The sequence below is a fragment of the Aethalodelphis obliquidens genome, unplaced genomic scaffold, assembly GCF_003676395.1.
Source record: "Aethalodelphis obliquidens isolate GAN/ISIS:26980383/991018 unplaced genomic scaffold, ASM367639v1 scaffold16, whole genome shotgun sequence".
In the NCBI taxonomy this organism is placed as follows: Eukaryota; Metazoa; Chordata; class Mammalia; order Artiodactyla; family Delphinidae; genus Aethalodelphis; species Aethalodelphis obliquidens.
The window spans coordinates 27,014,941-27,087,029 of NW_020837960.1; the positions used below are offsets into that span (position 1 = coordinate 27,014,941).

At 41.3% G+C, this 72,089-nt stretch overlaps 1 protein-coding gene, 1 long non-coding RNA gene and 1 other non-coding gene across 7 annotated transcripts; 1 reads left to right on the forward strand and 2 right to left on the reverse strand.

Annotated features, from left to right (window-relative positions):
- Positions 1-6,904: 6,904 nt before the first annotated feature.
- On the reverse strand, positions 6,905-27,900 carry LOC113625717 (uncharacterized). 2 transcript variants are annotated; one of them, XR_003434814.1, is made up of 4 exons: positions 27,715-27,900; positions 24,456-24,553; positions 19,998-20,038; positions 6,905-8,020 (listed from the first exon to the last, which is right to left on the reverse strand). It is a non-coding gene; the product is annotated as an uncharacterized LOC113625717 (long non-coding RNA). The 2 variants fall into 2 exon arrangements; XR_003434813.1 differs by lacking the exon at positions 6,905-8,020 and adding an exon at positions 9,163-11,163.
- Positions 27,901-28,071: 171 nt separating this feature from the next.
- TRNAN-GUU (transfer RNA asparagine (anticodon GUU)) lies at positions 28,072-28,145 on the forward strand. Its single transcript has one exon. It is a non-coding gene; the product is annotated as a tRNA-Asn (tRNA).
- An 11,383-nt stretch (positions 28,146-39,528) lies between these two features.
- Positions 39,529-71,989, reverse strand: USPL1 (ubiquitin specific peptidase like 1). Of its 4 annotated transcripts, none has more exons than XM_027116571.1 (8): positions 70,904-71,989; positions 70,259-70,387; positions 64,402-65,047; positions 60,632-60,745; positions 54,760-54,889; positions 51,527-51,652; positions 45,120-45,277; positions 39,529-43,196 (listed from the first exon to the last, which is right to left on the reverse strand). In XM_027116571.1, the coding sequence occupies exons 1-8, from the start codon at positions 71,000-71,002 to the stop codon at positions 41,296-41,298; spliced, it is 3,303 nt and encodes a 1,100-aa protein (XP_026972372.1). In that variant the 5' UTR covers positions 71,003-71,989; the 3' UTR covers positions 39,529-41,295. The 4 variants fall into 4 exon arrangements, with proteins under 4 accessions (XP_026972372.1, XP_026972373.1, XP_026972374.1 ...); XM_027116572.1 differs by having other exon boundaries at positions 70,922-71,985; XM_027116573.1 differs by lacking the exon at positions 60,632-60,745 and having other exon boundaries at positions 70,904-71,985.
- Between the last annotated feature and the right edge of the window lie 100 nt (positions 71,990-72,089).

The following is a 72,089-nucleotide window of genomic DNA, read 5'->3' on the forward strand; positions in this document are numbered from 1 at the left end:
ACAACTACTGAGCCCGAGCGCCACAACTACTGAGCCCGCGTGCCACAACTACTGAAGCCTGCATGCCTAGAGCCCGTGCTCCGCAACAAGAGAAGCCACCGCAATGAGAAGCCCGCGCACCGCAACGAAGAGTAGCCCCCGCTCGCCGCAACTAGAGAAAGCCCGTGCGCAGCAACGAAGACCCAACGCAGCCAAAAATAAAAAGTAAGTAAATATATTTATTAAAAAATAAATTGGGGCTTCCCTGGTGGCGCAGTGGTTGAGAGTCCGCCTGCCGATGCAGGGGACACGGGTTCGTGCCCCGGTCCGGGAAGATCCCACATGCCGCGGAGCGGCTGGGCCCGTGAGCCATGGCCGCTGAGCCTGCGCGTCCGGAGCCTGTGCTCTGCAATGGGAGAGGCCACAACAGTGAGAGGCCCGTGTACCGTAAAAAAAAAAATAAAATAAAAAAATAAATTGAATTGAATGTGTCTTTCTCCCTGCCAGACGGGGAAGAGACCATTTCATTTAATATCATACTATGGGTCTACTGCGTGCTAGCTGTTGGGGACAGACATGGTTCTTGCTTCCACGGAGTTTCCAGCCCAGCAAAACATTGATAACTTCTCACAAATGACTGGACAAAATGCCGCCACATTTAAAAATCTCTATTCTGTCAACTCAGCGCATTAGAATATTACTGAAAGTATTTTAAAATAAGATTTTATAAAGATTTTATGGCCCAATCCTTCCACTTTCTTCTCAGCTTTCTTGTGATGGTTCCTATTCATGCATTCCTTCATTCACTCGTTCACGCACCTACCGTGGGGATTCAAAGATGAACAAGAGAGTTTCTCCTTTTAAGACCTTTGTAATCCAGTGGAGGAGACAAATGAGCACACAGATGACTACAACGCAGCTGGTAGCCCGGCAGCAGCAGCAAATTCTGAGAGTGATTCAGGAGATGGTCCTCCGCAAGCGTGTGAGGGGCAGGACCCTCGCTTCTGCTACAGGAGCTGCTGAGAGCGCAGGAACCACCACAGACTACACCAGAGATTAAAAAGCTGTGTCTTTTTTGTCCAGCAAGATCTGGACACAATCCCCTGATCCCCAGAACAAAACATCCTTGCCAATCTCTCCCTCTTTCTATGCAGGGAACTGAGAGCCAAGAAAGGAAATGGGAACAAGGATGCATTGAAATTCTCTAGGTGAAAAGTCTCGGCAGTGTGCTTCCCTCAGAAAGGAAATGGGCCAGTCCTCACCTTGGACTGCCCAGTGCTGGCTGTCCCCTCTCTGGACCACGGTGGCCGGCCTGGAGGGGACAGGTACACCAGCGATTCAACACTAGGGACTCCAGGGAATCTAGCACCTGCCAGTCTTCCAAAAAGAAGGGAAAAAATGAAGACAGGCTCAGACATTAATTCCCAGGAATCGGGACTATTCTTATCATTACCGTAGTTTTTGATCCATGAATAAGAACACCTGGCTAGTCCCATTGTTTGGCACATGGGTCTAGTAATAAGGTGGAATATTTTCCTTCACTGCTGTCCTGGAACCCTGGGACCTACGACTGCTAAAGCAAACTTCATGAATGCTCATTTTTTAAAAATAGATCTTTATTGGAGTATAATTGCTTCACAGTACTGTATTCGTTAGTTCCCGTTGTACAACAAAGTGAATCAACCACGTGCATACATATGTCCCCATATCTCCTCCCTCTTGCGTCGCCCTCCCTCCCACCCTCCCTATCCCACCCCTCTAGGTGGTGACAAAGCACCGAGCTGATCTCCCTGTGCTATGCGGCTGCTTCCCACTAGCTAGCTATTTTACATTCGGTAGTGTATATAAGTCCATGCTATTCTCACTTCGCCCCAGCTTCCCCCTCCCACCTCATGTCCTCAAGTCCATTCTCTATGTCTACATCTTTATTCCTGCCCTGCAACTAGGTTCATCAGTACCAACTTCTTTTTTTAGATTCCATATATATGCGTTAGCACACGGTATTTCTTTTTCTCTCTCTGACTTACTTCACTCTGTATGACAGGCTCTAGGTCCATCCACCTCACTACAAATAACTCAGTTTCGTTTCTTTTTATGGCTGAGTAATATTCCACTGTATATATGTGCCACATCTTCTTTATCCATTCATCTGTCAATGGGCATTTAGGTTGGTTCCATGTCCTGGCTATTGTAAATAGAGCTGCAATGAACATTTTGGTACATGACTCTTTTTGAATTATGGTTTTCTCAGGGTATATGCCCAGTAGTGGGATTGCTGGATCATATGGTGGTTCTATTTTTAGTTTTTTAAGGAACCTCCACACTGTTCTCCATAGTGGTTGCATCAATTTACATTCCCACCAACAGTGCAGGTGGGTTCCCTTTTCACCACACCCTTTCCAGCGCTTAGTGTTTCTAGATTTTTTGATAATGGCCATTCTGACCGGCGTGAGGTGATACCTCATTGTAGTTTTGATTTGCATTTCTCTGATAATTAGTGACGTTGAGCATCTTTTCATGTGCCTCTTGGCCATCTGTATGTCTTCCTTGGTGAAATGTCTGTTTAGGTCATCTGCCCATTTTCTAACTGGTTTGTTTGTTTGTTTGATATTGAGCCCCATGAGCTGTATGTATATTTTGGAGATTAATCCTTTGTCTGTTGCTTCATTTGCAAATATTTTCTCCCATTCTGAGGGTTGTCTTTTTGTCTTGTTTATGGTTTCCTTTGCTGTGCAAAAGCTTTGAAGTTTAATTAAGACCCATTTGTTTATTTTTGGTTTTATTTCTGTTACTCTAGGAGGTGGGTCAAAAAAGATCTTGCAGTGGTTTACGTCAAAGAGTGTTTTTCCTTTGTTTTCCTCTAAGAGTTTTATAGTGCTTGGTCTTACATTTAATCCATTTGGAGTTTATTTTTGTGTATGGTGTTAGGGAGTGTTCTAATTTCATTCTTTATGTGTAGCTGTCCAGTTTTCCCAGTGCCACTCATTGAAGAGGCTGTTTTTTCTCCATTGTATGTTCTTGCCTCCTTTGTCATAAATTAGGTGCCCATATGTGCACGGGTTTATCACTGGGCATTCTATGCGGTACCATTGATCAATATTTGTTTTTGTGCCAGTACCATACTGTCTTGATTACTGTAGCTTTGTAGTATAGTTTGAAGTTGAGGAGCCTGATTCCTCCAACTCCATTTTCCTTTCTCAAAATTGCTTTGGCTATTCGGGGTCTTTTGTGTTTCCATACAAATTGTAAAATTTTTTGTTCTAATTCTGTGAAGAATGACACTGGTAGTTTGATAGGGATTGCATTGAATCTGTAGATTGCTTTGGGTAGTACAGTCATTTTCACAATATTGATTCTTCCAATCCAAGAACATGGTATATTTCTCCATCTGTTTATGTCATCTTTGATTTCTTTCATCAGTGTTTTATAGTTTTCTGCATACAGGTCTTTTGTCTCCTTAGATAGGCTTATTCCTACGTATTTTATTCTTTTTGTTGTAATGGTAAATGGGAGTGTTTCCTTAATTTCTCTTTTTGATTTTTCAGTGTTGGTTATAGGAATGACAGAGATTTCTGTGCATTAATTTTGTATCCTGAAACCTTACCAAATTAATTGATTAGTTCTAGCAGTTTTCTGGTGGCATCTTTAGGACATTCTATGTATAGTACCATGTCATCGGCAAATAGTGACAGTTTTACTTCTTCTTTTCCAATTTGTATTCCTTTTATTTCTTTTTCTTCTCTGACTGCCATGGCTAGGACTTCCAAAACTATGAAGAATAAGAGTGGTGAGTGTGAACATCCCTGTCTTGTTCCTGATCTTAGTGGAAATGCTTTCAGTTTTTCACCATTGAGTATGATGCTTGCTGTGGGTTTGTCATATATGGCCTTTATTATGTTGAGGTAGGTTCCCTCTATGCCCATTTTCTGGAGAGTTTTTATCATAAATGGGTGTTGAATTTTGCCAAAAGTTTTTTCTGCATCTATTGAGATGATCATATGGTTTTTATTCTTTAATTTGTTAATATGGTGTATCACATTGATTGATTTGCATATATTGAAGAATCCTTGCATCCCTGGGATAAATCCCACTTGATCATGGTGTATGATCCTTTTAATGTGTTGTTGGATTCTGTTTGCTAGTATTCTGTTGAGGATTTTTGCGTCAATGTTCGTCAGTGATACTGGTCTATAATTTTCTTTTTTTGTGATATCTTCTTCTGGTTTTGGTATCAGGCTGATGGTGGCTTTGTAGAATGAATTTGGGAGTGTTCCTCCCTCTGCTATATTTTGGAAGAGTTTGAGAAGGATCGGTGTTAGCTCTTCTCTAAACGTTTGATAGAATTCGCCTGTGAAGCCATCTGGTCCTGGACTTTTGTTTCTTGGAAGATTTTTAATTACGGTTTCAATTTCATCACTTGTGATAGGTCTGTTTATATTTTCTAATTCTTCCTGGTTCAGTCCTGGAAAATTGTGCCTTTCTGAGAATTTGTCCATTTCTTGATGGTTGTCCATTTTATTGGCATATAGTTGTTTGCAGTAGTCTTATAATCCTTTGTATTTCTGCAGTTTCAGTTGTGATTTCTCCTTTTTCATTTCTAATTTTATTGATTTGCATCCTCTCCCTTGTTTTCTTGATGAGTCTGGCTAAAGGTTTATCAATTTTGTTTATCTTCTCAAAGAACCAACTTTTAGTTTTATTGATTTTTGCTATTGTTTTCTTCATTTCTATTTCATTTATTTCTGCTCTGATCTTTATGATTGCTTTCCTTCTACTGACTTTGGGTTTTCTTTGTTCTTCTTTCTCTAGTTGTTTTAAGTGTAGGGTTAGATTGTTTGAGATGTTTCTTGTTTCTTGAGGTGACACTGAATTTCTATAAACTTCTCTCTTAGAAAGGCTTTTGCTGCGTCCCATAGGTGTTGGGTCATCATGTTTTCATTGTCATTTGTTTCCATGTATTTTTTTATTTCTTCTTTGATTTCTTCAGTGATCTCTTTGTTATTTAGTAGCACACTGTTTAGCCTCCATGTATTTGTGTTTTTTACAGTTTTTTTCCTGTAAGCAATTTCCAATCTCATAGCGTTGTGGTCAGAAAAGTTGCTTGATACGATTTCAATTTTCTTAAAGTTTCCGAGGCTTGATTTGTGACCCAAGATGTGATCTATCCTGGAGAATGTTCCGTGTGCACTTGAGAAGAAAGTGTATTCTGCCACTTTTGGGTGGAATGTTCTATAAATATCAATTAGATCTATTTGGTCTATTGTGTCATTTAAAGCTTGTGTTTCCTTATTTATTTTTCTGTTTGGATGATCTGTCCATTGGTGAAAGTGGGGTGTTAAAGTTCCCTATTACTATTATGTTACTGTCAATTTCTCCTTTATGGTTGTTAGCATTTGCCTTATGCATTGAGGTGCTCCTATGTTGGGTGCATAAACATTTATAATTGTTATATCTTCCTCTTGGATTAATCCTTTGATCATTATGTAGTGTCCCTCCTTATCCCTTGTAACAGTCTTTATTTTAAAATCTCTTTTATCTGATATGAGTATTGCTACTCCAGCTTTCTTATGATTTCCATTTGCATGGAATATCTTTTTCCATCCCTTCACTTTCAGTCTGTATGTGTCCCTAGGCCTGAAGTGGGTCTCTTGTAGACAGCATATATATGGGTCTTGTTTTTGCATCCATTCAGCCAGTCTGTCTTTTGGTTGGGGCATTTAATCCATTTACATTCAAGGTTATTATTGATATGTATGTTCCTATTACCATTTTCTTAATTGTTTTGGATGTTTTTGTGGGTCTTTTTCTTCTCATGTGTTTCCCTCCTGGAGAAGTTTCTTTAGCATTTGTTGTAAAGCTGGTTTGGTGGTGCTGAATTCTCTTAACTTTTGCTTGTCTGAAAAGCTTTTGACTTCTCCTTCGAATCTGAATGAGATCCTTACTGGGTAGAGTAATCTTGGTTGTAGGTTTTTCTCTTTCATCACTTTAAGTATAGCCTGCCACTCCCTTCTGGCCTGCAGAATTTCTGCTGAATAATCAGCTGATAACCTTAAGGGGATTCCTTTGCATGTTATTTTTTGTTTTTCCCTTGCTGCTTTTAATATTTTTTCTTAGGAGTTAATTTTTGTTAGTTTGATTAATATGTGTCTTGGTGTGATTTTGCTAGGGTTTATCCTGTATGGGACTCTCTGTGCTTCCTGGACTTGGATGACTATTTCCTTTCCCATGTTAGGGAAGTTTTCGACTATAACCTCTTCAAATATTTTCTCAGACCCTTTCTTTTTCTCTTCTTCTTCTGGGAAGAGCTGGGTCTTGGTGCTGAGATGAGGACCTCCAGGAGACCTCACTCCGATGAATATTCCCTGGGATCTGAGGTTTTCTGCTAGGCCAGTGGTTTGGACTCAGAGCTCCACTGCAGGAGCTTCACCCCCAGCCCCGACTCGGGAACCAAGATCCCGCAAGCCGCATGGGGTGGCAGAAGAAAAAAGAGAACAATAACAAAGTAAAAAATAAAACCAGACTAGGAAACTAACAGATATGTTAGAAAGAATATAGAAATAAAAATGTAGATGAATCAACAACTGGAAGGTACGTCCGTACTACAACAGTAAAACAGAGGAGGGAAAAGAAAGAAAACAAAGGGGGAAAGGCCTTGGCTGTGGAGGGCGGGGACTAAGCAGCGCGAGGTTTGGGCGGTGGGCAGGGCCAATGCTCAGGACCCACAGGGCTGGAAAAGGCTCAAGGAACAGAAGGGGCCCAGGCGTGCCCCCACCCCTGGTCTCAGAGGGCGGGGGAACCTCACCTGGGAGCCCAGCAGGCTTCCTGGGCTCAAGTGGGCGGGGCTCACCAATGCGCTCCTCTCCCTCTCCTCCAGGAGCGCCCCTCCCTCCTGCCTCTTCTGATCTCCCTGGCCTCCCTCCTATGCCCCCAGCACCCACACGGCCGGCCTGGAGGGGGCTTTGGAGGGGGGGGGGATACTGGCCTGGGAGCTCAGCAGACTCCCTGGCCCGAGTGGGCTAGGCAATCGCCCTCCGCTCCTCCCAGAGGGTCCCTCCCACCTGCCTTTCCTGATCTCCCTGGCCTCAGGAGCCCCGATCCTGTATGGCCTCCATTTCTCCTCCCCCCTCAGCCCCCCACGTCCTACCAGTTCCTTTGGGGGTTCCTCCCGTCTCCTTGGGCGTCAGGGTCCCCCATCTTCATTTATTTTTAAGGCGTGTATTTTAATGCATGTGAAGTATATGATACACATAAGAAGGATTTATAAGATATATGCACAGTTTAAAGCTTAATAAAACGAACGACATGGACCCACTACCCCGCTCAAGAAATATATGTCAGATTATTAGTAATAAGAAGAGTTAACATTTTCTGAGCACTTATCACGTGCCAGGCACTGTTCTAAGCACCTCACATATTATGGGATGGATCCTCACAACAGCCTTATCAGTCAGGTGGAGGGAGCGAGAGGGAGGATGGGCAGGAGGCTGTGTACAGAGGAAACGCTCGTTTCAGACTCTGCAGCCAACAGAGGGATTTGGAGAAGAGTGGACACTTTGGTGACTCTTTCTCCCTTTGCTTTCATTGTCCCTCTATTGACGTCCCAGTTGTTTAGTGACTATGTCCTGTTTCCCATAAAAAGATAAGACCAACGTTTACTAGTTTGAAAAGCCTATGAAAATTATCCCTGGAGCTTTCTGACTACTTCACCCTTCTGCCCACAGAAATGCTCCACAACACCCTCCTCTTTGCAAATGATGAGAATATCGGGCTCTCCTTCCAGCAGACATAAGAACAAGGGGATTTCCATAGCCACAAGGTGAATGGAAGGGAAACGAACTTTTGGCAACGTGGCCCGTTCACCTCCGTATACTGGCTCACATAGTGCAGCACACAACAATTCAATACAACCTCCATGCCCACATTTCTTCTTTAACGAGTTCCCTTCCAATAATTGAGCACAAAGATTTATTTCAGGGAACTTGGTCCTCTCCGTTCCCCTCCTTGCAGAAATCACCTTCATGGAAAAAGTCAACTTCAGTTCCTGGAAGAGTCAACAGCACCCTCAGAATTAATGTCCAGGCCACACGGTAGCATGGCAATGGGTTGTGAGAGAAGAGACTCCCCCCCAGGGTCACTGGAGCAGCCCAAGGCAGGGGACCGGGGAGAGAGCTTGCCACTGAGCCCCCGTCCAGTCTTCACGACAATGATTGGGAGGGAGAGTTGCAACATCTTGAGAACTCAGGGTCCAGCGGGAAGCCTTTGCCCAGGAAAGTGATGTCCTCCCTGTTACCAGGAGGTGGGACCCAGACTGGGTCTCGGTCACGAGCTGCACCCTTCTGGACATGCAGAAGCCCCTGACTGTCCCCAGGGAGGAGGAGCCCAGCCCAAGAGGGAAGCTCTCCTCTGAAACAGGGTGCTGGAGAACAGGAATGGCCGGCCAGACAACCGGGGGTGGGGGCTGGGGGGGCCCGGAAAAGGGGGTGGCGTGGCCGTGAGGCTTCCCGCCAGCATCCAGGGGGTCGCAGAGAACTGTGTGTCTAGGCAGCTGCGTCATCTTTAGGAGAACTCAACTCACCTGCACATCCGATGGGGAAGGAGAGAGCAGCTACCTGGGCCACTGACGGTGGCCACACACTTTCTGTGGGTTCCTGAGAAGATGAGCTTATGGACTGGTTTCACTTTCAAGGAAACTTCCTTGGGACACATTTTGACAAATGAGGATCAGTGACTTTATAAAACGTCAAAGGAAATCTTTAGGTTTCTTGATGGCGCTCAAGCCGAGGGAAGAGCAAGTGGTGGCAGTTCACACCCCAGGCACCTCTGGCCCAGAGGTTACAGCAATGGTCTCCCAGTAAGCCAGCCCAGGGCCCTATCACAGAGCCAAGAGCAGTTCATTCCTACCAAAAACTGGGAAACCACAGCCAGGCTGTGGTTGTCAAACAGCAGCAAATTTAAAGGATGTGAAGCAGAAACACAGGGCAGGAGAAGATGTAATGATGAAAAAACAAAAAAGAAAACTCATCACCCACACGCCTGGCTAGGCAACGAGACACGTACAGACATATGCATCGTGGTTATTTTGCATCAAATTACAAACCTTACCCCTAAGAGGCAAGAACGACGTTAGAGCCAGAACGATCATGGGAGTTTGTAATACTACAAAAAACTTTCAAGAAATAAAAATTGTTTATATTGAGGTATTTATTTTCCTCTTAGTAGGATGGCATGGCGTGCCACGGCCATGACCTCTTATTGACAAATGTCCAAAATCAGAGTATTGGTGGAAATTAAGCCAAAGATCTTTTTCAATGACCCAGCATTAGAATGAGAGACAAAGAAAGGGCAGGAAGGTCTGAGGCTGAGGTTTTGGGCGTCTACAGCAAGCAAGCTCTGGCGGGCAGGGCTGAGCCTGGAGCCTGCACTGCCCTGTGGGCTGTGTCTCCGCTTCCTTCCTACTTCTCTGCTCACTCACTCTCCGCCCCTTCTCTTCCACTTCCACTTTCTTTCCTCCCACTCACTCTCCACTCCACCAGCTATATTTGTCTTTCCTGCCACACCCGTTCTTAGAATAACCTTCCATTTCCGGCACCCAAATCCCTCTTCTTTCCACCCTTCAGAACTCTTGGAGAGCTCATGGCAAATGTTCCAGCTTGGACAGCTGGTTTCAAACTCCAAAGCATCCCATATTTGTGCACTGACAGAGGTGGGCGATGCACAGGTATGAACGAGACGGGGACCTCCTGGCCTTGGAGAATGTCCAATCCAGAGAAGGAAGCAGACGGAGGTCCACATAACTGAGATCCAGGCTGAGCCGGCTCAGGTACTAGAAAGGTACTATAAAAATACTAGAAAGGTAGAGTTAAAAATACCAGTGAGCAGGAACAATGCGAAGCCAAGATGAACTCCGCAGACAGGAAGAGTGTCCCCGGAGGAGGTGGAAACAGAGCAGAAGGCAGGGGCCTGCATCTCTTATCTCCGAGGTCTCTCTGTGAGGATGCTAATTATTAGATTGGTCAAACGTTTTGTGCGGGTTTTTCCACAAGATCTTTACTGAAATAGAAAAGATGCGCGTATCTTCAAAGAGTGCTGACGGAGAGCACCTGCGTTCACAGCTGCGGGGGTCCCCAGCTCTGCACACAACCCCAGCTCACGGCCAGCTTTACATCCTCCGGGACCCCAGCTACAGTTCTGAGGGGCGTTGCCAGCAGGGGGGCAGAGATCTCAAAGATCTCCCTTTCCTGACCTGGAATCAAGACTCAAACCTCACCCAGGAGCCTCCTGTGCTTTACGGCTGCCCCACGCCTGTCCGTGTAGGGCTTCCAAGCAGCCTGTCTGCCAGTACTGCCTCACCACAGAAGGGGAGGTGAGCAAGGGAAGAGAGAGCGAGAGAGCAGATGATTCCTTCCAGGCCCTGCCCTTGTGCAAACCACTTCCCCTCTCCGGGCCTCAGTTTCCTCGTCTGTAGAATGAGAAAGGTGGTCCTTGCCAGTGCCCACCCGACAGGCTGATTTCTGTTTCCTTCTCGCTCTCCTTCAGTACATCCTTCTCTTCCAGTAAGACGGGCTCTTTCCCAGTTTCTGGAGCCACTTCTCCCCCCCTGCTTGTCCCCCCCGTCCCTTCCCTCCCCGGGGGCCCTGCTCATGCACTTTTCAATGTTTCCCCTCCTTTGCTCATTCCGTCTCAAAACGCTGGCTTTTCTCCCCCTGCCTGGGTTTTACTGGGGAAGCAGCCAGACAGGACGGTCCACGCGGCTGCTGCTTTGGGGCCGACCCTTCTGAGGTTTCCCTCCTCCCTCCCGTGGCCTCCAGTGGCCACTCTCACACGCAGGAGACAGGAAGTGAGCCTTCAAAGTGTCTGCTCAGCACTGGCAGGAGAGCCCTCGGATTTCTCAGTGGCGGCAAGAGCCGTTAACCCCAGCCTGACATGCAAAAGGGAATTTAGAATCTCTGAAAGGCCAGCGGACCCAGGTTGAGGCAATTGCCTCCTTTTTTAAAATGAAATCATGGTTGAGACTTCAGGGAAGAGTTAGGCACGCTTGTTGAGAGACAGAAGCCAGGTGGCACCTAGAACAGGGTCTGACACTCAGTGGATGAGGAATGAGAGATGCATGCGTCTGTTGCGAAGGACGGTTCCTCCTTTTAGAGCCGTTGTCAGAGAAATGGGCTTTTTTAGGAGACACTCCATCTGGAAAGACAGCAAAACAATGCTCTGCATATAAAGCACATTTCCCTTTGGATCTTTTTGCTGGAAGCTTCCTTCCTGCCTTCTTTCTCCTGGAGTGGCTCCTAAAAGGACGCTGACTGAACAGACCCGTCGTAAGGGCTTGTAAAGGAGAGGAAGCAGCCTAAGGTGGCCATTTCCCCCTTCACTGCCCACGACCTCATCTTCCTCTGCCTCCCTGGGAACCAGCCTGAGAAGCCGCTGCCAGTGCCCCACCCCCAAAGTCATACCCCACCACACAAGGGTGGATTCTAAATGCATGCGGTAGATTTATCTATTCTTATCACCTGTGTTAGTCGCGCTCTCTCCCTGCATGCAACTCCTTCGGCATTTGTGTCCTGTGGCCCTCACCCAGCACTTAATAAACACTTTTATTACTTGAATCCTTTTAACGTGCATGCCCAGTCTCCCAACCAAACTGCAAGTTGCTCAAGTACAGGGACCGCATCTCATTCACCTCTGTCATCCTGGTCCCTATCAGTAAGTCTAATTCATAGTCAGCGCATTCTTTATTTTCTATGTTGGTTTATTACACAAATAAAACATGCTCACGGTAGGACTACACGTTTACTGGCAGAGGAAATCACCACACAACATAATGCACAGCCTCCGAAGCAGTGAAAGAAACGCAAATATTTCAAAAGGGGAGATATTCTCATACGTGTATTATATTAAGACTAATCAAGAAAGGTGATAAAATGCTATGTGGGAATGATTACAGGAAAAGAGTGTGCTTAGACAGCACTGGAGGGGTGCTGTCATCCGGTTCAGGACTTTGGGTCACCACCCGGTGACATCTAACAGGAAGTATAAAGATCCTCGTGGCCTTTAATCTGGGGCGTGAAAGTTGAACCTGGCATGGGGGCGTCCTGACGCGGCTCCTCTGTTCTATATTCTGGAATGACTGTCATTCCAGCCCTTCTCCTGCTGCCCTCTCTGTAACCTCCCTCTCTCCTGCCACCTCCCTGTGCCGTGTGTTTCCTTCTGCTCCTGTGTCTGGCCTCAACTGCATTGCCAAGAGCCAGTCCTCATTCTGCTCCAAAGGAGACTCTTCCCTGAGCTAGACTTTGACCGTCTGTCCTCTCAGCATCCTCTCCAATGTCAGATAAGTCCTGATCTCATTTACATTCCTCCTACCGGGGTCTTTTTTTTTTTTAAATTTCTGGCCGCGAGGCATGCAGGATCTTAGTTCCCTGACCAGTGATCGAACCCGCACCCACTGCAGTGGAAGCGCAGAGTCTTAACCACTGGACCACCAGGGAAGTCCCGTACCAGGTTTTTTGTCGAGCCCTCCAGGGTGAAAGCAGCCACGCTCTGTGAGTCATCACCCGTGTCCAAGGCAAGGCGGCCGTCCTTTCCTCCTGGAAGTGACGTTTGCCCCAAAACCCAAGAGCAGAGAGTCAGGGGCTGCCCAGGGAGGCCCCACAGGCCGAGGTCAGCATCCGGGCTGTGGACTACACCCCCTGCACAGTGGGATGGTTCCAGGGAAAGCAGCCAGGGACAGCCCGAAGGGTGTGGCTTTGGGAAGCAAGACTTGGGCTCAGTTTTTTCAATCAAAACTAATGTTTGGGGCTTCCCTGGTGGCGCAGTGGTTCAGAGTCCGCCTGCCGACGCAGGGGACACGGGTTCATGGCCCGGTCCGGGAAGATCCCCCATGCCGCAGAGCGGCTGGGCCCGTGAGCCATGGCCGCTGAGCCTGTGTGCCCGGAGCCTGTGCTCTGCGACGGGAGAGGCCACAGCAGTGAGAGGCCCGCGTACCGCAAAAAAAAAAACAAAACTAATGTTTGCAGTTTATCTTTCTGATAATGAAATTGTACATGTTTATTATAGTAAAATTGGAAAGTAGATGTAATCAGTAAATAAACAAACGGACAAACACCTATCATCACCCCTTGATTACCTCTATTATCACCTCAGCACGGAGCCTTCCAGGATTTCTTCTACGTATATACATGTCGGGCGTGCGTGTCATACAATTCTACTAATCTGTACGTTTAAAAATGGTTAAGGGCTTCCCTGGTGGAAGAGTGGTTAAGAATCTGCCCGCCAGTGCAGGGGACCTGGGATGGAGCCCTGGGCTGGGAAGGTCCCACATGCCGTGGAGCAACTAAGCCCGTGCGCCACAACTACTGAGCCTGTGCTCTAGAGCCCGCGAGCCACAACTACTGAGCCTGCGAGCCACAACTACTGAAGCCCGCGCACCTAGAGCCTGTGCTCCACAACAAGAGAAGCCACCGCAATGAGAAGCCCGCGCACCACAACGAAGAGTAGCCCCCGCTCACCGCAACTAGAGAAAGCCCACACACAGCCACAAAGACCCAACACAGCCAAAAATAAATAAATATATTATTTTTTTTTTTTTTTAAAAAAAGGTTAAGATGGTGAAGTTTATGGTATGTGGGTTTTGGGGGTTCTTTTTGGTTTGTGTGTGTGTGTGTGTGTGTGTGTGTGTTTTAACCACAACTTAACAAATAAGAAAGAGATGCACAGCGTTTTCTCAAATAGGCGCAGTGGAAGGCAGCTGCTGTGAGCCTGAAAGGGTCCCTGCCCAGAGGACGGCCTGAAGTCGAGAAACCCAAGCAGACAGAGGCAGGAGCTGTCCTGCTGCCAGAAACAGGACCGACTGGAGTTGTAGGAGGTCATCTGGAGAGGGACCACCCACTCGAAGGGACAGACACACAAACTCCCCAGCAGAGGGGTCACTTGCGAGCCGTATCAGGGGGACAGGGCCTGGCCATTTCTGCCCCATGTGCTGCTCCTCTAATGCGCCATCTTTGGTCCAGGGCTCCCCACTGGGCTGGCCAGTGCTCTGTCAGATCTCCATCACAGTCTGAGGTTCCCCGTCCACTCCTGCAACCTCCATCATCTTTTATAGCCATCGTCCCACGATAAACCTCTTGTACTCATAACTCAATGCCTGTTCCCCAGAGGATCCAAACTGTAGCGGTAATGGAGAGTTTCAGAACTAGTTTCCCTGAATCAAGTAAATGCGACAGGTTGAGCCAGCATCTCTCTTTAGAATGTGTGAGCACATTTGACCCTTTTCCCTCAGCTTTGAAACACCAACACTTAACATCCTGTTCCACATATTTATTTATCCTATTACATATTGTATAAGTCAACTTTCACTAGACAATACTGTGCTAACCTAAAATCTCTGTAGCTTACAGCAACAAAGGTTTATTTCTAACTCACTTTGTATGTTACTGGTCTCCTCTAGATGTCTTCTCATCACAGAATCCAGGCTGAAATAACAGCCTCTATCCTGGACATGCCTTCCTAATAGCAAAGGGAAGAGAACAAAAACGCTGGTAGAAACATGCTGGTAGAAACATTCAAGTTTCTCCCACTCACATTTTATAGGCCAAAGCAAGTCACATGGCCAACTCTGACAATGAGGCAGGGAAGCATACTCCTCCTACAGTCCCAAAGCAACAGGCAAAAATATCTAACACTCCTATAGGGGAGCAAATATCTGGAAATATACAGAAATGCCAGGGCTAAGGTTTCTGAGAGTTTCTTGTCCTTTCCCACATTGTGCCAAGATGACTGCTGTAGCTCCAGGCATCACAGCCCTATTCCACACAGGAAGGAGAAGGAAGGGGCAAAGATAAACAGAAAGAACAGCTAGCTGAGTCTGTCTCTTCTAAGAATTTTCTTGGCAGTCTCTCCCATGACTTCCATTGACATGGGATGTATTACTAAGCTGCCACTCTCAACAATACAGGGGTTCTATTAGTAAGGAAGCACAATAATATGAATATTAGGTGGTCAACTAGTAGTTTCTGCCACTCCCACATAAGAGAGATTATCTATACATTTTTGGAAGATGCAAGACCAATAAAGCAAGTTGACCGACAAAGCCTGAAGAGAAAACACAGTCTAGAATTTTCTGTAGTTGTTGCAGAGATGCTGGCAGCTGATCTATCTAACAGAACCCTGGCATGTTTCTGGGCTTGGAGTCAGCAGCTGGGTTAGAGGGCAGAAGCAGGACGTGGGCTGGAAGAGAGAGATTATGTGAATGCCTCATATGGACAACTAGCTTTTAGACACCGTCTTCCCCACCGCTGCCCAGAGAGCCAGCATTTACTGGCACACAGAACAGAACAAAACCCAAAGATACTGAACAAAATATTCAAGGAGAGCTCACCCCAAAATTCAGCCTCTTTGGGCCCTTATTTGGAGGCCCCTGCAGCCCGACATCCCTCTTTTTGCCCACCTTACCCAGAGCTCTGAGTCTGAAATCCTAATTGGTGGAGACACTTTGCCTGAAAATAGACAACGGCCGAGGAAGCTCACATCAGGCACTCACTTTTCCTTTCATATGCAGGCAGACCACTGGGGCTCTCCAGGCAAATGAGGGGCTCCACTTCAGGGCCGGGCACAGCTGCAGCTGGTGATACCATACTGAGAGCCAGGCATTAAGTGAAAAGCCCTGCAGGCGGACCCATGAGACCTCCCAGCCTGCCTGTACCCATGCAACAATAACAGGTTGCTATAAAAATGGAACATTCAGAGAACCACAAAAGAGTGCTTATAAATTTTAAAAGTCTGCCTACCACAAATATGAATATTAATACTGGGAAGGGGATGGTGGACTGGGACATTGCAAAGTAAATCTTCATATTGAAATGTTAAAAGTTAATGTCAAAGCCTTCTAACTAGGTCAGTACAGGTGACAACACATATATTGTCTTGAGTTATCAGCGTAACCAGAAGCAGAGGTGAATAAAGAAACGTTTTTTAAAAAAAAAAAAGAAAGAAAGGGAGGGAGGGAGAAAGGGAGAAAGAACCTTGTCTCTGAGTTGTGAATCCACAGCGGGGAAGGAAAGGTGGGAGACCATGACTTTCCACTATAACCTGCCCTGTATTATTTGCTCTGTCGTCACGCACATGCACTACTGTAACAAAAATAAATGGATGTGACCACCAAGAGGGGTGGGATAGGGAGGGTGGGAGGGAGATGCAAGAGGGAGGGGATATGGGGATATATGTATATGTATAGCTGATTCACTTTGTTATACAGCAGAAACCAACACAACATTGCAAAGCAATTATATTCCAATAAAGATGTTAAAAAAAATAAATGGAAAAAATCAAATAGGAGAATTGTGTCTCGAGGAATGAGGTTTGGAAATTCAGTCACAACGTAGGCATCAAACACCTGCTTATTAAGACTCAGCAGCGTTTGTCAGTTACTAGGAGACGGGAGCTACCTGGTCAGAAAGTGTCCAGAAGATGCTATAAGATGGGACCACTTCAAGTAATTGTAACAATAAGAGCAAACACTTATTGATGCTTACTGGATGCCAGGACTCTGCTGAGAGTTTTACTTGCCTATTTCTTTTAATTCTCATAACAATTCTAAGGTCTAGGTGTTTTTTTATCATCATCCCCATTTTACAGATGAGAAAACTAAGGCAGAGAAGTAAAGAAACATGCCCTGGTGCCCAGGGTAGTAAGTGGTGATAGAATTTGAATAGCCTGCTAGCAAGGGTACAACCTTAACCACTGCTCTGTTGCCTGTAAGCTAGTGCCCCAAATACTGTCTGAAAAAATACTGGGCCATTACAATACTGGCAGACGAGCCCTACATTCTATCATTACAGTTAAATTCACATAATGGGCACTGACTTTTTTTTTGCCTCATTGCTTTCGCATGGCTGTTATAAGAAATGTATGTTAAAAGGCCTTGGAGACTGTAAACCATTCATTGCAAAATGAAAGGTGTTAAAATGCTATTTTCTTTAGCTCACGGTCAGGGTTGGGACTCTTTGTTGGAGCCCTTGTAAGTCCCACATAAAGCCCCAGCCCACCGAGCACACAGGTCCTCCCCACTCACGCTGTTGTATCTCCCACTCTGTCTCCTTCTCGTCCCCAGAACTCCTCTTCATTCCTCCCTCCTCCCCACCCAACGTAAGCTCTCAACCCTCAGCATTTTCTGCCATGTTCCTCGTATGTATCACTTAAACCATCACCTCAATTTTATCATTGAACTCGAGAGGCCCCAACCAAGAGAGGCAAATGTCTGGGAACTTGCGCTTCCCCCAAGTGGGAGAGACTTGTAGCAGATTATGTTTCCCAAAGAATGCAAACCCGGGCTAGAGCAACAGGCCCCAGTGAGACCATCCAGCATCAGGCCGGTTTCACCCACTCGCCTGAGGAACTCTCTTCCACTACCAGAGAGCAATGCGCAGCACAAATCATGGCCCTTCCTGGACTCTTGGCAACGGTCGAAAGCCTGATGCATCCCCACTCCCCAAAGGTAGCTATTAAGTGGTTTAGTGTGTCTCTTTCAAGATCTTCTTGTACAAATACACGTATATGTACGTGTATATATATTATACTACACATAGATATTTCCCCTAATAGCACTGAATGTATGGATTAATTTTAAGAAAATTTACATCTTGTAGTATTTTAAATCTTCCCATTTACATACAAACTCATACAAACTCTCAACTTGTACGATCAAGTCAAACATGAAACTCCCAAGAAAGAAAGACAGAATTAGAATAAGGCATTATATCTGCAACAACCGTGTCTTCGATGGTTTTGATAAGGAATTCTCACCTGCCGTTTAAAATATTGTTATGAAATATTTCAAACACAAAAATCAGTTACAATAATAACAAGCTACAGAACGGGAGAAAATATTTGCAAATCATATATCTGATAAAGGGTTAACGTCCAGAATTTATAAGGAACTCGTACAACTCAACCACAGCAACAACAAAAGTAACACATTTAAAAAGGGGGCAAAGGACTTGAAGAGACAGTTCTCCCAAGAAGATATACAAATGGCCAAAACGCATCTGAAAAGATGCTCAACATCATTAATTATCAGAGAAATGCAAATAAAAATCACAGTGAGGTATCACCTCACACTCATTAGGATGGTCACTATCAAAAGAACAAAAGCTAACAAGCGTTTGCCGAGATGTAAAGAAATTGGAACCCCTGCGCATTGTTGGTGGGAATGGAAAACGGCCATTATGGAAAGCAGTAAGGAGCTTCCACAAAAAATTAAAAATAAAATTACTGTACACCCAGCAATCCCACTCCTGGGTATATATCCAAAAGAATTCAAAGCAGGATCTCAAAGAGATATTTACACACGCATTGCAAATTATTCATTGCAGCATTATTCACAACGACCAAGAGGTGGAAGTAACCCAAATATCCATTGACAGATGAATGGGTAGAGAAAATGTGGTCTAGACAGATATATAGTCACATGTACATACATATATACATATTATATACATATAATGCAGCCTTAAAAAAGAAGGAAATTCTGACATATGCTACAACATGGATGAATCTTGAGGACATTATGCTAAGTGAAAGAAGACAGTCACAGAAGGACAAATACTGTTATGATTCCACTCATACGAAGAGTCGGAAGCAAATTCATATAAACAGAAAGCAGAGTGGTGGTTGCCAGGGGCTGGGAGGACAGGGAATAAAGAGTTGTTGTTTGATGTCTATAGAGTTTCTGTTTTGCAAGATGAAAAAGTTCTGGAGCTCTTCACACAACAATGAGAATATACTTAACACTACTGAACTGTATACTTAGAAATGGTTCAGATGGTAAATTTTTTATGTGGTTTTTTTCCACAGTAAAAAAAATTAAAAATAACAAAAATCTGTGTACCCACCCTGGAACACTATCAAATCCTAAGATTTCACTATACCTCCTTCAGTTTTTTTCCAGGAACAAAAGGTGGCAGACGATGGGAGAGCCTTCTGTCTCCATGACCCTACTCTCCTGTTTCCCTCTTCAGAGGTATCTGCTTCCCTGAATTTGGTTTTTATCATTCCTATGCATGTTTCACATTATGACCGCATGTACATGTATCCATAAATAATACATAGCATTGCTTTGTCTATTGACTACTTTTATAGAAATGGTAACGTACTGTACCTATCCTTTGTGCAACATCACATTAGAAAATTTATACACACTGGTAAGTAAAGACCCAATTCATTATTAGAACTGCTATATAGTATTGCAATGTTTAAATATACCATGTTTATTTATCCACCAACCTTTTGATGAAGTTGAGTCATTTCAAATGCTTCACTCTATTATGACAACTCAACAACAACAAAAAACAAACAACCCAATTGAAAAATGGACACAGGGTCTTCTGAATAGACATTTTTCCAAAGCAGGCATATAGATGGCCAACAGGCACATGAAAAGATGTCCAACAACGCTAATTATCAGGGAAATGTAAATCAAAACCACAGTGAGATATCACCTCACACCTGTTAGAATGACTGTTATCAAAGAGACAAGGAATAACAAATGCTGGAGAGGGTGTGGAGAAAAGGGAATCCTCGTGCACTGTTGGTGGGAATGTAAATTGGTGCAGCCACTGTGGAAAACACTATGGAGATTTCTCAAAAAATTAAAAATAGAACTACCATGTGATCCAGATATTCCACTTCTGAGTATTTATTCAAAGAACACGAAAACACTGATTTGAAAAGATACATGCACCCCTATGTTCATTACTGCATTATTCACAATAGTCAAGTTATAGAAACAACCTAAGTGTCCACTGATGGACGAATGGATAAAGACGATTTGAGATATATATATATATATATATATATATATATATATATATATATATATACGTGTGTACACACACACACATACACACACATATACAATACAGTGGAATACTACTCGGCCAAAAAAAAGAAATACTGCCATTTGTGATAATACAGATGGACCTTGACGGCACAATACTAAGTGAAATAAGTCAGATGGAGAAGATAAATACCTTATAAACTCTCATATGTGGATTCCACTCATATGTAGAATCTAAAAGAAAATGAACAAATGAAATAAAATAAAAATAAACCCCATAGATTTGGGGTTACCGGGGGGAAAGGAGTTATGGGGTGGGAAAATGGTTGAAGGGGACCGAGTGCATGGTGGTGGATGGTAACTAGACTTGTCTTGTTATCACTCTGAAGTGTATATAGATGTTGAACTGTAATGCTGTACACCTAGGACTTATAAAAATATTTAAATAAAAAATAAAGAAAATATTTCACTACTGTGAACAATACTGGATCGAACCATCTCGTACATATCCTTGTCTATGTATATCTCAAGGCGAAACCCGTGCATTGGAGGGAATGAGTCTCTCCAATGTCACCAGGATACTGACAAATCGTTCTCCAGGGCATGTGTCCTGATTTCCATCCACAGCAGATGAAAGTGAGGGTCAAATGCTCTAAACAGCACCAACTGAGTTTGTCAGGCTTCCTCAATTCTGCCAATCTGCTGGGTGTGAAATAACATCTCATTATGATTCTATGTTTCCCAGATTATTAGACGAGTGTAGTGTCTTCTCATGAGTGTATTGACAATATGGATTTCCTCTCCATTAATGTTTTGCCTTTTTTTCTGTTTTGTTGTTTGTCTTCCGCTAATTGGTAGGCATTCTTTATAAATTCTGCATGCTAAGGCTTTGCTGGTTACGTGCATTACAAATTCCTCACTCAGTCTATGGTTTTGTCTTTTAAATTTATTTTTTGCTTATTCGTTTAACAAAAGTTTTACTACATTTTAAATATAATCAAATACATCAACCCTTTATTTCACGTTTACACTTATTATGGTGTGTTTATGAAATCATTTCTTACCCCGGGGACATTGTTCTGTCTTCTTTGGGGAACAGAGTAATGATTCAGTAAATATGTGCTGAATAAATGAATTATTTCTAGTTTGTTGGTCTCCAGAAAATTGCACAAATTCAATTTTTATTTTGTATAAGCCCCATGCTCATATAAGCAATTTTTTATTGCAAAATTGGACTTAAATATAAAAGGGGGTGCTATCATTTATCCTAATTAGGCCAAGGTGAAGCATGCCTTTGGTAACACACCAGCGAGAATAACTATTATTCTTCACAAAAGATTCAGTTGAGAAACAGGATTTTTAAATATAGCAATATTTAGATTAGAAAGCAGAAAGTAAGCCTTGTTAGTGAGGGCTACAGCAGTAGAACAGAGCACCTAGAACAGCCTACAGCATCAAAAATTCTATTGAGCATCTGTTATGTAAGGAGAGTTGTAGAACTTCTTTCTTCAAAAACTCAATCATGGGGCTTCCCTGGTGGCACAGTGGTTAAGAATCCGCCTGCCAATGCAGGGGACACGGGTTCAAGCCCTGGCCCAGGAAGATCCCACGTGCCGCGGAGCAACTAAGCCTGTGCACCACAACTACTGAGCCTGTGCTCTAGAGCCCGCGAGCCACAGCTACTGAGCCCGCATGCTGCAACTCCTGAAGCCCGTGCGCCTAGAGCCCTTGCTCCGCAACGAGAAAAGCCACCGCAATGAGAAGCCCGCGCATCGCAACGAAGAGTAGCCCCCGCTCGCCGCAACTAGAGAGAGCCCGCGCGCAGCAACGAAGACCCAACGCAGCCAAAAATAAAAAATATAAATAAATAAATTTAAAAAAAATTTTAAAAAGTCACCTAAAATCTCAGATACCAGTTCTTTTTTTAAAAAAATTATTTATTTAATTAATTTATTTTTGGCTGTGTTGGGTCCCTGCTGCTGTGCGCGGGCTCTCTCAAGTTGAGGTGAGCGGGGGCTACTCTTCATTGTGGCGTGCGGGCCTCTCATTGCAGTGGCCTCTCGTTGCGGAGCACAGGATCCAGGCGCGTGGGCTTCAGCAGTTGTGGCTCATGGGCCCAGCAGCTGTGGCTCGCGGACTCTAGAGCGCAGGCTCAGTAGTTGTGGCACATGGGCTTAGTTGCTCCGCAGCATATGGGATCTTCCCGGACCAGGGCTTGAACCCGTGTCCCCTGCACTGGCAGGCGGACTCTTAACCACTGTGCCACCAGGGAAGCCCAGATACCAGTTCTTAAATGAAAGCACATTTATTACTGAAGAGTAGCACATCATAAAATTCCCCTTAGGAGTGGTCTCCATGTCCCTCAGACACCTTTTCTCAGGCGGGTAAAAGAGTTGGAGAAGGGAAAGCAGCGTGACGGGTACACCATGCTTGACAGGGACCCACGTGTGCAGGCACGGGACTGCCCTGAGTTCCCACCTCACAAACTGGCACTCCTCTGCCCCCAGACAGAGAAGATCGGCGGAGCCTAACCACCTACCACCCTCTACCTGCAATTTAGGGAAACTGCTTCTGCTGCCTTTCATTGCTTGCCCCTTACAAGGACAGCATGCTGCAGATGCTTGAGAAACTAGTGGAAAGGGGGAAGGAAGAAAATTATAATCACCACTCAGAGGTAACCATACGCATTACTCATGTGTAGACACACACACAATTTGTGCTCATATGCAATGTGAGAGGCTGTGTGGGTCAAGGTTACAAGCGTAGCTGCTGGAGCCTGACTCTAGGTGTGGAGCCCGGCCGCACACTCACAGGCTCTGCAACCTGAACAGATGCTCCGTCTCTACTCCCATTCCCCCACCCGCCAAATTAGAATAAGAGTAATATGGATGGTATCTGCCCCACAGGCTTGTTATGGGCTTAAGTGAGACGTTATGTATAAAGTGTGTAATAACATGGGATACACGGAAAGAAGATGCAGCTATGAGCTATCATGATGGCACAGTTCTCCATCTGACCTTTTAACTTAACATTTCATCATAACCCTGTTGTCAAATATTCTTTGAAAATACTATTTTTAGAATTATAGTGTTCTGCAGCCTACCTTTTTTTACTTAACACTTTATCCTGACTATATGTTTTAAACTATTATTCTTGATGTCTATATTTTAATACTCTATTTTCTAAATATACCACAATTTATCATTTTCCCCTGTTGCTGGATATTTAAGTTGTTTCCTATTTATCACTATTATAAATAATACTGTGATGATATACTTAAAACTTGGGCCACATCCCTGGTCCCTCTCTTAGGAGAGATTTCTAACATCGAATTTCTAGAATGAACATCATTTAATGTTCGTGTTACCAAACTGCTATCCAGAAATAATAAGCCAGGTTTACCCTCATCAGTCCTGTGTGACAATGACCTGTAACTATGCCACTGATAGAATTTTAGTAGTATCTCTTTTTCTTCTTTGCTATTTGAGAAGAGGAAGCTTTTTACTTCATTTCATTTTGATTTCGATAACTCGTGAGGTTAAACTTTTATGATTATATTGGTCGTGGGTATTTCTTCTTTTGGGAATCTTCTGTTCATGTCCCCATTTTTGTTTGTCTGATTTTTTTTAGTTGAGTTGTAAAGAGGTACTTTTCCATATTAATTGATAGATGCACTTTATATATTAGGAATTTAATTTTTCCACCACACTTTATTTTTTCCCAGTTTCCTTTACGGTTTATGTTTTACTCTACTCAACTATTCAGCATGGAGTTACTGAGTGCCTTCTATGTGCTGAGCACTGTGGTAGGTGCTGGGGATTCAGCAGGGAACAAAGCTGACTAAAATCTCTGTCCCTGGAGGGCCTACATTTTAGCGGGAGCTTCTAGTTGAGGGTGTCATTTCAGTGGACACAATCATCTGGTTCCTGGAATGACCTATAATTGAGAAGGACCTACAATTACTTAAACATAATTGGTCCATTAATGCCATGTTCCTTTCAGAAAAGCACTGTACCCACATGAATATGGAGCAAGAGAGACCCCAGAGCTCAGCCTAACAGAGAAAATTTGATAATATTTTCAAACAAGTATGACTAAAAAGACACCCTTAGACTTTCAGCTGGGACTCAAGCACACTCAGTGTTTATTTCTTTTTCTCCCTTCCACACAGGTGCCTCTTAAAATTTTACAGCCTGACTTTCCCAGTGGCGCAGTGATTAAGAATCCGCCTGCCAATGCAGGGGACAGAGGTTCAAGCCCTGGTCCGGGAAGATCCCACATGCCACGGAGCAACTGAGCCCGCGTGCCACAACTACTAAAGGCCGCCTGCTTAGAGCCCGTGCTCCGCAACCAGAGAAACCACCACAATGAGAAGCCCACGCACTGCAAAGAAGAGTAGCCCCCACTCGCTGTAACTAGAGAAAGCCCGTGAGCAGTAACGAAGACCCAATGCAGCCAAAAATAAATAAATAAGTTTATAAAAAAAATTTGTTTTTGCAACCACTTGTATACCTCACCATCTGGGGCTTGAGAAATGGGGGTGTCCAGGTGGGGTTGATGAGAAGAGGAAAGTTTGGGGTCTTAGCTCAGGCTACTATACCAAAGTACCATAAACTGGGTGACTCATAGATAACAGAAATTTATTTCTCACAGTTCTGGAGGCTGGAAGTCCTACATCAGGGTGCCAGCAGGGTCAGGCTTCGGCGAGAGCCTCTTCCGTGTTGCAGACTGCTGACCTCGTGTTCTGTCCTAATGTGGAGGAAAAAGATGGAGCTAGCTCTCCAGCCTCTTCTTAAAAGGGCACTAATCCCATGCCCAAATACCTCCCAAAGGCCCCACCTCCAAACACCATCACATTGGCGAACAGATTTCAACATGTGAATTTTGAGGGGATACGAACATTCAGTCCATAACAGGTCCCATAAGTAGAGAAGACTGCGCCAGGAATGACTTTATGGAATGACGGATGCAACAGCCAATTTCACAAGAGATTCCTTTCCCTCAGTGGGGAAAGGAATGGGACCTGCAATAGGAGCAAAACTACCTCTTCAGCAAACTGTGTGCACATGTGACTCAAGGACCAGATGAGTGGCCACCCTCCAAAGCTTCAGCACTTGGAAACAACTCCAGGGAAGGGGACAGAGGGAATCCTGAATTGACAGAGATTGCATTTGGGGCAGCAGCAGAACAGGAAATCAAAACAGAAGTTGAATGGAGTGATAGAAAGATAAGGTTCTATTTCTTATACATCTAAAAGATATCACTGTGTTTTTAAGAGGAATCACAAGAAGAAAGAGAAAGAGGGAGAGAGAGAGGTCATCATTTAAACACTTAAATTAGAATTTCCCACAATCCTGGGAATTCCCTGGCAGTCTAGCGGTTAGGACTCTGCCCTTCCACTGCAGGGGGGATGGGTTCAATCCCTGATGGGGGAACTAAGATCTTGCAGTCCACATGGCCAAAAAAAAAAAAAAGAATTTCCCACAGTCCTTAAGAAGAAACTGAAAATGCAATTGAAAAATTCCATTAAATTAGTATAAATTTAAGCTAACTTTTTTTTTTTTTTTTTTTTTTTTGCGGTACGCGGGCGTCTCATTGCTGTGGCCTCTCCCGTTGCGGAGCACAGGCTCCAGACGCGCAGGCTCAGTGGCCATGGCTCACGGGCCCAGCCGCTCCGCGGCATGTGGGATCTTCCCGCACCGGGGGGGACACCCTTCCCTCGGCAGGCGGACTCTCAACCACTGCGCCACCAGGGAAGCCCTAAGCTAACTTTTAAAGGTGCAGTTTGGAAAACCTTATCTGTTCCAGGAATTCCAAGGTGGAATTCCTCCAAGGAATTCCAAGGAGGTCATCAATTCCTTCTTCACCTGTTCGCCACTCATAAGCACCACGTGCATAAATAACTCCACAAAACCAGATTAAACATAACTGACTCCAAAAGTTGCCCAGCACAGACGGGCAAGAACCTCCTGACAACAGGATCTCTAGATAGTCCTACTCAGAAGATTCCTCCTTCATCCCCTCTCCTTGAACGGCACAGGCTCAACTCTGCAGCTCCACTTAGCTCTTTCCCTTCCCCCCTTTATCAGAAGCTGGCCTCCATCACTCAGCTTTCTCCTCAGTGAAGCAGAGCTGGCTCTTGCTAGGAGGAAGCAAGTAGAAGGGTCGGAGAACCCAGATCCAAAAGAAATTAAAAAAAATATGTTCAACAGCAGTAATCACTAGGGAAATGCAAACCATAGGGAAATGTTAACCATAATGAGGTTAACACTTCACATGCATCAGGATGGCTATTACAGACAAGAAGGAAGGAAGGAAGGAAGGAAGGAAGGAAGGAAGGAAGGAAGGAAGGGAGGGAGGGAGGGGAAGGGAGGGAGGGAGGGGGGAGGGGGGAGGGGGGAGGGAGGGAGGGAGGGGGAAGGAAGGAAAGAAGAGAGAAAGAGAAGGGAGGGAGGGAGGGCAGAAGTAAAGAAGGAAGAAGGGAAGAGGGAAAGAAAATAGCAAGTGTTGGCAGGATGTGGAGAAATAGAAACCTTTGCGCACTGTTGGTGGGAATGTGAAACGGTGCAGCTGCTGTGGAAAGTGGTATGAAAAATTAAAAACAGAATTACCATATGATTCATCAGTTGTATTTCTGGAAATGTACCCAAAAGAACTGAGAGTAAGGTCTCAAAGAGATATTTACACATCCATATTCACTGCAGCATTATTCACAATAACCAAAATGTGGAAGCCACCCAAGTGTCCATCAACTGATAAAGGGGTAAAGAAAATGTGGTGCATACACACAATGGAATATGATTCAGCCTTAAAAAGGGATGCAATTCTGACACATGCAACAATGTGGACGAACTTTGAAGACATGCTAAGTGAAACAAGATAGGACAACTACTGTACAATTCCACTACATGAGGTCCCGAGAGTCATCAAGCTCATAGAGAAAGAAAGTAGAACGGTGGTTGCCAGGTCGGGGGGATGGGGTGGATGTGGAAAGGAGGAAGTAATGTTTAACGGATGCAGAGTTTCAGGTTGGGAGGATGAAAACGTTTTGGAGATGGATGGTGGTGATGGCTGCAGAGCAGTGTGGATGTACTTAATGCCCCTGAACTGTGCGCTTAAAAAAAAAAAAAAAAAAAAAAGGTTAAAATGATGAGAAAAGAACCAGGAGGAAGGGGACAGGAAGGGGTGCGGGAAGGAGAAGAAGGTGGAGGAGGGTCCCTCACAGGTAAATTGAACGGAAACAGGGAACACACAGGACTGGATTTAGCACGTGGAGAGCTGGGGTGAATTTCCTATTCTGTGGGCGGAGAAGACAAGGGGAGCGATCCCAAAGGAGCTCAAGAGATCTGGCTTCGCAAAAGTAAACTGAAAGCCAGGAAGTTCTAAGGGTGTGGCACTAATGCTAAGGCCCCCACTCCCCACCTTTGGGGAGACGGGTCATTCCAGATCTCAAAGGCCTCAGTGCAGAAGTCAGGGAACGCGGAGGGGGGGACCCTGCAGAGGCCATTTCAAACTTAAAGGCATATCTTAACTGCCATAGGGCTCTTCTGATGTCCCAAACCAGGCATTCTCAACGCTGGCCCTATCCTCGCCAAGGGGGCAAAAATTGTCTCTCTGAGGTGAAAAAATCTTATTCTTTCTATGCACCTAGCACAGAAGTGCACAGGGCAAATTCACACATACGCGGTGTGTCTATGGTACCAAAATTTTATGGGGGTTGGTGATTAGGGGGGAAATATCCAAAGGAGAGGGAGAGGGGCAATAACACAACCACGCAAAGGCTGAGACCACTGCCCTAAAGCTGGGGGGGCTCCGGGATGTGGCTCCATCCTCCAGGCCCGCACAGCCCTCTGGGCTTCTCGCACAGCTCGAGCGCGTGTGGTCCGGCAGGAGAGCACGCGCGACCTCACCCCTTCCAGCTTCCGCGGCCGGGCACCCAGTCGGCCGGGTCGTCGTCACGCTCACTGTCACTGCGCGCGGCCGCCCGGGACAACCGTTCCAGCGCGCACAAGGAAGGGGAGGGTCCCCTACGGGCCCCCGGAGCCCGGGGCGGGGCCGGCTCTCACGTCGGGGGCGGGGCCCGCGCGACGCGCGCCGGCCCCGAGGAGCCCCGCGGCTCCGCCCGAGCTTCCGCCCGCAGCCCGGCTCCTCCCGCCGCCTCCTCGGCGTGCTCCTCCGAGGTGCCAGCGCGGCTACGCCCAGGTCGGCGAGAGAGCCGCCGCGGCCGCGGAAATCTGTACACACCGCAGCGCAGTCCCAGCAACCGGGTCTCTGTGGCGCAATCGGTTAGCGCGTTCGGCTGTTAACCGAAAGGTTGGTGGTTCGAGCCCACCCAGGGACGAGGAAGCTTGTTTTCCTGTACGGGGATTCATTTTAAAACTACAACTCCGAGATTTTTAATCAAATAGGAGTACGACACTGATACGTTTCTAGGATAGAGGAAGACAACGTCCTCCTAATAGTATTCGGTGCCCAACGCAGTGAATCCACGAGCGACACTGCTGCAGAACTGGGAGCCGGTGGATTGCTATAGAGTCCTACCGAATATGCGGGGGAAGTGTGCATATATGCTTCAGGAGACCTGCCCAACATTGTTCATCAACAGCAGACATTGTAATGGCAAAAACAAACAAACAAAAAACACTGAATTGCCCATTGACAGGTGAATGAATAAATACCATTGGTTTCTCTCAGAAAATCTGATACCACCAAAAAGCAAATGTAGTTATTCAATTTTGCCATATCTGCGGCCAAAAGCATTTGAGAAGCAAATGCAGGTGCAAACATGCAAGAGGAGACATCTCAGAGTCAAAAGTATGTGGAGGCACCGTTATACCAAGAAACTATTTGCTGAATTAAGCTGTGTTACAGCTTTGGGATCAAGGACTTGAATCTACACAAAGCCTTAACGTTTTCTTTAGATTGCTGGCAGATTTTTTTCTGAAATTAAACTCAAGCAGAAATTGTTTGTATGGGTTCCTGTTAAAACGTCTCAAGTGACGTATTTTCAACTCGTCTCACAGAAGACACAAATATTTTTCAAGCAGATGATTTGCATATGACTCTTTTTTTCTGATTTTATTGAGAAATAATTGACATGTATATCACTGTATACATACGAGTTTCTATAAAGATAGAGAACCATATGATAATGTGATAGCATGAAGATGTAATTCATTTCTGCCAAGATTGAGGTCATGTGGTAGGTGCTTTTTCTCTGGGTTGTTCTTACCAGGGATAGAATTTCGAGACCTAGAAGAAGGAATAGTTGACTGTCTCACTAGGGTGTCTCCTAGGGAATGCCTTGGCAAATGCTGGCTGACAATTATTTATCAAATTATGGTTGATAATAAAATATCCTCTACTGTCTCGTTAGGACCCCTCAGGAAGGAGACACAATATTGCACTTATCGTGGAATTCCAGGCAGAATGACAGGTAGCCACCCCCCAAAAATGTTCTTAGGTAGGGGCCTTTCTGATGCTTCTCAAAATTCCAAACTTGCCACCTACACTTAAGGGTAGCTTACAGTGACACGGAGAACTATATTCAATATCCTATGATAAACCATGATGGAAAAGAATATTTTAAAAAAGTATAAAAAGAAGAATGTATATATGTATAACTGAATCACTGCTGTACAGCAGTAATTAAGACAACATTGTAAATCAACTATACTTCAATTTAAAAAAAGGATAGCTTACAGTGGAAGTAAGAAACGGGGAGGGGGTGGCAGTGGAATTATGTCATAAGATCATTTATACACTGTTGAAATTGAGTCTCACATTTCAAGATGAAGAAGGCGTAATATTTGCTATTACTGAAGTGATGGGGACTTAGCATGTCCTTCCACCTTGCAGCTGAGTATATTTACACTAGGTTATAAGCTCCTTGAGGGAAGAGACCATTTTCTGTTATTAATGATCAATTTAGGGTCCAAAGGATTTCCTTCAGGACACAGTTCAAATTCTTGAACTTAGCACACAAGGGCTTTCATGATCCGCAGCTGTGTCTCCTGCCGTTCCCGCATGAGACCTTTTAGAGGTTATAAGCACTTACCAGGAGTTCCTTGAATGGCCCAGGCTGACTTACACCCCCTTCCCGGCCAGACACCTGTCCCTACACCCCGATGTGCCCCTCCCCCCCCATTCTGCTTACCTGGGTAACATCTGCTGAGGAGTTACCCCCTCAGGAAGCCTCCCCTGACACTGCCTCCATCTGATTTAGAGGTCCATCCTCCACGCATGCATCACAGTACCCTGAAACCAGGGAGTTACTTGTCTCCTGCACAGGAATATGACCTCTTCAGAGTAGAAACCATGTCTCCGTTCATCTAGCACAGGCCTGTCCCATGGCACACGCTCAGGACCAGAGCAATCCCTGCCTTCTCGGGGTATGTGGTTAGCAGAGACCGACAGTCAGATAAAAATGCATATGATGAAGGGTCAGCATGAGAAACACAGAAAAATGTTCCCAGGCCTTGAAAGAGGAAGTCAACTTAGATGGGCTGGATGGTGTCTTCATGAGGATCTGAAATGACCCTGAAAGATCTGGACAGGCCAGAGGCAGAGGAGGGGTATCTAAGGCTGGGGAAATTTCAGGACAAGATGAGGGCATGATGGGGGTGATGGACAAAGTGTACTTAAATAGGGAGCAGTGAAAACGAACTCAGCTTGTGGAAGGGCCCTGAAGACCAAGAGAAGAGGCTGTCTGAGAACAGTATGGAGGTTCCTTAGAAAACTAAGCACAGGGCTTCCCCGGTGGTGCAGTGGTTGAGAATCTGCCTGCCAATGCTGGGGACACGGGTTCGAGCCCTGGCCTGGGAGGATTCCCACATGCCACGTAGCAGCTGGGGCCGTGAGCCACAACTACTGAGCCCGCACGTCTGGAACCTGTGCTCTGCAACGAGAGGCCACAATAGTGAGAGGCCCACGCACCGCGCTGAAGAGTGGCCCCCGTTTGCCGCAACTAGAGAAAGCCCTCGCACAGAAACAAAGACCCAACACAGCCATAAATAAATTAATTAGTTAATTTAAAAAAAAGTTATTGTTTCAAAAAAAATGAAAAACAGAACTAACATATGACCCTGCAATCCCACTCCTGGGCGTGTACCCAGAAAAAAAACATAGTCCAAAAGGATACATGCACCCCAATGTTCATTGCAGCATGGTTTGCAATAGCCAAGACATGGAAGCAACCTAAGTGTCCATCGACAGAGGAATGAGTAAAGAAGATGTGGCCCATATATATAGTGGAATATTAGTCATAAAGAAGAATGAAATAATGCCATTTGCAGTAACATGGATGGACCTAGAGATTGTCATACTGAGTGAAGTAAGAGGAAGAGAAATATCGTATAATATAGCTTATTTGCAGAATCTAAAAGAAATGATACAAACGAATGTATTTACAAAACAGAAATGAACTCACAGACTTTGAGAATGAACTTACGGTTACCGGGGGGGAAGGTGGAGGGAAGGGATAGTTACGGAGTTTGGGATTGACATGTACACACTGCTGTATTTAAAAAGGATAACCAACAAGGACCTACGGTATAGCACAGGGAGCTCTGCTCAATGTTATGTGGCAGCCTGGATGGGAGGGGAGTCTGGGGGAGAATGGATCCATGTATGTGTATAGCTGAGTCGCTTTGCTGTGCACCTGAAACTATCACAACGTTGTTAATCGGCTATACTCCAATGTAAAATAAAACGTTAAAAAAAAAAAGAGAGAGAGAGAAGAGGCTGCACTTTACCCTGTAGAGTAAGAGAGTCACTATTAAAGGTTTCTGTTTCAGGACAGAATGAAATCTATTTTAGGTGGTTGGGTTGGCAACAACGTCAATAAGAAATAAGAGATCAGAGGACAGTTTAGATGCAATTATATTTCAAAGGAGAGGCAGTGACACTCTGGGCTAAGGTAGGTAGAGGAAAGAAGGCATGGATTGATTCAAGGGAAGCCTGGTCAAGATTTAGGGACTGAAACAGGAGGGAAGTTTGAGGGTGAAGCCCGCATTTAGAGCCTGGGAGACCCAGAAAATGGTGATACCATCGCTTGATGTGGGACTTTGGAGGGGTCTTAAAGAAACCTTGAAATTAGAAAACTTATACATTGTCCATACTCTTAGCTTTCCTAACTTGTGGCCTGTTCTCCACCGTGGAGTTTATCTAGAACCTAGTCTCAGAAACAATCTTCATTTTAAGTTAAACTTCATTTATTTAAGATAAACTTCCCAAGAGACTACTTAGGGGTCCACAGAGCCCTATGAAAATCTGAATGGGAAGCTAAGGACCCTCTCCCCAGAATGTACACATTCACAGAGAAAATCTTATTGACAATGTCCAAGAGTCACAGAGGCTCTGGAGCAGAGTTCTTGGCCCCCAGATTTTGAAGGCCAGGCTTTGTATTTTATTTATTGGATTTGTATTCTAATTACTGATAAAGGTCATAAAGCATGTCAAATCCAAAGTGTTTAGGTATGGAAAAATTACTAAACTGAAGATTTTAAGGTAACACAAAGAACTAGAAGAGTCTAATAGTATTGACAAGTCACAAAGAGAAGCCAGTAGCCAGTTTCTTTTCTTTCCTTCTTTTTTTTTTCTGAGCAATTAATTACATATGTAAAATTAGTAATAAAGGACTTGAGACAAAAAAAAAACTGCCTTGAGGTTTTAACATTTAATGCTTTATTGTTACAGTCTGGACCGACTGGAGGTACTGGCTGTGAAGGGCTTTAATATAGTGATCCTTCCAGGGTCCCTTCTATAGGGATTTACACCATCACCAGATACCAATTTGTATTTCTTTCCTTGGGAGTTACTTTAATGACATCCAGCAAACTATCATATTTTAGTCACCACCTCACAGGAATTGAGCCTTTTTTCTTTTTAAGTAAAAACAAACCAAAAATTATTGTTTGTCAAAGATGACTCAAACTAGTTATTCCTAAACAAGAAAATCAAATACACACTTTAAAATAAGGAGATCTTCAACCACCTTAGTAATAAACTGCAAAGTTGATCATAGATTATTATATGCATGTGTGGGCATAATGATAGTTTATTTATACGTAATTATCCAATATATTCACCGGTACAAGAACATAGGCTGGCTTGATAATTGGAATTCTAGTGAGGTGGATGGACCTAGAGTCTGTCATACAGAATGAAGTAAGTCAGAAAGAGAAAAACAAATACCATATGCTAACACATATATATGGAATCTAAGAAAACAAAAAAAAGGTCATGAAGAACCTAGGGGTAAGACGGGAATAAAGACACAGACCTACTAGAGAATGGACTTGAGGATATGGGGAGGGGGAAGGGTAAGCTGGGATGAAGTGAGAGAGTGGCATGGACATATATACACTACCAAGTGTAAGATAGATAGCTAGCGGGAAGCAGCCACATAGCACAGGGAGATTAGCTCGGTGCTTTGTGACCACCTAGAGGGGTGGGATAGGGAGGGTGGGTGGGAGGGAGACGCAAGAGGGAAGAGATATGGGAACATATCTCTTATGTTATATACATATACATATACATACATATGTATATGTATAACTGATTCACTTTGTTATAAAGCAGAAACTAACACACCATTGTAAAGCAATTATACTCCAATAAAGATGTTAAAAAAAAAAAAAGGAATTCACTATAATACTACTACAGAGGTGAAAATCTGCAATGGATAAGAACTAAATATAGAACTGAAGTTTTAAATATAGAATTTCCCTATTAGTTATCAAGCACAGGGATGCTTTACAGTAACCATAAGGTCCATATCACTGGGACTCCAGTTTACAACTCAAACATCTCGACATCCTGCTGAACAGGCCCCGTTTACGTTGCCTTGGGGCTGGGGGAGTTTTAAGTATCAGGTGAGTTGTAGACACACTTGAACTTCTCAGCATATTTAGATCATCTCTGCCTCCAAAGGCGGTGGGAAGGTTATAATAACGAGAAAGCTGGCAAGAAGGGTGCTTGATCAAGCTATTAAGTGCCTGCAATAACTAAACAGAAAATGCATTTTCATTTTGAGATTTGAAGTATTTCATAGGAGCTCCTTTTCTCCTGATGACCTCTCGCTTCTGTGGTTACATTTAATCTCCTGATTAAACTTCTCCGGTACCAGATTTATTGTCGCTTTGGCACTTTGCTGTCTTGCAGAAGTTAATAAGCGCCTTTTGTGGGTCTGCTTTACTCAGAAGCATCCTGTAGTGCCTGTCAGCCGCCTTTGCCTCTTCTGTGGCTTCCTGAGGGAGCACGGGTGGGGAGAAAGGGGTGAGGATCTCCTGGAGGTGAAAAGCAAAGGAGGCCAGAAAGACAGTCACAGATAAGCTCACTGAACAGGCCTGTTTCAGAGCCACCAACCGTATGGGGCTCTTTACCTGCGGCAGGAGCGCCCACAGAAGGAGATGCCTCTGGAAACGGCTCAGAAGTCATTAGTTTAAGGTCACTCCTTTGGGATGCTCCCTCTAACCTGCCAGCTCGATTCCACCCTTCCTCCCCTGCCATAACACATATGGACACGGATCACCGTCTTTGGCCCCAGATTCTGAGTTTGGAAAAACTAGTCCATTTTGTGTTGTTTGCATTTGCGGTACCCAGGAAAACACTAAGATAACTAAACTTACTGCAGTAATCATTTCACAATATATGTAACTCAAACCATTATGCTGTACACCTTAACTTTCTACAGTGCTGTATGTCAATTATATCTCAGTAAAATTGGAAGAAACAAAACTCTAATAAACTGTATCTTCTGCTTTTCATATACTTTTTCTGACTTGCAGAGTGGATTACTGCAATAATGTTAACTGGAAGAAAAATTGGCTAAAATTTGATAGACTTTCCTCCTAGCCTTTTTTCCCCCCCACAGGAAATTGATATTTACACTGTTTAATTGCCTTCTATAATTGATCACTAAGTTTCTTCCCACATAACTTCAATACACTATAGGAACTCAATATTTGTTAACATAATATGAAAGATATAATACGAATGGTGTATTTTGAATGGTTAAAGAACAGTGAGGTGATTCAATAAATGGTATTCGAACAAATATACTGTTGGGGGAAAAGAAACCTCATGGTACCACATCAAGATACACTGCAAAAGAATTAAAGATTCATGGAAGGAAGGAAGGGAGGGAGGGAGGAAGGAAAGGAAGGAAGGAAGGAAGGGAGGGAGGAAAGAAAAGAAAGGGGGAGAGAGAGAGAGGGATGGAGGGAGGGAGGAAAGAAAAGAAGGAAAGGAAAGAAAAGAAAGAAAAAGGAAGGAAGGAAGGAAGGAAGGAAAGAAAGAAAGAAAAGAAAGGAGACAGAGAGAGAGAGAGAGGGAGTGAGGGAGGGAAAGGAAGGAAGGAAGAAAAGGAAGAAAAGAAACCTAGTTCCATTAGAAGAAATATGTCAATATTTATATATTTGGGGGGTAGAAGTAATCTTGACAAAACTTAATACCAAAGGGAAAAGACTATAAAATAGTGTAAAACTTCTGTCAAGCCATTAAAAATGATAATCAACTAGAAATCAAAACTGCCACGTGCCGGGGAAAAGTTTAATACCTTAAACGTAAAGAGCAGGTATAAAGCATTAAGACCCCAATTCAGTCACCGCAGGACTGAAGCTCCCACAGAGCTCCTTGTTCAGGCACTTTGCTCCCTGTGGCCCCCTTCAAAAAACTCCCATCTTTCCTTACCTTTCAAACTGCCCAAGAGGCCAATCCCAAGAGGAAGGCTGTAATTGGAACTCAGGATCCTCCCAAACTCCTCTCCCCAAGAGATCCCATCACAACCTGCACTCTTGTTTAGCCCTGTCAGCCTATGAACTCCGATCCTCCCAGGACTTTAAATTCTAGATCTAATCTCTCCCAATCTCTCACTCCATCCAACACCTTAGCCATCCCCCCCAGCGCCTTCTGGAGTGCATGGTCTGTCACTGACAGGACTCTCCTGTCCTCAGCTTCTATAAACAGTCTCTCCCTTCCTTTGTGCTGGGTGAAACCTGAATAGCCCTGTCAAGTGGTGGCTGTTTTATCTTCCTGGTTCCCTGCTGTTATTTCAGCCACGGTTCCCCCATCTTCCTTATAACCCTCCAGTGCCTTTAAAGCACAAACCATTGGACTGAACCCCCTGTGCTGTTCCTTTTGCTGTCATCCGCCCTTTTCATGGTCTCCTGCCTTTCCCTGAGGGTTTTAGCTCCTGGCTTACTGTATATTTCTTTCCGCCAGGACTCCTGCTGCCACTTAGATGTCTTTGCCGCCCACAGAGACTATCCACACACCGTCCTGGCTTCTTGGCTCCTGTATCTCCTCACTTTTCATGGACTTCTCACCCAACCTTGGCCTTGCACTTCCCTTGTCATTCTTCAGACCCTGTCATCACCAACAACTGTACTGTGTCTGAAAGCTGAGTTTCAAGCACACCACTGTCTAGCCAGCTTACTTCCTCCATGAGTACCATTCTGGCATTCTTTGAACCCACCTCCAATCCATTGAGATCTGCTACCACTTTTTAGTTTTTATTTTTTAAATTTAATTTTGATTTTATATTGCAGTATAGTTGATTTACAATGTTGTGTTTCAGGTATAGAGCAAAGTGGTTCAGTTACACATATACATATATCCATTCTTTTCCAGATTCTTTTCCCATATAGTGCCACCACTTTTTGTTTTTGTTTTTGTTTTTGTTTTGCAGTATGCGGGCCTCTCACTGTTGTGGTCTCTCCCGTTGCGGAGCACAGGCTCCGGACGTGCAGGCTCAGCGGCCATGGCTCACGGGCCCAGCCGCTCCGCGGCATGTGGGATCCTCCCGGACCAGGGCACGAACCCATGTCCCCTGCATCGGCCGGCGGACTCCCAACCACTGCCACCAGGGAAGCCCGAGTGCCACCACTTTTTAAATGACCATCACCTGTCCCATGTCCCTACCTCCCTCCTTATCCACCACTACCATCATGTTCCTTTCCTAAAACCTGAACTTTTCTCTTCTCTGTCCACTTTGTCTGACAATACCTCCAACTTTAGCTGACTCCAACTGCCCACCTACTCTCTGTCCTGCACCTGAGCAGCACACGTGATTGCAGAGAAATAAACAACCATCTTAGCTGGTCTCAGTAGAGTTTATGACCTTAAACCTCTGGAGGGCTCTCAGCACTGCCTAGCAAGCCCACCGCATGTCCCTATTCAATTAGCTCTGGAGACTCAAGCCTCTCTTCCTTGATCTTCAACCCCTCCTCCTCTCACGCCCTCAGCTGACTTTACTATATCCCCCGAGAAAAGAATCACGGGACCTTTCTTACCCTCATCAAATCTCCTAACGACTGTACCTATATACTTTGTTTCTCCTAGTATTAAAATGGATAAACTCTTAGCTCTTAAGGTCACACCCTCCTCCTATTTTGGATCTCATCCCAGAGAAATGTGCTCCTGCAACTGTCCCTTTTCTCATGTACAACATCCGTTGTCTCTCTCCCTGGAACACTCAGCCTCATATAGAAACATATTATGACATCCCCCATCTTAAAAACATTAACAAAAACCTTGACCTCACATTCCGCCACCAGGTGTCAAGTGAATGTTTCAAAAGAATGTAGACACACTTGAACCTCTCAGCATAGTTTAGATCATCTCAAAAGAATGTACCTGTATCTGCCCTTTCTCACCATCCCTTTTCGCTTGAACCCATTCACACTTATTCTCACAGCTCCACTGAACTGTCCTGGCTAAGTTACCAAGGATGTACGTCCCTGTTACCAAAGCCAATGTCAAGTCTCAGTCCTATGTCTCTACTTCCCAGCAGCACCTGACAAACCAGCAGCAGATCTGATAGATCTTCCCCTGATTTTCAGGACACCACTCATCTGGTTTTCCTCCTAACTGCCCCTTTTGCTCCCCGGAGCTGTTTTAACTCCTTAAACGGCCCCATCTTATATCATGGCATTACATAGGATCCATGCATTTATAATTCTTAAAAGAGTGTCTCCAGCGGCGCCCTCTCCTGAGGCCCAACACTGCAGATGCACTTTCCTATTAAATTCTCTCTACTTGGAAGTCTAATAGAGATCTTATGCCTAACGCATCCAAAACTGGATAGGTTCTTTCCTTTAAATGTTCTCCCTCCCAAGTCTGTCCCATCTCAGTAAATAGCGCAACCCATTTGTTCAGGCAACAAAATCTGAGGTTTATCTTTGCCTCCTCTTTCTAGCCCACCTTCAACCATCAACACGACCTGTTGGCTCTGCCTTGGAAAGGCAAGTGACCCAGCTGTTTACCACCTCCACAGCGGGTCACCCTGTCTTAACTGAGACTGTTACAGACTAGCACTTCTATTTCTGACCAACTGCATTCTCCACACTTCAGTGATCCTTTAAAAACTAGACCGTGGGCTTCCCTGATGGCGCAGTGGTTGAGAGTCCGCCTGCCGATGCAGGGGACACGGGTTCGTGCCCCGGTCCGGGAGGATCCCACATGCCGCGGAGTGGCTGGGCCCGTGAGCCGTGGCCGCTGGGCCTGCGCGTCCCAAACCTGTGCTCCGCAACGGGAGAGGCCACGACGGTGAGAGGCCCGCGTACCGCAAAAAAAAAAAAAAAAAACTAGACCGTGTTATTCCCTTGCCTGAAACCTTCCAGTGGCTTCCCGTTTTTCTCAAGCACAGACAAGGTCTTTCCTATGCTCCACAAAGCCATACGTGATCTGGCTTCTGCCAACCTCTCTGATCTCGTTATAATTCTCCTTCCCTTGCCTCACTCTACTCAAGCGCACTGGCCTCTTCCCTGTTCTCGATCCTGCCAAGTACCCTTGCTCCTCAGGACTTCTGCTCTTCCTGGAATGCCCTTCGTCCAGTCACGTGGCTAAGTCCCTAACTTCACTGAAGTACCTGCTCAAATGTCATGTCACTCCAAGCAACCTTCCAAGTCCACTCAGTCTAAATTAGTCCTCCCATCACTCACCCACTTTTCTCCATAGCATTTAGTGCCACCTGACATTAGTCAATTGTCATTATTTGAGGAGTCTATATTTGTGAATTTGCCTACTTGCCAAAATTTATTTGTAACCCTAAAAATCAATACTTGCAGTGCACTTGTGGTCATTTATGGACATGCACACAGCAATGACAAATCTGAAGCCCTTGCAGTACATTTGGTCCACGCCAAACGTCAAGGCTCTTGACATTGGTACAGATCATTTGGCGTGGACCAAAGATGCTCATGGACATTTTGGATTGGACCAAATTTCCAGGACCACTGGCGTGGACCAAATGTCTTATGGACGTTTTTTGTCCTTTTCGTTGGTTACTTCACTTGTTTAAAATGGCCCCCAAGTGCTGTCTAGTATTCCAAAGTGCAAGGAAGGTGTGACATGCCTCATGGAAAAAAACATGTGTGGGATGAGCTCCATTCAGGCAGGAGTTACAGCGCTGGTGACCTTGTGTTCAATATTAATATATCAACAATATATACTACATAAGGTACCTTTAAACAGAAACACACAAAAAACAACATTTGTTGATCAGGTGACAAAAATGTTGTGACCAGAGGCTCACAGGAACCTAACTGTATTCCCCCAGGAGCAGTGGTCCAGTATTTGCTAATTCAGTGTTTGTGGTGACTTGATACAACAGAAGTACCGCAAATAACAGGAGTCAACCGTATGTATCCCCTATTACCACCCAACATTATATATTTACCTCCTTGTTTAGAAGGCAAATTACTAAAAGGCAAGAATTTCCTTTTATTTATTTATTTATTTTTATTGCCTTACATCTGAGGTTTACAACAGTGCTTGGCACTCACCAGAAATCTAGAAATAGTTGAATGAATAATAACAAGTAAAGGATGGATAAGCAATTCCTCAAAGAAACTCAACTGGCCAATAAAGTTACAGAAAATATTCAACCTCACTAATAATCATGGAAATGTAACCAAAACCAGTCAAGGTTTTTTCCCCCTTCAACGCTACTACCTGGTGTTGGTGAGGGTTTGGCAAAGCCATGCAAACAAAAAAGTACATATTCTTTGACCCAGAAATTCCACTCCCAGAAAATAAAACTTGGATCTGTGAAAATTTTTATCAATAAGGATAATTAACAATAACAAAACAATACAAATCACCTCAAAATATAAATTGGTGAAACAATGGTAATACACACAATGTAACATTATATAGCTATCCAAAAGTTGTCAAAAACTAAGATGGAAAGATGCTCATTAAACATTAACACACATCATTAACAAACAGGTACAACAGAATCTCATATTTATTTCTTAAAGTCTAAATGCATAAAAATATGAAAATGTTTGCAGTAGTTATTACCACTAAGTGTTAAGATGAACGCTCTGAAATTTTCTTGGTGTTTTCCTGTATTTTCGCAGTTTTTCCTTACAATAAACATGACTTTTTACTTCTGCAATCAGAAAAAAAGGGAGGGGGAGGTTTGGGAGTCATTTTGACAAATCATTTTTGCAGTACTGAGTCCCTAACAAAGTATTCTCCCCCAAGACTGCCACCTTCAAACCTTAGTTAACTCTGCTACTAACTCAAATCACTACAGCAGTGGTACTGTTTGGGCACCCAAACTTTAAATGAAGCTAGAGGTAAAACAGATATTAAGTTCAAGCACTGTAGTAACCACTCTATACTCAATCCCAGCTCTACAACTTACTAGTTCTGTGCTGTTTCCTTATCTGTTAAAAGTGATAAGAGTACCTTGCTCATAGGAATGTTGAGGTTTAAATGAATTAATGTTTCATTCATAGTAGAATCCAACATAGGCAAGCCTTACATGCACTGGCTATTTCTCCCAAAATATAACTGCTAGATGGTGTCCCACTTTGGTTACAGAAATAAATGTCTTGGGGGAGAAAGATGATACTTATAATGTAAACTCTTAGCACATCAACACAAAAACAGGTTACTTTTTCCTGTTACAGATCAGTTTTTTGATCACCTAACATTATATGAAGTTCTAGTAACAAGTTTCCTGCCATCTTTTGTAAAGAGAGAAAGAGGAAACAAGTTGTATGAGGGGAGCTTACATTCTACACCACTCTACTGGTAGAAGAGACAGGCTGAGACTCTTACGTAAGACCACAAAACCACTAGCAAAACAGTCATGTGTTCATGTACCATATACAATGACTTAAGTTTGTATCAACTGGTGTTTTGCCTGAACCAACATAACTAAAATTTAAAATGTAGAAATTTAATGTACCCAACTGTACAGACTGCCAGAAACTACAAACTACTACTTTTCATTTTTAACATTTTGAAATCCTCATTCTCCTACAAACACAAAATGAAGCCAACAAGGAGAACAAATTCTTCATCATTTAAACTTGTGAAACAGATAGTATGCTTTGTGGGCATAACCAAAGGTAAAACCTTCAGTAGCTTACATTTTGTTCATGACAAGGCCAGTGTGTAAACACTATCTAAAAACATAGTAAATTTTCCCAAGAGTAATAATAAATATTAAACTAAAAACAGTTACCAAGCATTCAACAATTCTCAAACAGATAGTCATCAAAATGAGGGAAGTCTAACGTGTCACTTGCTAAAGAATTTAACGCTGAAGTAGAAAAAAATTCATCAAAAATATCAGTCTTCATGGAATTTTCCGAGTTCAATGTTGTAACATAGGCATTATTTGTGAGTGAGTCTTGCTGAACTTTGCATTGATTTTTCTTAGTGGGGCTGCAGTAATTATGGTCCTGTCTCAGATGAATGTTTTGGGGAATACTGTTTAATTCATTAGGTACTGGTGCTGGGATATGATTATCTCCCATTTCTAAGTACCTAAAGTCAGCCTCCTCATTTTCTGAGAGCTCTGTTGAAACAACCGTTGTAGGGGACAGTAATTCTGCTAAAATTTCTTCATGAGTTTGACTACTGTATGAGGAAACGCCAGGAACTGCAGGGCATCCAGATTTACCATCGGCAATATCAATTTGATGTTGTAGTTCTTTTAGCAAGTCTTCAATTGATTCACAGTCATTTGGAGATCCACAATGGGACATAGGTTCTAAATTTTCACTTGGAAGTGTTCCATTTTGGGGGGAAGACATAAGAGCAGCTAATTTCTTCTTTTTTGCCTTAAGTTTTTTAAGAAGTTTTAGACGAAGTTTATGAATCTGACCCTCAACTGAGTCTCCACGGTTTGCTGAAGAAACACCATTTTCATTTCCATGAGAATTGTGGTTGAGGTGAGCTCCACATGAGGCATTTTCACATTTCTTCAAAACTTCCAAATCACCATTACCATCAGCAGGGAGAGTAGAAGCTGTGCTAACTGGTGATGGATGGCTTGGTGCAGGGTTGCTAACTGGAGGAGGCTTACCTGCACAGCTGTGAGCTTCCCTGGATGCCCAGTTACCCTTTTGTTTTGTACCTTTAGTTTTAAAGCCACCAAAATTACTTGCCCCCTTAACTGAAGGCTGCAAATCAGTCACAGTGTTTCTACTATGAGCTGAAACATAAAACGGCATAAAAGAAACACCCTTGCTTAATAAGCCTTTAACCCAACTTCCCACAAATGGTTTTTTCTGATTTTCCTTCAGAAATGGATTCTGTGACAGCTTAGCTGTTACGGTTTGAGAAGACGCTGCAGTTTCTTTTTCCTTCAAATCAGACACCTGAGATGTAACATGTTGTTCTGGTTGTAATTTCTCAGGTTTTGGTAAAAGAGATTGTTTCGATGGAGCATCCTTCTCTAGGGCAACTGGACCCTCAGTTTCTACTGAGTTTACTCTCTGTGTAAGGTCAGTAGCACGAATATCATTCACAGGCTGAGTAACGACAGTATCTTCTGTATTCAGCTGTACTGATGGCACATTTGTATTTACAAGCTGAGATGAAAAGCTTAAATCCACAAACTGGTCTTGGGTAAGCTTGTCCTTGCATGGAGCCGATACTAAAGAAGCCATTAGTGACGCCTGCGATTGCAAAGTATGTGTTTTGACAACCCCTGCGTTCTCTGCCACAGGTTTATTTTCTAATAAAAAACCTTCAGAGTTAACCTGTATTTCTTCACATGTCAAAGGTGAAATATTCTTGTCGACCAGACCTTTCAGACCTGAAAATAAATGATGTTCAAAAGTTACGGCTTCATCCTGTGAAAGAGTATTAGGCGCAACTGACACTTTTGTGGGGTGAGTTCCTGAGGACATTTCAGCTGAGGCAGCATCACCTACAGAACACAGTGCTGGCGAGACTTGATTCTCATCTCCGAAAGCGTGCTGATCATAAGTCTTTTTAAGTGGGCAGCAGGCAGGTGCTTTATCTGTCATTTGGGATGTTTTTCTTTCCCAGATAACAATATGTACCTCTGAAGCAGGAACTTGAAATTTCTCATGCCTTTCAGAACATGGGCCTTTTAAGTCATCACATTCCAGCCAACTTCCTGGGGGATGGGGAAGGAAAGTGAAAGATGTTAGACATTCAAAAAAACCACCATCCTGGGTTAACTTTCTTCTGGCCTTTTTAACCGCTGTATCACTGGATATCCACCAAAGGAGAATGCTTGAAAACATGGCCTTATCCTTATGTCACCATTTTTCTCTGCCATGTTAAAAGTCCTTACTCGGATAACAAAAGTTATACACTAACATCCAGAAATGTGAAAAACTCAGGTAGTGTTTACTCTTTTCTAAAATGCCCACAAAAATCAAGACAGAAGTATCTTTAACTTCTGGAACTTAGAATACAGTACAGTATCACCTAATATATCTAACAATATTAGAAAATAGATTAAGTTTTTCATAATATAATGAATTTTCAAGATAAATGAAGCTTGTTAACTCAAATGCCAACACTTAATTCAATTCTTATTTCATTTCTTTTTGGGGTTAGAAAAAGAAGCTTTAGGTCTTTAGGTGTCTGCTCTTATTTTATTTCTGAGCTCCTGTTTTCTCATTTGTCAAGTAGGAATGAGATGATGGTGAAGGGAAAGAGGTTAATGTCCCTCTACACACCAAAAAAACCCCAAACAAAGCCATCTGTTAAGTTTATGTGCATACACCCTTATAAACTATCTGAACCCACCACTTTTTATCCTATATCCATTAAACTTTGAGAATATTTTCTTTGCCTAGGTCAGTGGTTCTCCACCACACATACACATTAGAATCATCTGACTAATATTTGGGCTGAATTCTCAGAGACTGATTCACTGGTCTAGGAGAGAGCCAGGATGTTTTTTATAAGCTAACCATACAATTTTTATATGCTGTCAAAGTTGGAAACCATCTAACCTCTTCTACCTGAAGCAGACTTTTCATTCTCTAGAATGCAATAAAAAAGTAAAATAAATTTTTTCTAAGTTTTTTTATGTTATTGAGAACCACTTCCCCCCGCCAATTCTGAAGAAGGGTAAAACTTTAAGGTAATAACTATATTTCTAACATGAGTTTCAATTTGCAAAGTGCAAATTGATGACACGTTATTGCGTCATCTAACCAAACCATCCCCAGGAAGAATATATCAAATATGAAAAATTTCCTAACAATTGTAAATGGAAAAATAGAACAAAATCAAAGTGCCCCTTCTCAATGAACTGATATAACACTTTAAGGAGACTGAGTTATCTTGTCTAAGACAAAGTGAACATCGTGAGGGGAAACAAACTCAATAATAAACCACATTAAATATACAGAAGGGAAAAAGCAAAATTCATGAGCTGTACTAGTTAACCTTGTATTGAAAAGTTTAATTATTTAAATAAAGGTTTTACCTTGACTGTAGCTGTTAGCAAACTATGGATTTCAGATATTCTATTTCACAGTGAGAGAAGGTTACATAGTCTGCAATGTCTAATAGTCTTAGAAATAGATGTTTACTTTTATTTATATTACTAACAATTGCAAACTCAGCAAAACTTATTTTATTTTTGTTCTCAACTAAAAAACCTCCAGAACAACGTACTTTCTTTTTAAAAGAAATACAAGGTTATAGATCTAAAAACTCAAAATTGCCACCATTTTTTATACTGAACATATATTCCTCATGTAATAAAAAATGAAAGCAAAGGCATTAAGTGAAAAATAGCAAACTGTAAACCAACAGTAGTATATCACCTCAATCTCTGTCTAAAAAAAAAATACGCATATGCATGTGTATACCCATAAATATGCTAACATAAACAAGCAAAGTTAAAAGTTAGGAGTGATTCTAAAGCAGAGTGACAGAATAGAGGAGGGGGCAGAACTGTAACAGGCAAGGACAGGAAGAGAGAAAAAAGAACCAAGGCAAAGCCTGTCTTAAAAGAACAAACTACAGTTTAGTGTCCATGCCTATTATCATGAAAGGAAAACGTTTAAACACTTACCATCAGCATCTAAAATCCATGTTATAAAATGATTATTTGCTTGGTACTGAATTACAGAAGTTATTTGATAAAGACAGCCTTCAGAATGAAATGAATAGTGCTGCAAGTCATTATGCGGTAAGCCTTCCACAAAGTGCAACATGAATATGAGAGATACCCTGTGGGAGAGAAAGGTAAGAGAAGTCAAACAAATGTAATACCATGTGTCTGGTTATACAAAAGATGGTCTAAGGCGAGTAAGTCACACATAACATTTTCAAGGCCAACTGCACTGATTTTTCTTCAGAACCTCCAGATGTGTGCCTTAATTAGAAATGGAGAACTCACTCTGAGAAGAATGTAACAGTAAACCCTTCTCAGAATGGTATCACTGACAGTTGGAAGCCATCATGCAATAAGGCTCTAACACAGACCATTAAACAAAAATTGCTCTGTGAGCCAGGATGCTGCTTTGGCTTAAAGAAGATCTCTCGGAAACTACTTCACAGAATCAAAAGAAAAAAAATCCAGACCTTTGAGAATTCTCTTCGGCATCAAGTGCCCAAATTAACTGCCTTTGTTAGATGGGACAGGTGATATGTGAAACAAAATAACAAACGTAAGATATTCAAACAAACATTTTAAAAACCGCAACATGCTAATACTTTGGCCTATTTCTCTCAGTTTTCTCAGGAAGTAGAGAGACCCATCAAACTAAAATTTCTACTTAAAAAAGTTTATTTGTGAGAAAGTAGAGAAGAAAATACAACATGATGGTTGATTTACTATAAACTTCAAGACATCCATAATTTCAAAGATACATTTTATTATTACAGTAGCATAACAAACCAGAAAATAGAACCCCAAATAGGCCTCAAATAATTAAATTTAACAAAGCTCTCAGGATTTACAAAAAATGTTGAATACCTCTTCCCAATATTTAAACAGCTGTCAAAACTTACTTAGCTTACCAAAATTTATTCAGCTGAAATAAACTTGAATCAATGTCCAAAATGCAGATTATTCAAACTGATGAGAGATAATTTGTAAATTATCCCTTGTCAATCTTTCTGTTAGAGAATAATCAAATCTTTAAAACTTAAGTACCGATAAATAAAAAGTCCTGCAAAACCGTCCATAACACTAAACTCTCATTGTTTTTTGCCACACATTGGTCTGAGATGCCACTGATTATATAAAATGTACCATTATGAAAGAAGACTGCCAATTAAACTATACCATGCCATCGACTTTTAGATGTATTCCCATTTCAAACATGTTATGAGGTGCAACTGTGTCTGTGCATCAGTGATCCACAGAAAAACCAGAGATTTACTCTCACAGCTGGATACGCAGGCTTTGGGTCTCTTCAAGTACTAATATTTAGTTCTTTTGGCCTCAGATGTTACCTTTTCGATATATTTGCTGAGGCTAGTTACTAAAACATTCTCTTGTTGATCCCTCGACTACACAATCTTACTAGTTTATGTGAGTTTACACGTGGAAAATGTGAAATAAGCAGCATTTATTTCTTAATGGCATCATTTTAAAACAGTACAACTTAGAAACGTTGGCTTCTTGGAGTCAACAAAATAAAGCAGATGCCTCCTCCTTTTCTAGTTTATTCTCCTTTCTACGTCTCCTAAACCCTAGAAGTCACGGTATTTTCCTACCCATAATTCCAGCTTGTCTCATTTCCAGCCTCTCAGGTGAGGGTTGAAGTTTACCTCTAGCTTGGCAATAACAGATTTTGTTCTCACACTTCTTCCTACCCACAGTACCTTGAGTGTCAAAGACAGTGCTCAGAGCTGAAGAGAGCAAGTCAGGTTCTGACTCAACCATAAAAAACTGGATGGGACAGGTTAACAGAACTGGAACCAAGAGTCACAAGAGATTTCAAGCTGCGATCCATTTGTACTCACCTCCCTAACATGAGATTCAACTCCTCCTGTTATAAGGATCTACCCTCAGGAAGAGAAGAAAAAATAGGAAAGAGAGAAAGCAAGCACAAGAGAACTGTGCTAACTGCCCTGCTATACAAGTCAGCAGGGCACACTGAGTCAGCTCCACAAAAAGTAGCCAGTCTTGTGCTAACGGTCTGGAGTACAAGTTTTTGATTTTCAGCCCAACTAATGGAATATAATCAGTCATATTTAACAATGTGTACACATGTACTTCTGAACTGTACTAATGTAGGCTTTAGGCAGAAAAAAATCTGCAAATGTAATTTTTAAACCTCATTACATTTTAGCTCTATTATACCACTGTTTGAATTTGCAATATGACAAAAAATGAAAAATATGAGTAAAATTAGGTGTAATTCAAAGAATTAGAATTCGTTCATGTTAATTGTAAAAAAGAAAATACATCTTTAGGAAAAATTCAACTGTTCGGGAATTCCCTGGCTGTCCGCTGGTTAAGACTCCATGCTTCCACTGCAGGGGGTGTGGGTTCAATCCCTAGTTGGGGAACAAGGATCTCACATGCTGCGTGGCCAAAAAAAAAACCTCAACTGTTCAACAAAGGTTTACAAACTGTGTTTTCTGAAGGTGGTTCAAGGATCTCACAAATAATGAAACATTTCCTGCCAAACAATGAAGACTTAAATTAAGAAACATAATTTTAACTATTTTTTATATCAGTATTCCATCCAAAATTTGTAGGGGAGAGTGTACTTTATCTGTTTTAAAAAAGTCTGAAAATCATTGTATTAGACAGTTTAACAAAGCTCTCTCTATAAGCACAGAGCAGAAATGTCTTATTTCAGTTCTCCCTACTCCCCTATCCTTGAGAAATAGTTATTTAAAAAACTGATCATTGTTAAAACTTTAAGTAAGCTTTTCAAATGACAATCCAGGATAGTGTATGACCAGATTCCTAAAGGAGATCGTGGCAGTAATGAGAGGTTCATTTCAAGAGTCTGTGAAGTAAAATTAAATCACATTCTAAGTCTATGTCACCATGCTCTGGATATAATTCCTAAATAATTTACTCAAATTTACTTAAAGAAAAGTAGCAGATTTGGACCCACCAGATTTATCAATGGACTCTTTTTCCAATGGGAACATATAGAGATGGGGATTACCTGAGACAAGGTGCTCAGGGAACACTATTAATTTTTAGAATGCTATAAGATTGAGTTATGCACGATATCATGATGGACCTAATTACTTTTAAGTTATCCCTAAAAGCTATATTAAATTTGCTTCTAAATTCCATTAGATACCAACAATCAAGTTACACAAATTTCAAAGTAAAAAAATTACCAGGGACTTTATAAAGACATTGTCATTTAAAATTTAAGTGAAATTTTACATACTAGTTCAATTTACTTTTGAATACAGTAAATGTCCAAATTATAAATTCTGCTTACAAATTGGCCCATTCACTAGAACTCTAAACACATTTCCCATTGAAACACTGGCTGGATACATTTCCACATCAGAGTATGAATCTTTAATGTAAGTAAAGCAACATATTTGTATAATTAAAAATTATATGTTGCAATACAACAAATTAATAGATCAAACAAAAAATAGTAGTGAGTTTATCTTCAATGTTAGGGCTTGAGAAAAAGCACTATAAACTGTTATAATTATACACCAAGAAGCCTCAAGTGATCCAGTGATCCAGGGCAGGATGACAGAATTCCAATCCGGCTGCCCTTCTACCTCATCACTAAGGAAAGCACTTCAAAAAAAAAGGATTCCCTGGGAATTCCCTGGCGGTCCAGTGGTTAGGACTCTGTGCTTTCACTGCCGAGGGTGCGGATTCAATCCCTAGCTGGGGAACTAAGATCTCACAAGCCATGCAGCACAGTCAAAAAAATAAAAGGGTGGGGGGGGGATTCCCTCAAGACTTAAATCTCAAAGCTTGGACCCCAGACAGCCTATGGACTTTTGGTTAAAGATATCTCCACTGTCTCCTCACTCAAATGCTATCAAATGATAGTAAAGGACAAAAAAAGGTAATAAACCAAAAGGACAAAAAAAGGGAAAGGAGACATGAGCAAACGAGAAGACAATAAATACTTAGAAGACAAAAAGCAAACAGAAAAATGGTAACTTAGCAGAATGAATGAAGTGATGAATGTAGTGACTGCTACAGAGTGGGGATACTGATGAGAAGAGCTTATATGCCCCAAAGAACCCCTAAAGACTCAATATTGATAGGCAACAGATGTTGAAGAAGGTAGGGGTAAGGCCCTGGGCTGAATACTGAGATAGTGACCACAAGTGTATATAAAGAAGACTCCCGGGACTTCCCTGGTGGCATAGTGGTTAAGAATACACCTGCCAATGCAGGGGAACCGGGTTCAAGCCCTCGTCCGGGAAGATCCCACACGCCGCGGAGCAACTAAGCCCGTGCGCCACAACTACTGAGCCTGCACTCTAAAGCCCAAGAGCCACAACTACTGAAGCCCACGCGCCACAACTACTGAAGCCCGCCCGCCTAGAGCCCGTGCTCCGCAACAAGAGAAGCCACCGCAACGAGAAGCCCATGCACCGCAAAGAAGAGTAGCCCCCGCTTGCCGCAACTAGAGAAAGCCCACGCACAGCAACAAAGACCCAACGCAGCCAAATATAAATAAATAAAATAAATTAATTTATTTAAAAAAAAAAAGAAGACTCCCATGCAGCAGACCCAGGGAGGAACCAGTATAGATTAGAACCCTGGAGCAGAAGGATAAAAGGTAGCCAGAAGAGAGGTTTCCAGAAAAAAAGGGGGAGGAGAACTTAAAAAACTGTGAAGTATTTGAGTGTTTAGAAAATTTGTTAACGGGCATTTTAAGAATTTGGAGAAAAAATCACAATGTATATATAACAAAGCAAGTGAAAACACAGGCAATTAATAATTCCAGGAAAACTAAAGAGTTATAAAAGAAATGAAACATAACCACGTATCCTGCTTGGCTGGAGAGGGAATATATGCATATTCATAATAAACAATAAGTACTGAAGCACTGATTTAACCAAAAATGTAATCATATTGGAAGGACAGGGAGAGGTTAAATAGAGACGGGGCCCAGGTGTTGGTGTAAGAGCCCTTAGTCCTCAACTACTATAAAAGAAGACTATATAAAGGTGGAATGAGTACACTGTTTTGAAATCTCAAAGTAAATACTACCTTAAAGGTTTAAAAAGCAGATGCCTGGGTCTTCCCTGTGGCGCAGTGGTTAAGAATCCGCCTGCCAATGCAGGGGACATGGGTTCGAGCCCTGGTCCGGGAAGATCCCACATGCTGTGGAGCAACTAAGCCTGTGTGCCACAATTACTGAGCCTGCACTCTAGAGCCCGCAAGCCACAACTACTGAGCCTACGAGCCACAACTACTGAAGCCCAGGTGCCTAGAGCCCGTGCTCTGCAACAAGAGAAGCCAACGTAATGAGGGGCCCACGCGCCGCCACAAAGAGTAGCCCCCGCTCGCCACAACTAGAGAAAACCCGTGTGCAGCAGCAAAGACCCAATGCAGCTAAAAAATTAAACAAATGAATAAATAAAATTTTTAAAAAAAAAAAAGCAGATGCCTGGAGATGGGTTAGGAGTGGCCCTGCTCTTTTTTCCTTTTAAGTCGTGGCACTATTAGATTAACTGAGAATTTATTACTTGGATGATAATAAACCTTTAGGAAAGATTCTGAGACGTTTCTTGGCGCATCCAAGGGCATCAGAAAAAGGTTAAGAAAAGGTTAATGTCACTGGTTCTTTATTACATCAAATTAAACCTCAAAACATTTTCTTTATGTAGAGATAAGGGCAACTGAAAGCAAAGGTTAAAGAGGAGGTATGTGTGTGAGTGTATTAACAAAAGAGAGACAAACTGCCTGAAATGGAATTTACCTGTGAGTTTTTAAAGATATGGGGCTTCTGATAACACTGGAAAAGATATTCTGATCAGTCCTCCCACTGAGGAAAAAATAGAAAAGCTGGCAAAATATAAAAATGATACATCTGCTCGAGGGCAGCAGAGAGCTTCCAACAGGATGAGGGATTAGCAGGCCGAGGACTGAAGAAGAGGGAAATTCAGACAGATGAGCCTATGGCTCATCTTTGAATCATCTTAGTTCTTGAAATTAGATTAAGGACATTCCAGGATTCTAATGACTCCAGGCACTTGGCAGAGGTGAGAAAAATGGAAGTTTAATACCCTTAAAGAGAGAAAAAAGGCAAAAGAAGGTAAGACGGTAGGACAGTGGGGTCAGACAATCACCCTAAGTCAGCTCTGCAGTGGTTTGTCGCCTGAACAGCTTCCTTATTGGCCAGAGTTCCTGATAGAGAGAAGCATTTTGGCAATTCACAAACATACATTAACTCAAACTTCTGAAAGTGGGTTGTAGTCATCACTTTCAATTCTACGCATTAAAAAAAAAAAAAAAAAGTAAATCCACCTTCATTTTGTTCTAAAAATAGTAGTGCAATTTAAACTCACTTTTCTAATACCATTTTTCTTATCTGTGACTTATTGTTGCAATTGTTACATGGACCAAAATGGGCAGCATTAACTGGGTGCCACTCAGGGATGACGTTTGTAAAGGTGACCAGATTCTTCATACACCTATAAAAAAAAGAAGACAAAACTTTGATTAAGTTAAATTCATTTATGTTAACTCAATCAACATTTAAAATAAAAAGGTACTTTCCTTTATTTGTTTATTCATACTTTCCTATTCCCTCAAATCAATATATCCATGTTCCTCCCGAACCCTACTCTAGTAAAGCTCTTGTAAGGACCCTCCACGTGAATTACCTATAGTTTTCAGCTATGAGATGAAGAAAACGTTAAGGCAGAGTTTCTCGAGAGCAATACCACTGCTATTTTGCACTGGGTTGTTCTTTGCTGTGCGGAACACTACCGTGCATTGCTGGATACGTGGCCTCATCCCTGGCCTCTACCCACTAGATGCCAGTAACAGCCTCCAGCTGTAGCAACTAGTTATCTCCAGACATTGCCAAATGTCCCATGGGACAAAAATAGCCCCCCCCCCCCAAAAATATTTTTCTCAAAAAATAGTTGAGAACCACTGTTCTAAGGCTTTCAAATTTATTAAGAGCTCATCTCTTACTCAAAAAATTCACAATCTGGCTCTCCATTATTGACAACCTAAAACAAAAAGGGGCACTTACAAATATATACAATCAGGAATAGAGACAACTTAATTATCTTGATCCTTAAAATATAAGAATATCAGCTGCGAAAGAATATTGCTTTCACAGTTTACAAAAGTTCTAAATTTGCACTTTAGCCTGAATACTTAATAGCAATAGGCATCTAAAAAGATGATCTTTACAGATGCACACTGTGCCTCAACTAGATCCGCTTCAGTAATATCTTTAAAAGAGCAATTATTTATTATCTAGGAGACACCACCTTCTTCTCTAAACAGTAACAAATACTGGTAAGTCATAAGTGAGATAAGCACGGGCCGTTAAAAATAGATCAGGGAAGCTAACATTTTAAAAGCAAAGCCACATAGAGGTATCAACAAATACACTGACTAATTTCTGCTAAATTCTTAGTTCTCAGAGATAAACGTGAAGTAAAGGTTCCTATTTTTTAGTTAATAAGAGGGAGTTTGTCTCAGCAAGTAAGTGTTAATGCTCCACAGGACACCTAACATTTCTGAGCACTTACTGTGTACAAGTCACCGTGCTAAGCACTCACGTACCAAACAAATCGAAGTGGCAGGTACTATTCTTATCCCCATTTTACAGATGAGGAAAGTGAAATACATCAGATGATAAATGACAGACTTGAGACAGGAATTCAGGGAGTCCAACTCCAAAGACCATGTTTTTAACTGCCTCCAGAACATATCTTCTAAATTAAGTAAGAGCTGTTCAACTGGCACTAAAAGCAGCAGCACAGAAATGAATGAGTTTGCTGGGTATTCTTCCACCAGATTAAGTGAAAATACTTTTAGTAAAATGCCACTTCATTCTAGCTTTTCCTCTATAACTCCTTTTACTTTTAGAACTAAGAACTTAAAAAAAAAAAAAAAAAAAGGCAAACCCAAAGTGGTTGGTGGCTTCTGTGCCTTGAGCTCTCAGAGTTTTTTCTATACAGCTCCAAAATGCACTTATCCACCTTGTATGCAAAGCCAACAGATCAAAATAACGACTAAGTCACCGGTCCCCCATTATGTTCATGTTATTTCCCTAACTAACTGGTCTGAATTTGGCCAGAATAAAGATTACTTCTGTTGAGTTCCTGGCACACAGGATATGTTCAATGAAAAGCTGTCAAACAACTGAGATGGGGACTTTGGAAAAGCTATAATGAAGCTGATTTTAATCATAAGACTTGTATATGTTATTTATGTTATTTAAAATCCAGGTGGTGATTAGGCAGTACACCACAGTGAGCAGGAAAGTCTTAGAGAACAGAAAACCTAAGCCTGAATTTTGCCACTTACTAGCGTGTCACCTTGGGCATCAATTTAACCCCTTTAAAGCTTCAGTTTTCACATTGTCAAATGAGGAGAAAGTCAGGTAATTTATAGAAATTAATGACAGAAGACCTAGAAGCAGGTATTTGTTCTCATACTCACTTACACAAAATTATTTAAGTCTTAGGTATGAGTGAAATGCTAACTCTTACTCTGTTCTAGAACTTTCAAGCTAACTGGTGAAAATACAAATGTTTCCTGGTTCTGTAGCTTGGATTCCCTAGAGTGTTCTCTCAGTCCCAACTCTCCTCAACTGATCCCTAAATACCTAAAAATAATCTTGATTAAGATAATGGATATCTAAAGCAATACTTTCCTCTTATAGTTTTATTTAATAACTTTGAGAGACTCCAAATTTTCTAGTTTACTAACAGTTGACTTTCAGAAAAGAGGAAAGGCCAGCCAGCCAGAGACTTTCTCATATATGGACAAAGTGAGGGTATCATGCCTGATGAACTTTCTCTCCCTGACTCCTCTTCTAAAACCTAATTTCTCTCCTTATTTATGTGGCAGGTGTATGGAGGCAAGATAAATTTGCAGCTTCTTTCTTCTCCATGCTTCCTCCCAAGTACCAATCTCAGGGTCATGTACAACAACCATGATCCCTCTAATCCTCACCTAGAGGCATCAGGGAAGTAGAAAGTACGGCTGAGACAGCTCACGTGTGGAAGGATTCTGGTGATGGCTGGTCTTTCATGGGACTAAGGAAAGGAATAGGAAAGCATAAGTTACCTCTGAGGACTGCTATCAGACTCTGGGAGCCTAAAATCAAGTTGCCATGATGTTAAAAACAAGCACACAAAAGCTCTAGTCCCTAATATTGGCGTAAACAAAACACACATAGTTTTTCAAAGAATTCTAAGAGGTATTCTTACTCAGTGGGGAATCCAGAGGGGAGGGGAGTCCAGGGGAACACGCTACGTTCCCATTTGTCCCCACTTCCCACTAAAGAACTTCTTAAGAATATGCCTTCTAGTAATCTATCAAACCATTTTTTTTTGTACTCTTCTAGTATGAAGAAGCAAGCAAATTGCAATTTCTGAGGCTCAAAATTTTCCTTTAAACCTTAATGGTGGAGAAACTTCAATATATGGTGGGAAATTTTATGAAGGGTAGAGAGAGCAGTGCTACAAGTGGAAGCAAGTTTTCTTCCAATTTTATTACTTGGAGCCATTTTCAACAGAATGAATCGATTTTAAAAAATAGAAAAACTAACCTGTTTTGATATTTGTGTCCACATTGTGAACATTCAAAATTCCAAGAAAAAGAATATGTGAAGAGTTTCTCAACGTGGGGTTCTGTTTTTAAGAGCAGGGGAAGTGCAAACACAGGGCTTTCCATATCACCTTGAAGAAGAAAAAAAAAAATTATTGCTCATAATTAACTGAAAAAAGATAAACCAAAATTACAAATTGTTGTCTTTTCTCACTACATTCACAGTGTGAATATATGTGAATATGTATGTATGACAGAGTAAGTTATTCACAGCTGGGCAAGGGAAGTTTTCAAAGCATTTTCTAAAAATGTCCATCATAAAGATTTAATTAACACTCAGTATCTTTCATTTGTCTTGGTGGACACTTATGAAAACTTCTTAAGACAAAAGATAGAAAAGGCTCATACTGTCTCCTCAGATCTTTTCAGGTTTTCTCAGGGAAAACATATCCTCAGAACTATAACAGCCCTAGAGTATTATAAAAACAAAGCAAAAACATGTACAGGTTTGTTTGGTACAGATACTAAAAGTAATGACTGGTGGAACACTGTACGATAGTAATTTCAGAGCTGGACAAAACCATTAAAAAGCCATCTCCATTCTGACTCTCTTGTTCTACATGTGGTGAGGGTATGACAAACCAGGCTTAGAGGACCAGATTCAAATCTCCAGACACCTTACCTACTACTCTTCTTAATCTTTTAACAATTAAAATTAAACTTCAACAACTTTAAGGCTAAAGAAGATCTGAATTTTGTTGTCATTAAAACAAAAACCCAACTGTGGATTCTGTTTTCCAATTTAGAGACCAGCAAGCAAGTTAGTAGGAGGATTTATATTCTCCTCTTACATCCATCCTCCAATTGGTTTCTCTCCTTCCTATCCTCCGGGGAGCTTAGATGCTGCCTTACTGATTTGGCCTGAGAAAGAACCTGAGTTCTTCTATCCTCTCCCTCCCCTGGGACAGTCTCACTTCCCTGGTTCAGTTCTCCCCCTGGGCTAGAACTACAGTTGCCTGGAACACAGCCAGGAGGAGTCACCTTGGCATGACCAAAAGGCAGAACAGTGGGTTTTATTGCCTAAGCACACGCTATAAATATCGGTGGTCACAAAGGCTATTTTAATAGTCACCTTTGTGGTGCAGTCCCACAGCTATTTTTGTACAAAAAACATAAAATATTTTTTATAAACAGAAATAAATACAAATCAATCTCCTAAAAATGAACAGATGCAACATCATATGCATAAACAGTGCAGAGTACAGCATGAGTTTGTAATCAATTATCAGCCTTTAAATGCTTACTCTATTGTAACTAAATATTAAGTGAAAAAGTAAGTAATTTGTATTTCATGAGGACATAGAATCTTTAGGTCTAAAAATACATGAAGTTTTCAATGAATCAAAGTATCATGAATCAAAGTATCATGAAAGAGCTCAAAACACAGTTAAATAAGTTACATGATTACAGATCATTTTAGATAATTTACATAGCTCCTAAATTGATCTTAATTATTTTTCCTTTGGTTACAAGTTTTATGGGTATAAAGCATCCTATTAGAGAACATATAATGCCAATACCTAATTCTAATTTTTAGAACCTCCAGCCTAAATTAGTTAAGTGGTTGATTGATTGATGGCTGCATTGGATCTTCGTTGCTGCACTCGGGCTTTCTCTAGTTGCGGTGAGCGGGGGCTACTCATCATTGCGGTGCGTGGGCCTCTCATCGTGGTGGCTTCTCTTGTTGCGAAGCACAGGCTCTAGGCTTGTGGGCTTCAGTAGTTGTTGCACGCGGGCTCAGCAGTTGTGGCTCGCGGGCTCTAGAGCACAGGCTCAGCGGTTGTGGCGCACGGCCTTAGTTGCTCCGCGGCATGTGGGATCTTCCCAGACCAGGGCTCGAACCCATGTTCCCTGCATTGGCAGGCGGCTTCTTAACCACTGTGCCACCAGGGAAGCCCTAGTTAAGTGGTTTCTTTGCCTCTAGTACCTTATCCCCAACTCCTACCCAACTACAGATCTTCCTCATCTTATGATAGGGTTAGGTCCCAATAAACCTTTATACTGTAAGCTGAAAATATCATTAAGTCGAAAATGCATTTAATACACCTAACCTACTGAATATCACAGCTTAACCCAGCCTAACTTCAACGTGCTCAGAAAACTTAACATTAGGATACAGTTGGGCAAAATCATTGAATACAAAGCCTATTTTAAAATAAAGTATTGAATATCTCATATAATTTATTGCATACTATAATGAAAGTGAAAAACAGAAGGGTGGTCTGGGTCCAGCATGGTTTTAAGTGTATCAGTTGTTTACCCCATGATTGCATGGCTGGCTAGGAGCTACAGCCACTGCCCAGCATCACGAGTGAGTATCACACCACTTACCACTAGCCCAGGAAAAGATCAAAATTCAAAGTGCAGTTTCTACTGAATGCATTGATCTCTTTAACATCATTGTAAACTCAAAAAATCAAAAGTCAGACCATTGAAAGATGGGGACCTAGTACCTAGTTTGCATATTGCCCTAAAGTACCCTCGTTTATTACCAGGATGCAAACTTTTCAGTGACTCCTTGCCCTCTAGCTATTCAAGTTTCCTCTTCTGTTAATTTCTCATTAATGTTTTCTGGCCATTTTTCTATCAGTTTTTGTCTTTTTTTTTTTTTTAACTGATGTACAGGAGTTCTTTGTAAGATATCCTGGGTATTATTTCTTTGTTCTACCTTTGCCCAGAGGTTTTAAACTTTAATGTAATCCAGTCACCAATCTCTTCTTTTATGTATCTTATTTAGGAAATTCTTCCCCACTGAGCAGTAAAATATTCACCTGTATTTTCTTCCAGAAGTTTTACAACTCTGCTTTTCATGTTCAGGCTTTTAAATATGCTGAAGTTTCTTTCTAATTACAGTGTGAAGTAGGGATCTATTTTCCCCCTGTATCAGGAAACTACTGTCCCAAGCACCGTTTCCTGGATGGCCTTTTCTTTCCCCACCTACCTGCATCAGTACCTCCATCATGGTTATGAAGTAACCAAACAGGGAGAGTTCTGATCTGGACTTTCTATTCTGTTCTAGTGGTCTGTCTATCCTTACACTGGTACACTACACTCAAAGGCTAAATTACTCTTTACACTTACATAAATAAGTAGAAACCATAACAATAACAGCTTTTTCCTTTTTTAAAAAAAGAAAGAAATATACACATTAAAGGGAAAGAAAACACCAAATTGAAGATAGTAGTTACCTTTGTGGGGAGGTAAGGAAGAATTGGGGAAGAGTACAAAAAGGGCTTCAGTTGTATTTGTAATGTTATATTTCTTAAACTGTGGGGAGGGAGAGCAGAGAGGACAGTTTACGGGGGAGGGAGAGCAGAGAGGACAGTTTACAATGCGTTTTTTAAAAACAATATTCAAAATGAGGAAGTGGCTGGCTGATCTTAAAAATTTAACAAACATTCCGGGTCAATACAGATTCTACTTCTCTTTCTTTAGTACTTTAAAATACACGTTAATATTCAGAATGAGGACACATACATCGTAAGACTCTAAAGTGCTCCCTGAAACACAGATTTCATTAGTAAGATCTTAGCCTCTAATGTAGCACTTCTCACTGCTGACTGAGTAGTACAAACACAAATGAGAGGATTCTACTGTATTGGAAGAGCTGTATGCTTGCCCAATTGCTATGAGTGCACAAAATTTACAAATCCCAGACCCAAGGTAGCAATAGAGCAAGACGCCACCTTGTAAATACAATTAGCAGGGATAAGAAGAGTGATGATGCAGACTGGGGAAGAAACCACTCTTTAATTCAATTGGGAACTGGAGTAGGGAACCTGAATAAAACATCTCAGGTCACTCTAGGAGGGAAATGATACCTGCAAAATGCAACACGGGAGCCCCTCAGTCTACACTCTGGCAATCTTATGAAAAAGGCTCCTTTGAAATGAGTATCCACCCAACAGATCAGTGATTGGGGGTAAGGAAAGGGGCTGACCATAAAGGAGCCAGGGGAACATTTTCATGGTGATAGAACTGTTCTATATTTTGATTGTGGAAATGGTAACACAACTGTATACATTTGAAAAGGATTTTACTATATGTAAATCATACTTTGATAAAAAGAATATGCGTCCCATCTGAGATCCCACCTGATGATGAATTAGAATAGCCCTTTAGTCCTAGAGGAGGCAATGCCAAAGATCTGGCATATGGAAAATCAGTTTATAAGAACAGAGTAAACTTAAATATGTAGGAGTCCATGAAAAACAAAATAGTAAAACTAGGGGACAGAACTGTGGGACAAAGAAATAAGGGGATACAACCATGCAAAAAAGACACTGCTTCCAGATACACTATCTGGGTCTGATGAAATAAAGGCCACTTGTTGAGAGAAAAACTTGAAGGCATTGATATTGTACATAATTTAACAGGAGTATTATACTAATAGGAGTATCATATATTCAGCTACTACAACACAACATTAATCGAAGAGTTAATACAAGGATAAAGAGAGGGACTTCCCTGGTGGCGCACTGGTTGGGAATACGCCTACCAATGCAGGGTTCGAGCCCTGGTCCGGGAAGATCCCACATGCCACGGAGCAACTAAGCCCGTGCGCCACAACTACTGAGCTCGCGAGCCACAACTACTGAAGCCCGCATGCCTAGAGCCCGTGCTCTGCAACAAGAGAAGCCACCGCAATGAGAAGCCCACGCACCACAACTACTGAGCCCACGTGCCACAACTACTGAAGCCCGCGCACCTAGAGCCCATGCTCCGCAACAAGTGAAGCCACTCAATGAGAAGCCCGCGCAAGGCAATGAAGAGTAGCCCCCGCTCGCTGCAACTAGAGAAACCCCACGTGCAGCAACAAAGACCCAACACAGTCAAAAATAAAATAAATAAATAAAATTTTTAAAAAATAGACTTAAAAAAAAGAAAGGATAAAGAGAATAATGGTAATTCCCTGGTGGTCCAGTGGTTAGGACTCAGCTCTTTCATTGCTGGGGCCCTGGGTTCTATCCCTGGTCAGGGAACTAAGATCCCACGAGCCGTGTGGCAGGGGAAAAAAAAAAAAAAAAGATAAAGAGAAATAAAACATAAAGAGAAATAAAACAAAAGGCACCCCCTCAAAAAAAAAAATCACTACCAGCTTCTTTTTGCAATACAAAAAAAAATTTATAAAGACCTGGAGACTCTAGCGCCCCTGTTCCACTCTGCTCCCAGAGGCCAAAAGACAATTCATAGAGGACAAAGCAGGTCTCATTCTTATGCCCTTTTTAAAAGTAAGAAAACTTTCCCAAAAGGTCCTCAGTATATATCTCCTCATATTCCATTGGCTAAAATTGTACCATATGTCCATTCCTAAACCAATCGCTAGCAGGGGAAATAGAATTATTATGGTTGGTGTAGACCAGAGATTCTCAACCCCATCCGTCCGTAAGAATCACATGGAGGCTTCTAAAAATTACTGATACTTGAACTCCATCCTGAGATTCTTATGTAATGGGCTCCCAGCACTAGTTATTTACTTATAAACTTCCTAGGTGCTTTTTTAATACACAGTCAGTCAAGGCTGAAAACGCTGGAGTAGTCTACTGGGGGACAGTCTTGGGAAAGCAACGGCTGGTGTATCCCGTGAGTATTCAGCTGGTTCTGAGAATCGCATCCATGCTGAAGGGGTGGAACACATGCCTACATATTTATATAGAACACCTCCATCCACGAATGATTTAACCAGTGATTAAAATGATCAGATTCCAAGAATCTGATCATCCCAAGTAATAAAACAGTATTATGTTTCCTTTTGATGTACGTATGTCTTTATGGTAGATGAGTAATACAATTCAATTCCATAAATTACTTACCTAATGTACACCTAAGCTGAGGCTGAAGCCTAATAAAAATATCATCTCTGACTTCATTCAGACACGTCTCTATCTTTGCAAATATTTCAGAAGGAAGTTTTTTACAATCTCCATCTGACAATAAAATACAGAACATTATCAATTTCTCATCAACCTATTTCTTTCTACAGACAATTAAGACATTACCAAAATGAACGTTTACCAGAGTCAACAAATTTTGCAGAGACAAAAATGGAAAATACAAAATTCCTAATTCTTCTTCCTCTCTCTGCGGTATACCATATATTCCCTCAATAGGTGTTAACAGCACAATATTAGTACTGACTGCCTGGCTCAACGTCATTCTGCCTGAGTAAAATCTCAGTGCGAGTCTTTGAGGCCTGGCTAAAGAGCCACACTTCCAGATATTCTGCCCATCTCTGAAGCAGCTGAAGCTCTCTCTTTTCATGAAATTATTACTTATGCTAGAGACAAAATCTAGCCATTTAATCCTCTCTGTTTAACTTTTACTGGACTTAACTAGATCACAGGAGCAGACAAATTTATAAGGAGTCTTAATACAGTCATGATTATTTCCCAAACTAACATTTGGTATGTTTTCCTCCTCCTATGTCTTTTGAAGGGCCTTCAATGACATCATCACATTTCATACAATTCTACATTCTGCTTTTTTTTTTACACAAATCTGCTTCATTAAAAACTTTGCAGGCTAGTAATTACACTCTGACAGAACCATAGTTTTATTAGCCATTCCCTATTGTTGGACATTAAGTTGTTTCTTTTTTTACTATTATAAATACTATCATGTTAAACATCTTTGGGCACACACCTGTCCATGTTTTTCATCATTTCTTTAGGGTAAAAGTCCTCAAGATGCAATTACTCTGGCAGAAAACTACCTAAGATTAATAAGAAAATTATTTTGAATAAAAACCGCCATATGCATCTGACTCTAGTTACTTTTAAGCTACAAACAGATCTTTTCACTCAAATCTCTTACGAATAAATAATTCATACAGCCTGATCACACTCTGCTTATATGTTTCACTATGAAAACATCCGGAGTCTTCTGTAATATGAAGTAAGCATTAACCAGAATTTTTGTTATTTGACCACACTGAAGAAGAGAGAAAACTTATAATCCAAAGTAATGTAGCTTGAACAAATGTTAATTACAACTATATTGTAAAAACTACAATTATCTTGTAAAAAATTAATATAATATTAAAATTAAAAGTTAATATTAATTTAATATTCAAGTCAAAATTTGAATGAGGTATGTTCTTTTACAACAAACAACTGTCACCAACTCAGTACTGGGGTTTCTATAATTATACAAAACAGGAATAAAGAGAAAAGGCAGAAGCAAATATGCTTCTGAGAAACTGAATTTTAGAAATTGCAAAAAACTTCAATCTCAAAGAAACTCAAATTGAAACAAAATATTTTTTATCTAAAAAAATTACAACTTTTTAAACGTTTCTACACAAAGGTGATTACAGTGTTCTGGGATGTTTATTTCTACATATGAAAATGGAATTATTATGTTGGTATAACCCTTCTGGAAAGCCATTTAGAAAGACTCTTTTTTTTTTTAAAGGATCCCCAAGGGGATCCCCTTCTTTTTTTAAATATAAATTTATTTATTTTATTTATTTACTTTTGGCTGTGTTGGGTCTTTGTTGCTGCCCATGGGCTTTCTCTAGTTGCAGTGAGTGGGGGCTACCCTTTATATAAATATTTTAACATCCCTTCTAGGGTATAATCAGCAATGGATTCAAAGGATACAGGGATATCTGCCATGGTATTTACACATAACAGCAAAAAAAAATGATAAGTAGCCTGAATGGTTAACAATGGGGAAACAATGTATAAGAGTATACTAATAAAGTAAAATGTTGCACAACCGAAGTCAAACTGCATAAAGGTTAGGATTCTCCACCTACCAGATACCAAAACCCCAAAAGCCATAATAATTAAAGAGTATGGCATTGGTACAGAGACAGAAAAATAGTCAACAATGGGGAAACAATGTATAAGATCTATATAAAAGATTGCATGATCAAAGTCAAGTTGAATAAAGATGAGGACAGCAAGACCTAAAATGCCCTAATAATTAAAAGTGTGGTATTGGTGCAGGGACAGATAAAGTGACCAAGAAAACAAAGCAGAGTTAAGGAACAGCTGCACACATACACAGAATGTTATATGACAAAGGGGGCATGGCAGATCAATTGAGGAAAAAGGTGGAGCTAGAAAAACTGGCTATGCAATGGAAAAAAATGAAACGTTACCACATACCAGACACAATTACCTCCAGTTGAACTAAGAATTTCAATGTAAAAAGCAAAGCTCTGTGACTTCTCAGTGAAAACAGAGGTAAATGACTTTCTGATCTTGGAGAAAGGAAACATTTCTTTTTAAAACCACAGACATTACTAGCTATAAAAGGAAAGATTAACAATTTCTGTCATCAAAAGATATCTTTAAAAAAGTAGAAACATGAGATACAAAGTGGGAGATTCAGTAACCTGTCTGAATAAATATAGCAACAAGGACATATAAAAACTCACACAAATCAATAAGAACATGACAATACAACAAACAGGGATAAGACACAAACAGGCTTCACAGAGGGAACAGAGGGTCAATCTACATACAAAGAGCTGTTCAACCTCTTTAAAATCTGGGAAAAGCAAATCAAGACCACAAACCATTTTATATCATTCAAATTGCAAAAATCACCACGTGTGAAAAAAACCAAGGGAGGAAATATGGATTAGGAAAATCTCTTCTACATTGCTAATGGGAGTAGACTGGTACAACCACTTTGGAAAACCATTAGCCATTATCTAGTAAATCTGAACTCAGAGTCTATCCTACGGTATATCCAAGAAAAACTCTTGTGCCCCAGGAGACTTGCCTAAGAATAGTCACAGCAGCAGTATTTACAATTGCAAAAAACAACCGAATGACAGATGAATAAATACACATATGTACTTACAGACTGATATACTTACGAACTGGAAATATCATATAGCAACAAAAATCAATGAAACACAAATACAACCAGTACAACCAGCATAGATAAATCTTTATAAAAAAAAAAAAAGTCCCAGAAGAAATACTGTACAGTATGTCTTTTTTTATGAAGTTCAAAACATTAAATTAGGCAATATATTGCTTAGCCATATAGATGTAGGAAAAGCTATTAAAAAATAAGAAACGATATAACACATATTGATATAACACATTTCAGGATAATGATTAACTTTGGGGGAGGTAGATGATGGGATGTGGAGGAACACATAGGTAGATGCAAGTCACTGGAAATATTTTAATTTATCTTGGGTTCATGGGTATCCTATTTTATAGAAAATAAAAATACAGCCCTCACTGTGAAAAGAGATTTTGGGGGAGTTGTGGGATTATGGATGGTTTGTATTTACTTCTTTATTCTGCTTTACGGCAACTCAAAAACTTAAAGTTGTACTTTGATGTACTCTATGTTGACCACCATTACCCTGACAGCTAAGATACAGCCATAGCCTCTTTATTCTTTACTCTTAGTTTTTGAAAAAGACTGCCTTTTGGGCAGTCATGATAACACAACTGGTGTTCACTCAACCTTCATGACAGACTCGGTCCCTATGCTCCTTGCTCCGAGGTTCTACGTAAAACAAAAGCTACTGATGGCATCTTTTTGCGTGCTACAACGGTCAACATTAACCTCTTCAAAAATTAAAGAGAAATAAAATGTTATTACTAACCTTTAACTCCATCCAACTGACTGGTGTGCAGAAACTCATTGGCTTGATTATACCTGGTAAACAACTGACCGAACACAGACTCCTCTTTAGAGCATAGGTCAGTCACAGTGTTTTTCAGCCCTTCCAAGTGCACCAATGCTGACAGGATACAGTCTAGCCAACAGAGAGCATATGCGTTTTTCCACTGGACACATGAAGTCTGGCAAAATGAGGTATGCTTGCTCTCCAACGGCATTTCCAGTTCAGATGCGCATCCTTCATTTTGAGGGGCAGTCCCTCCAGTTCTAGAAACATCAACCACAGTAGAATCTTCTTCAGCAGCCATGTCAACAATATCAGCTTCCAAAATCTCATTCTGCTCCAAGGAATCAGTTGTCCTAATTGGATTCTGTTGACCACCGTGTAGTAAACGAGGTAAGTCTGATGAGGTTTCATCATACTCTTCTTCATTACGTTTACTGTTCAAAACTTGTTCACCATCAATACCATTATGATGTTTAGTCTTTTTGGCATTTGCTAAAAGAGGTGACTCTTTAGAGTTGGTTTCCACGATCTTTCTTTTTTGAGGCTTATTTGGAGTGTGACAATCTTCCAAATCAGGAGTAATTAAGTTATTAAGTGATTTAGAGCCCAAGGGATAGATGCACTAGAAAGAAAAAATAACAAAAACTAAAAATTCAAATAAGCTCAAGCTTTAACTTCACAGATTCTACATCATGAAAAATATGTACAAAATTTTAGCATTACTTTGACCTGAGAGGGTTTACAATATTATCAATCTAAATTTGAAGGAACCAGGGATAAACAGCTATTTAATCAAAAATTTCGTCCCCAAAGAGTAATTTTTCCTAGTTAATCTGAACAATCAAGGGTTTAATCTGAGTTACTCTAGAGTAAGCTAGCAAGGAAAACATACAAAATTTTGCTTTAATAAAGAATCTAATGTTGAGTGAATTAAAAATTCCAACATTTTATGAGTGTACTATTCTTTTTAAGACAGGTACACTGCATGGCATTAAAAACTAGAAAAGTATTTTCAAACCAAAAAAGTTGCAGAGTAATCTGTATTGCTTCTCAGTTTTGAAACTGAGTATTAATCTGAGAGCACATCAGCATATCAATTTTACACCCATATTGGGTGTAAGAATCAAACTGGCTGAATTTTAATAACGTCACCATGCACGAACACAATTTCAGGCAAATATCAAGAGTAAACAAATCACTAAAATAATCAATGAATTTTCCCTAAGTGTGAAAACTAGTAAAATATTTTATAAGACAAATGCAAGAAGTCTACATACCGTGTGCCCTCATTTAAAATATGCTTTCTTCTACACAAGTATGGGAGATTGCTCCCTTGGTGGCCTCTAGTGAACTAAAGAACCATATACCTCCAGATACTCATGCCCTTGTACAGTCAGCCCCCTGCCACACAGCCTCAGGCTTGGCCACGTGACTAGCTTTAACGGGACATTAGCAACCAGGATGCCCATGCTTCAATAAGCACTGGCTTGTTGGGCTTGCCCTCTTGGAGCCCTCTTTCTGCACAATCTTTCTTAGTCCCAGCCATCACACTGTAAGGGTCCCAATTAACCTCACTGAGAGACGCTCATGGAAAAGAAGTGAGATCCTGGCTGACTACCTGAGTTGAGTTCCCAGCTGGCAGCTAGCATCCACAGTCTGCCATGTGTACATTTTAGTTGTCCCAGCCAACAGTATGTGAAGAGTAAGAACTGCCTTGTCAACCCACAGAATCATAAGTGAAGCCATTAAGTTACTTTAGTGACTAAGTTTTGAGATGGTTCACTTCACAGCAACAACTAACTGAAATGCTCTCATTTAAAGTATAGCATTTTCTATACAAGCGAACACTATATGCATAACATTGTACTTACTTCGAAATTCTTTAGTTTAATAGGACAAGTTCTTGATTTTTCTGTTACCAACTAGCTGTGCGATCACCATCAATTAACAACTTGACCCTCAACTTTATACCCTGAGATTATTTCCTTAGTCCTACCACATGTCAGAAGACAGAGAACACTTTAAAAATCAATAGCAGTAATTTTGTATTCAGAGTCATCCAAAAAAGTTGAAAACAAAACCTCAAAGAGATATTTGCACACCCATATTCACTGCAGCATTATTCACAATAGCCAAGAGGTAGAAGCAAACCAAATGTCCAGGGACAAACAAATGGATAACGAAAACGTGGTATATACATACAATAGAATATTATTCAGCCTTAAAAAGGGAAATCCTGTCATATGCGACAATACGGATAAACCTTGAGGACATCATGCTAAGTAAAATCACAAAAGACAAAAACTGTATGATTCCACCTATATGAGGTACCTAGAGTAGTCAAATTCATAGAGACAAAGTAGAATGGTAGTTGCCTGGGCTACAAAGAGAAGTTGTTATTCAACGGGTACAGAATTTCAGTTTCGCAAGATGAAAAGGTTCTAGAGGTATGTTGTATAACAATGTGAATACAGCAAACACTCCTGAACTGTACACTTAAAAATGGTTAAGATGGCTTCCCTGGTGGCGCAGTGGTTGAGAGTCCGCCTGCCGATGCAGGGGACACGGGTTCGTGCCCCGGTCTGGGAAGATCCCACAAGCCGCGGAGCAGCTGGGCCCGTGAGCCATGGCCGCTGAGCCTGCGCATCCGGAGCCTGTGCTCCACAACAGGAGAGGCCACAACAGTGAGAGGCCCGTGTACCGCAAAAAAAAAAAAAAAAAAAGGTTAAGATGGTAAATTTTATGTTTTTTTAACAATTAAAAAATTTTTTACTTTTTAAAGGCAAAAAATTTAAAAAAAACCTTTACCATTCTCAAGCAGAGTCAAAATCATGGTGTGCACATCCCACCAGCACCCCTACTTAATTAAAAACAACAACAACAAAAATCACTCTTAGCCAGTGGGTAATATACAAAGAGTTTGCTGACTCCTGGTGTAAACCAATGTACTTCATAAAATACACTGGGCTCTTACTGATGATTAAAATATTTTCTAAAAACTAGATCAATAATTCCTCTAAAGTTCTTTTTTTACATTTACAAAGTATATACTTGAAAGTCTTGGTTATTTTTTTTTCCTCCTTGCTTAAAAAAGAATGCTTCAAAAACTAAAAATGCAAAAAACACATCTAACCATAATAGTTAAAACCACTGTTCTGAGAACAGACTTCGCTATTCTGGTAGTCCTTGGTTAAAGAACTCTACTGAAATATCACGTATTGTTCAGAAGAGGGAAAAAAGTAATTTTCTTCTAGAATCAGTAAGTTTTACTTTTCTCTCTTTCCAGTGCTCACAATTCTACAACTTTATTCTGAGCTGGTTAATTAGTAAACTCTGTAGAGTCTGGTGTTACAGATGAGCTGAGCTGTCAAGTCTCCTAAAGTCAAGCCCTCCCCTTGTGCAACAGAGCCTGTCATTTGCTCCAGGGATATCCCTCCAGCAATTCTGTGACACTTTCTGTTTTTCCCTCTCTACTGGATATAACCAGCATACAAACATGCTGCTATTTTTCCCAACTTAAAAACAAACAGAAGTAAAACTTTTCCCTCCAGGTACTACCTCACGTCTATATTTCTCAATTCTTCCTCTCCCATTTTCCATCACTCACTCCAATCAGGCTTTTACCACTACTACTTTACCAAAACCACTCTAATCAAGGCCTGCAAGGGCCCCCATGACACTCCAGTCAATGGTGAGTTGAGTCCTCAGCCACCTTGAGTTCTCACTGGAATTGACAGTAAATCATTCCTTCCTTCATTAAACATTTTTCACTTGACATCCAGGACAATATACTTTCCTTCCTGAGATTACGCCTACCTCACTCTCCATGTCTCTCACTTCTTTGCTGGTTCCCCTTCACCTTCCAAACTTTTTAATGCTGGAGTGTTCCAGGGCTCAGTTTTGCAACTCTTTATCCACACTCTTGGTAAACTCACCCAGCCTCATGGTTCAATTACTTACTGAACATGTAAGTTCATGTAAGTTTGCTGATGACTCCCAAATGTATATATCCAATCTTAGACTCTCCACCTAACACCAGACACATAGATCCAACTGTTTACTCCATATACCCAATTATTAGATAGATGCCTCAAGCCTGATTGCTCCTGATCTCATCTTTCCCCCAGATCTTCCTCTTCCCAAAGTCTTTCTCAGTTCAGCAACCGGCAGCTCCATTCTTCCAATTATTCAAGCCAAGTATCTGGGGATCATCCTTGATTCCTCCCTTTCCTACCATGTACCCCACTCTTTCAGCATATCCTTTTAACTATCAAAATACATATAGAATCCAACCATGCCTCATCAACCTGGCCACTACTTGTTCTCCCTGGAATACTACAACTGCCTTCCAACCATTTCCCTGCTTCAGATCTTGCCCATCACATTTTTTTCAACATGAAAATCAGATCATGTCACTCCTCTGTCAAAATCCCTACGATGGTTCTTTATTTCATAGTAAAAGCCAGCAAATGGCCTACAAGGCTTTACTGGATCCATCCCATCTTCCCTTATTCTGCTTCACTCACTCCGATCCAGCTCTGCTGGTTTCTCTGCAGTAGCACAAACATGGACAGGCAGCCTCCGCTCTCTCAGGACCTTGTATCTGCTAGTCTCCCCACCTGGAAGGCTCACTCCTCAGGTATCCACAGGACTTGTTCCTTTTCATCTCTTTCAGATCTTTGCTCAAATGTCACTTTCTCAATTAAGTTTCCTCCTATACTTTATTTAAAATTGCAAATTACCCACTCTCTGATACTCCAGTCCCTGTGGCTTTATTTTTCTCTACATCACTTTTCATTACCTCACACAAAAAAGTATGCTTTCCTTTTTTATTTTCTTTCCCAATCTAGAATATAGCCTTGTTGAGAGCAAGAAATTTTTGTTTTATTCACTGTATCCTACCATCTGGAACAGTGCCAACATGGTGACACACAAATAAATATTTATTGCATAAATGCAAAAAAATAATTTATTTCTATTTGTAAGAATACCTGAAATTTTCTTTAAGTGTTACCCAACAAAAGTATCTACCACCAACAGTATAATATAGTCTAGTATTTTCCAAAACTGGCTGATCATCAGACAGTTTATAAAAGTTATAAAACTACAGAATTCTGGGCCAACTCTATTGAATAAGCATCTAGGTGAGATCCAGAAATTTTTTAAAAGCTTTCCAAGTGATTCTGATGAACTGCTAGTTTACCTGGAATAATACATATCTGACATGAGAAGACTGTATTCCAATCACTGCTCTGCTGCTTTATGAAGATGTTGTGTTCCTAAACCCTCTGCATCTGTTTTCTTATTCATAACATGGGAATACCTACCTTGCAAAGTTTTGAGAATTAAGTATGTATATGACAGTTTCATAAGTTGTCAAGTACAGTAAAATATAGAGTATTATGGAATTTAACGAGCTCCTGTGTAAAAAGTTGTGCCAGTGGGTACAAATTACTATAATTCTAAGATATTTAGAGCCTTAAGTACATAATATTTAGAGATTAATAACCTTTTCAATAAGTGCCAAAGTTAATAAATAACACATGAGAATAACAACAGCTAAAAGGACCTCCACAAGGTTTAAAAAAAAAATCTTGAAACATATTCTCTCTTCTCACAAGTCTAATGACGATAAAAACAAACATCTTCATGTAATAACTCAGGAAATCAAGTGGCAAAATAAAATATTTAAAATTATATACCAGACAGATCTAGAGACTAACTACATGTTAAAAACATACAATCTAAAAACTACAAAATGAGTACAAATTTAAACACTGAAGAGAAAAGCAAAAGGCGAAAACTTCAATACCATCTAAGATTAATACTTTACCTGCAGGTCCTCACACAAAAAGACAGATTCTTGAAAACTAATTCGGTAAGTCTTTAAGGCTTTTAACTTTCCCTTCGTCCTACAAGCAGGGCAATACCCATCTGACGGTACTTTAGATGAATCATAATTCTAAAAGAGAAAAAAAGTAAATTAAAATATAGACATTCCTAGATTGTATAAAATTACAAAAAGTTAAATGGAAAAGTAACCAGAAAAAAAATGTACACTTTTTACCTAGAAGTGTCCTGGCAAGATATCTTAAAGACAGCAAATAAAAGAAATGCATATAGGCTTTAATACAGCTATTGTTCCAAAAAGAATATATTCTAGTTTTAAATATTAAATTAAGTGTTAAAAATAGCATCAGTTTTATCTGCAAGAAAAAAAGTAATGTCAACTGTCACTGAAAATATGTTCAACATTTTCAAATAGTAAACTATACGGTCTATGTTTTATTTCTACTTTTACATATCAATAAAACATAGAGAGGTAAACAGAGAACAATCTTTCGCCATTACTGTAAGATTTCCGTGGAAGATACAATTTTTTTTAAATTAACTGGTAAAATTAAAACCAAATTTAAGTCTTAAAAATAGGAGAGAAAAAAACCAACTTTGCACTGAGGCAAAAAATAAGTTCACTAACTTTTCCCAAATACCCCACCATATGGAGTGAAGATATCCCTATATCAGTCCCTGGTCCAATCACTGGCAAACCATTTCCAATCTTCGGGGAATCCATCATTCCGAGTCATTGGCTAATTTATGTCACTTGAAACATGTCAATATCACTAAGGATTTTTCAATGAACCCTGGAAAAAAAAAAGTTAATAGACAATTTTTATAAGATGTATGCATATTAAGTATATTTTGAGAACTATATATCTTATGTTAAACATATTCTGAAATTGTAATCTTGAAGTGAAAACAAAATACCTAAATTTATTTAAAGATCTAGCAAATTTGTGGAGAGAGGGCAAAAACTGGCAATAGGACCAGTCTTCACAGTAGACTCATTTGTAAGCAAATTTATCAAAACTTGTAATAGAGATAGCTATTACTTAAATATATTGACAAGAGCTTGAAAACCTAAGTTTTTAGTCTACGCACAACTTGAAACAAATATGTAAGCATTATACCAAGAAAACGTTTAAATAAAACACAGATCCATTGTGCCATTACTTAACAAGGACAAAAGAACCCCATACATTCCTATTGCTTTCAACTGCCAAGAATACATCACCAACTGAGAACAGTGCCACTTTTTAAATAAAAGCTGCGAACAAAATACTATTTTACATTAAAGTAAATAATCTGTAACGGAACAAAAATATAAACACTGTCAATCGTACAATGTTTTGAGTGTAGACCCATGGAGTAGAATCACATTTAGTAAAGTTGAAATTATGAAACTGGAGCTCAGTGTAAGGGAAAAGCAATTGTTAACAGTGGTTCAGATATGGATTTAAAATACAAGGAAAACAAGATAAAGGAGAAATTTAAGCAGAGTGAATCACCACTTCACAGGGATGTTGTAAAACACTTTCAAGCAAAAGTCTTTCCCAAATCTAAGAATCCATGATTCTATGACAACCACTTTCTAGGAAACTGGGGCTCACAGATTCACTTTAAAAACTAGTTAGGCTATTGTTTCCTGCTGTATAAACTTTACACACCTTTCAAGCCAAGGAATAATTTCAAAAATAAAAATGCTTTTTAGAAAAGTATCAGTGGAGGATAGCCTCATCCACCAGAGGGCAGACAGCAGAAGCAAGAAGAACTACAATTCTGCAGACTGTGGAAGGAAAGCCACAGAAAGACAGACAAAACGA

Excerpts from the sequence above, each read along its gene's own strand:
- USPL1 (XM_027116571.1), bottom strand. The coding sequence starts at position 71,002 with ATGATGGATTCCCCGAAGATTGGAAATGGTTTGCCAGTGATTGGACCA. Across the intron at positions 65,048-70,258 it reads TTTTGTGTGAGGACCTGCAG|TGCATCTATCCCTTGGGCTC; the intron begins GTAAAGTATTAA and ends TTTTCTTTCTAG. Across the intron at positions 43,197-45,119 it reads ATGGATTTTAGATGCTGATG|GAAGTTGGCTGGAATGTGAT; the intron begins GTAAGTGTTTAA and ends CCCATCCCCCAG.